The sequence below is a fragment of the Papaver somniferum genome, chromosome 6 (assembly GCF_003573695.1).
Source record: "Papaver somniferum cultivar HN1 chromosome 6, ASM357369v1, whole genome shotgun sequence".
NCBI lineage: Eukaryota > Viridiplantae > Streptophyta > Magnoliopsida > Ranunculales > Papaveraceae > Papaver > Papaver somniferum.
Genome location: NC_039363.1, coordinates 167091645 through 167163733, shown reverse-complemented (window position 1 = coordinate 167163733; position 72089 = coordinate 167091645). Strand labels below are relative to the sequence as shown.

Here is a 72089-nt window from a genome sequence, read left to right as displayed (position 1 = left end):
TCTCTCGGTTGCAATATCACAATTTCACAAGATGGTTGATCTCAGGTCAGGTTCAGTTACGAATCCAAACACAAACCGTGCTAGCATTAGCAACAACAACAATCAGAATATCCCGGAGACAATTTCGACCTCCAACACTGATGGTGGTGATACTACTCCTCCTCACGCCGAAGGTCATCCACTGTCCGGACGAAACCCTGAAGAAGTCAGAGGAGATCCACCGCCTACCATTGCTGATCTTATCAAAGCGCAGGAGACTCTTGCAAAGAACCAGACTGACATGGCTGCTACACAGAAGGAGTTGTATAATTATCTCAAAACTCTTACTGAAAAGTTGTCAGAGAAGACTCAAGAGAAGGGAAAGGAGAAGGAGAAATCCTCAAATGACGGTCTTGAGGTAATTCCAATCCATACAGTAGAAGACGACGAAGTCCACAAAACTGCTGCAGACAACTCATCAGCGAAGGGATCATCGAATTTCATCACTCGCGAGGATCTGGAGCACCTTTTGGAGAACCATGGAAAAGGCAAGACATCGCTGACCATCGTCATCAACATCCTTATCCTGCCGCTACGCAGAGGATTCCACTCCCCGAAGGTTACGTGTCTCCAAGTTTCACCTTGTATGATGGAACTGGAAATGCTCGGGAACATGTCTCTCGTTTTCTCGAAGCCTTGGGACAACATGAACATAATCATGTCGTCCGTCTCAAAGAATTCTCAAAATATCTGAAAGGCAGGGCATACACCTGGTATAACAGCATCACACCAGGGACCATTAACAATTGGGGAGAAATGGTTAACGCATTTTACAGGAAATACTTCTTCGTGTCAGAACAAGTCACCCTCTCCGACCTTGGAAGAATGTTTCAGAGGGTCAGTGAAAATCCCAATGATTATGTGAAAAGGTTCAGAGTCCAAGCCCTGGATTGTCATGACCCAAACGTCACGGAGAAACAACCGGTGGACTTGTACATCAATGGCATACTCCCGGTCTACAGGGCCTTGCTAGAAAACCTTCGATTCCAGACTTTCTCAGAGCTTCACGAAGCTGCGAAGAGGTCCGCAACCACTGCACCTGCTCTTTTGGAAAGAGCAAAGTCTACAAAGACTGAAGATTCAAAAGACACTCGAGGAAGCAGGCGTCTGATCAACAAGCAGTATAACCTGCAACCTTCAAATACTGTCGCGGAAGGGAGTAAGCGAAAAGCAGAACCACAACACAAGCATACTTCCTCCACCCCTTCAAAGACACACAAGAAGGAGAATTCGAAAATCCCTCCTCAGCATACGGAAGATCCAGAAGCACCTGATTTTCCCTGTTCGATGGAAGAAGTTAATGAACTACTCGATCCCTGGATTCAAGACGGCGCAATCAAATTGCCTTACGTCAAGAAGGAACCAACTGAAGAGGCCATGGAAAATCCTCGATATTGTCGCTTCCACAGATACGTCAGCCATCCCACGAGTGATTGCAAAATTTTGAAGCGCATATTCAAGGAAAAGGTCGAATCAGGAGAGCTCAACCTGGGTACGGAAGGGGTGCACAAAACCCCCCTCCCAGTCAGAAATTTTACCATCTCTGAACCTCCTGTCAAGGAAACGGTCCAATCTCTGATTGAACATGTCTGCGAGCTGTTGTATCTTTCGAAAGCTCAAAGGAAAGACATCTTTGCTGCACTGAACCACATCGTGTCCAGAAGACGTCCGCCGATCCAAGAGACTACCACCGGACTTTCAGCCACCGACACAGAAATGTATGTCTGGGGACTGCTCACCACAGTGTACATTAAAGGAAATGAGTTCAAGAGGGCGTTCATCGATGTTGGTACCGCCATCAACATCATCCCTTTGAAAACTCTCAGAGCTGCTGGTATTACTCGACGGGAAGCCACCCACGCTCCCATAGAAATCAGGGACCACGAAAGAATCTCCAGAAACGCATACAGCTTCATCACTCTCAAAGTTACGGAAAGATCGATCTGCACTGAGGCCAAGTTTTTCATAATCCGGGAAGACCCTGGATACGACATGGTCCTTGGGAGAACTTTGATTCATGATGAAAAGACAACGATGCCTTCAACACATCCTGTCATCAACAAGGATTCCGAGTCGGAAGACGAAGCAGAGGACGCACCACCGTTTGAGCATCTGGAAGAAGTAAAAACTCTGATGGGACTTACGCAGGAACTTAGAGATAATCCGCACACCTTTGTCAGAAGGTTTCGAGCTCAGGCAAGTCTTATTCCTCCTCTTGCTCCAATATTACCAATGTTCAAATACGCTACTATGGTCTAAGGAATTCTCCCCATGAATAATTTAACAGTCATCAAAATCTACGAATGGGTGACTTCACCTCAGCAATATTACACTCAATGGTTGGGTTCAGAACTTCTTCAAATCGGTCACTCCATCGAGAGGTTTATTGCTGAAGACTTGGCTAAGCATGATCAACACTATGTTGGATACTCTCTTCCGCGCGAGTGTCCATACGTGCCACAATCGAGGAATTCCATCAAACAAGGAATTCCGAATCAGCGGAAGATATTCAAGGCACGATCGACCAAGCCTAACAAGTTTCATGAAGGGGACCTGGTTCTCAAAGCAGTTCAGCGCGGTCTTCATTCTACAAGGAACTCCAATTGGGAAGGACCATTCATGGTCACTGGATCCGTGGCAGGAGGATACTACAAATTGACCAACACAGATGGCAGAACCCTACCAGTAATTCACGAAAATTGGCTCAAGGCGTTTATCTGAAATTATTGGACATTTAAGGTATTGGGAGTTTGAATCACTCATGGTGTTGGGATTTAACATTTAGGATTTTCTTTCATTTGTATTTCAATTCCTCCAAAATATTTGCAATACTTGCAATCAGTATTTGAATTCAGCAATTTATCAAAATTCAGTTCATATATCGTAAAAGAAAATCTCTACCAAATCTACAAGAAAATCCTCAACCATCAGTCAATCCAAAACCATCTAAATATCAAAAATCCCAAGTATAAACCTCACATCTCTCAGAAGTTCAGATGTTCAAGAGATCAGCAAGAAAAGGCTTTCGCTCATCAGCATCCTTCAAGATTTACAAAGCCGCCCTCTCCTTGTTCAACTCCTCGGTCAGCTTGGCAATCTTGTCCTCCTTCTCCTTCACAGCATCGTTTGGAAAGGGTATGTTCTTCTCACATGAATCCTTGATAACGTTTATTTGCTTACGAAGCCATTTCACGTTGAGGCCAAGTCTTTCTGAATTCTCCAAGTTAAACTCCCAATCAAAGAGTATATCTGGAGTCAAGGTATTCCTGGGTCTCGTATGCATATCACCCACGACACGCAAGATAACGCCTATTTGCATGATTAAAGCATAAGCACGCCCAGGGTTCCTGTCAACGATCATATGGCCGAACTTCTTCCATATCGTCTCATACAAGCGTGCATATCCAATGGGAACGCTGAATCCACCGACCAGTTCATGATATGGGAGTGAAGTGTTAAAGGGAGGATCGAAAGCGACCCCTGCAGTTGGATATTCATACACTATTATACGGTTCTCGGTCACTGGAGTGGCTCCCACGACTAAAGCAACAGTTCCTTCAGTATTCTCCGCTGCTGCCTCGGTTTCTTCTATCACTGAGGCAACAACCATCTGGGTTTCCATAACAGCAGTAGCGACCTTCTCATGGCCTTGAAATGCAGGGATGGTTGTCTCTTCATCAATAACTCCGGAATGGTTAGAGTTATCATCGTTGGATCCAATATCCTCAACTTCGGTGTTTAGCACCTAATACGAAGATTACATGAGGTTAGAGTCACGAATCCAAAGGAGATTATGAAACACAGTATACCAGAAAGGAAACATATTCAAGGTTCATCATACTACATTCAAGGCACGGGCAAATAACATGGAAGTCATGAAAACACATTTTACGATGAGTCCGTCTGAAGAAACTGAACTCTTCCCTGTACTAGGAGACAAACTGGGAACAATCTACAAGGAATCCTAGGATAGGTCATATGCCATTATGTTTGTACGGATGTCCTCTGTGACATGTCAAAATTTCATGACAATCCGATGAACGAGTGAGTATATGTGACCAAAATATCAAGTGACGCGCAATCTGAAAAAGTTCTGGAAGTCTCCTGGAAGTTTATTATTTCGCCTTTTTCAGGCTCTAAACGTGCCCAAAACTTAAAAAGATTCTTCACTAAAGCTTGGAAATTTTCCGGGCTTGAATTTTCACATGCAGATCATCAAAATCTGACTCCGGACGAAGATTCTACAGCGTTTCTACTAAAAAGCTGGGTTCTGAATTTTCTGACGACAAAGTTCGACTAAGTTTTCACATATTCAGATGGGTTCTCATTCATTCATTTACAAGTCAGCACTTTTATACTTCTACGAAGAATGTACAGGATATATACTTACTTGAGGAGTCTCCAAAGTGTCCATGGGGTTGGAATTGTCCACATCAACGACAAGAGAAACATCACTCCCATCCGACTCCGAATCTTGGGAATTACCTCCATTCCTATTCCCAGAGGATGATTGAGTTCCAGAATTCTCTATCTCCATGACTACGTCCTCCTGTACACGTCTTTTACAATCAATATTTTCATCTATGAAGCACCCCATTTGAACATGTGAAGAAATACTTACAGTTTCTTCGTCACTCAAATCAGCGATTGCTTGTTCAGTAGCAGAAAATTGAAGACCTTCAAGACTTGATGGAGTAATACTCTGCAACAAAATTAACAACGTCGGCTTCATGATTCTAATGCTAATAGCAATGAAAGTCACAGTGAGAAATATTGGGAACTCACCAAAGCACCAACTGGGGACTTTACAGTTCTTATAATTTCGTGAAGATTATATGAAGAAACATACCTGAGAGCATCCTGAAGACGACTTTCTTTTATCACCAGAAAGATACTTCAATCTTGGTTGACTGGAAATCATCTCAGCCGAAGGAAGATCCTTGAATGGAGGTCTGGGAAATCTTACAAAGCCACGCAAACGCCCAAGTTGCTGGTCCCATAATTTTACATAACCTGGGGTTACATAGGAGAATCTATCAGAACCAGGAAACCAGTAGCTACTCCCTTCCACGTGAGTATGATCCAAATGAGTCCTGAGTTGCTCAACTGATGGCTTCCTTTTCCGTATGGTTGGAACACACTGATCCATACCCATTTGTCGAGCTGCTCTATCAATATTATACTCCTCCACTGAAAGCTCTCCAAACGTGACTGATATCAAATGACCAGGAGTGCAACTCAACATGAAAGATCTTTCGCCATCACTCAGGTGCGCACCAGACGTCAAACTCGTGCCTTCTCCAGTATTTAAAGTCATTGGCTGAGAAACATAATCAGAGACTGACACCCACGGGCGAAAATTGAACTCAGATTCTTCCTCTAACACATCAATAAAACATATTTTAGAATGAGGATGCTTGGTGGACCAACACATGATCCTAGCATTATCTTTCTCAGGGAAAGTATGGCGCGCATCAGTATTCGGTCCTTGCAGAACATTATGTGGAGTAGGTGCATAATTCTTAAAATGCTCCCACATCAAAGTTTGAAAAAACATCGTGTTGGCATAACACTCAATCTTCATAGAGCCATTTGACACACTGGATTCTATAATCAAGGAGTCCAGGTTGTAATACAAGGAGCCTAAGAATAAACTACCTATCGGAAGTTGCTCACCTTTAGCCATCTTAATAGCAAATGGAATCACAAAAGGCTTCAACAAGTTTCCATTGTTTTCAAAAACGTCTCTGGACAACCATAAACATAATAAAGCAGCAATGGGTAACATACCGTTGATGGGTTTATCAGAAACCTCGTCTTTGGGCCACCAGTGTGTCAACCAGGAAGCATAGCATCCTTTACTACCAGCCTTATTCGCTTTCTCCATTGCAGCTGTCAAGACATGAGAAACATCGGTCACCTCATCTGAAAGATCCCCAGGAAGATTGCCCGTGATCGGAAGATGCATCAGAGCCGCCACGTCTTCCAAGGTAATAGTAAACTCTCCACATCTACATATGAAAGTGTGAGTGGGAATGCACCAGCGAGCAAACAGAGCCACAATACCACTTGCATCATGATAAATGAACAACTCTCCAGAAGCTTGAATAGATCTCGTCACCTGCGCCTGGTCGAGTATAGTCCTCACATGAGGAAAACCCAACATATGCCTCGCCCAGCCGGCAAATTTCTCCAAAAGTCGTCGAGAAAGCTTAAACTCTATGATTGATGAGGTGAAGACCCCTCGTTCAAGACAAAATCGAATCACTGTCTTAGGAGTCACTAATTTCTTCTGAGTAAAAATTCTAGGATTTATCAAAAGACGATACACTGGGGATTTCAAATGTTGCTCAGCTCCTGGGATATCTTTTTCAAAGAATGCATCATCTATGTTCGGGACATTCTTAATCCCAGGGATTTCGTCTTCGTCTCCCCCAACGGAAGTTTCATCCATGCATGTCTCATCTCTGGAGATACCATCATCAACGACATCTCTTCCCTCGAGGCGTCGTCAGCTTGGGAATTGGACATCTTCGCTAAGTAGCTGAAAAGGTTCACACTACATTCTACTTCAGTATGCCGTCCAGATATAAATCAAGGAAATACAAGAAAAAATGGTAACTCTTAACTCTTACCTTTTACACTTACACTAACAATAGTGATAGTAATGCTAGAGTTAACACCCCAAAATCATTCGTCTCTTCGAAAACTGCAAAAACGAACGAAACTTTATTTAATTTCCGAAACTGATTTTTCATGAAATCACGGACACAATTTTCATAATGTGAACATTCACACAACCGACCTATGAAGTTTATAACAATAAAATATTTCATCATAAATATATTGTCTATCTTCGAAGGTTCCTCAAAACCCACGTTTATGATTTTCGAAAATAACAGCGATTAATGCAACATTGCTTACATGAATTCTCAAGAATTTTATCTAATGAAAACAAATTCATGAAAATAAAATATACCATTATATTTTACACAATATATGTCACGGCTGCATATAGACAAATTTTTTTTTCCTTCGCATCGTCGTTATTTGTCTTTAAAACGAAGGTTTATTTCAAAAAATATTGTGAAAGATCACATCTCATACATATGATAAAGTTTTGTATTTACATGAAAGCTCATAAGCAAAATTTTATCACTGGACACATGTTCATCATACATATTTTCCTTCGTGTCATCGTTATTTGTCTTCAAAACGAAGGATTATTCCGATTTCATGAAAATTCACTTCTTTTATGATAAAACCTTGGTACACATGAAAGCTGATAAACTAAGTTTTATCACTGGACCTAGGTTCATATTAAAAAAAAAAATCTCTCCTAAATCAGGGATTATAGTTAGTTTTCAAACTAACGATCGAACGAAAATACGTTTTCAAAAACGAGGGTTTTTCATAAAACTCACACTAATATGCACACATGCATATAAATTCATCATGATCAAAACATGAAGAACTCATGAGGATCATAAACATCAGCAACAAAAAAAAAACATGTACCTGATCGGCCGGAATTTGGCCGGCGGCGGCTGGCGGCGACGGTGCTGATCCCGGTGGTCTTCTCCTGCTGCTGGCGTGAAGGAGCTGAGACGGTGGAGAACTAGTCGTGGAAGAAATAAAAAAAAAGGATTAATCCCTTTTATATCAATTTTATTTCCAAAACCTAATTTTCTAAGGATTTCCTTATTGGACCCGACCCGCGAATCCTAACCGACCACGGACTCGTCGTCCAAACCAGCGGTTCAACACCAATTTATGATCATCAAACGACGCTCCAATCATGACATTGAAGCTTTCATCAAGTCGTGGTTTTCTCATGCTCTCTAAATCCGGTAACGTCTCAACTTATGACTAAGTTCAATCACTGGTATTATTATTTATGGCTGGAAAATCACCATTTAATGCTGACTGAGGAACACAGCTTTCCTCAGTAAGCAGGGGACTTAATGTAGATGGTGGATTTTCGACAAAGGCTAAAATTGTAAACTCATAATTATACGAAGATCTGATTCAGCAATCAGACCTGAGTATCGAGACACGACTCTCTCATCGAATTCTCAACGGAGAGTACTTTCTCTCAGAGTACATGTGGATATGTAGTCTCACGACCGGACGACGACATATCTCAGGAATACTGAATACTTTCAGTGATTAATACTATATAGCATCACGTGATGGACGGCTCTTAGACAGCTTGCTCTGCTAGTATAGAGCAATAACGTCTTCATGAACAAACAACGAGTTTACCCTGACTATATAGAGGATATGACTTACCGACAAGCTCATATCGGGATGATTAATGCTCCTAGACAGATTGCTCTGCTAGTATAAAGCCACAAAGTTAATTATTCCTAATTATAATCACTCATATTCCATGGTCGAATCCACGACTGGTCCCATGGAATGACAATAACAATTGTTCTGATTCTATGATCGAATCCACAACTTGATCTCATAGAATAGCAATAACTATATTATCTCATTACTCCGATTTCATGATCGAATCCACAACTGGTCTCATAAATGGTAATAGATAAACCTTAATTACTTCGATTCTATGGTCGAATCTACGATCCCATGGAATGGTAGTGCTCACTTTATTATTCTGAATTCGTAGTCGAATCCTCAGCTGATCCTATGAATTAACAATAAACATCTTATTACTCAGTTTTGTGAACTATTCTCCACTGAATTCCACAATTAGTAATAAATAATCAACAACTGGGCGTCTGAGCTACCTCTAAGTAAGCCCTGATTCAAATGGTGAAGGTGTATTCAACGATGATACACTAATAGTCACCGCACGAACGAGTATTTCAAAAATACAACGAAACGATGAACCTATGCAAAATAGAGAAGAAAACAATAAATAATTAAAATATTGACCATGGTGCTGGGAGCATGGACACACGACCGACCGACCATGTCGTGGTCAATCCCACGCCAGTTTAATATTTTTAATGCATTTTTATTATTTTCCATGATTTGATGAAAATTCTCTCATTTTATCAAATCTCCTTCGTCTTGAGGAAACTCCTCGGTTTCATGGTACTTCCATAAATCCATAAAAAAATATATAAAATTAAGGAAAGGAGTGTGGGGCGTGACCATTGGCCAACCGGCCATGCCTTGGTCCCAAACGGCCTCACACCCACGGTTTCTTATTATTTTATTATTATTATTATTATTATTTCTCTAATTTCATGAAAAAACTCCTTGATTTCATGGTATTTTACACAAATCATCAAATAATAATAAAATAAAATAAATTATGAAAACTTGTGGGACCGGGTCTTGGCCGGCCGACCATGCCCTAGCCGGTCCCACACGACCCTTTGTTTTATTATTAGTTTTCCTTGAATTCATCAAATTCCTTGATTTCATGGTATTTCTCTCAAATTAGGAAAAATTCCCTAAATCATCAAAATACCTAAAAAATATTAAAAAATTAGGAAAACTCGTGGGACCGGGCCCTAGCTGGCCGGCCATGCCTTCCACGGTCCCACACGCCCTTGTTTTATTATTTTAATATTTTTTGCTTCCTTGAACTCATGAAAACTCCTTCAATTCATGGAAACTCCCAAAATTCATCAAATTTCTCAAAATTCATGAATTTTTCATAAAATCATTATAAAATTAGGGAAACTTGTGGGATCGGGCCCTAGCCGATCGGCCATGCCTTCCACGGTCCCACGCGCCCTTGTTTTATTATTTTAATATTTTTTGCTTCCTTGAACTCATGAAAACTCCTTCAATTCATGGAAACTCCCAAAATTCATAAAATTTCTCAAAATTCATGAATTTTTCATAAAATCATCAAAATATTATAAAATTAAGGAAAAGGCACCACAGGACCGTGGTCACGACCGGCCGACCATGCCTTGACCACGGCGGTCCCACGCCTCCCCATTCCTTATTTAATAATTATTTTTAATCATCTCATGGTGTTTTCCTCAGTTTCGTCGAAACCCTAATTTTGGCATATTTTCTCGAATGATGCTCAATTGCACGCCAGAAAATATCAAAATTCTCAGGACTGAGACGCGGACGCCTTGGGTACATGAGAACGCTATCTTGACCTACCAAGATTGGCTCTTTGTCTCACGGAAGCCGGTCCCATCAATTTTCACAGTTTTGACCTAATTTGCACAATTGCTCGTATTAGGTCCAAAACTTTCCCGAACACTTTGGATTTTCATGAAGTGATCGTCAGGCGGTCACGGGAAAACCCAGGGACGGTTTCATGACTCCATGGTCGGTCCCTCACCTCGTCATAATTAATTAGGTTTTCTCACCTAAGGCTCAGACGAGCATTTTCGAATAAATGATTAAACCAGCATTCAATCATTCTTTCACCAACAAATCGTCAACTCTTCAGGAGTTCTTCGTATTTGCTCACGTGAGCATATGGACACTACATGGTTGATCCACGGTCCCATGTAGTCGCTCCCTCCTTCGTCCCATGGTTGAAATTCTGACGAACCATGAATTGATCATCAATTGATCAAATTAGGGTTTCTGAATCCAAGGATCATCATTCCATATTCTTTTATGACGACCTCATGGTCATTAATTTTATTAATTATGCTCGGTTCAACGACCAGTATTCTAATTAATATTTTTGGTACGCTGCCAATTATCCATCAGACGAGCAACACATGCTCAGACGATCAAATATTCAACAATTCATCACATGAGCAACACTTGCTCAGATGATAAATATTCCAAGGAATATTAGTTCAACAATCAATATTCAACGATCCACCGAATGAGCAATACTTTCTCACTTCATCGTAAGAACTATACCTCTGTCTCATGACATGTTCAATTCACGAGTTTCAAAACATCATGTTCAACTCAACGACTACATGGACTCATCGTCCCATCAAACCACGAAGTCATCAATTGACTAGCAAACCACGACATGTCAATCATGTCACTTGGGGGATATCACTTAGGGTTTTGGTCTGGCAGTCTACGGCACGTGTGTTCAAACACACGATGGAATATGAGCAAGTCGTGCAATCAGTTGAAGGAATTCACGAGGTAGTGGGTGGAAAATCGACCAAGTCTCCACACGTTGAGCAACTGGTATCAAACACGATCTCCACTTCCCCACTCATTCTATCAACTGCCACACTTCATGGAATCATGGTGTCTACAATTCCAGCAATATAAATAAGTCTCTGAATCATGATTGAAGCATCATTAGTATCATCAATCTCACGTCAAACTGACAACACGAGATCATCAACTCATCAAATGAGCAACTACTCTCAATTGAGCAATTTCAATCACTCGGAGCTTATCATATTCAGAATTCACACACCCAAAATCTTTGATTACCATTGATTCCACACATTTCTCAGCTTCCCTCCTATAGATCAACCCATCCTCTCTTGTGACCGAATTTACTCTGGAACGGTCATTGTCTTGATTTAGGCCGGAGTACTACAGATTGATCTCTCGAATCTAAAACACCCCCTTTGCAGCGGTGCATCTGTGTGAGGTTTAACATTTCGCTTGGTTCGAGGAGTCTCCTCCGTACGGTCGTCTCCTCAATTCCTTAAAAACCAGCAAATCGTTTTTCCCCATCTACACTTAGGTCATGAAGTGCTTATGCCATCTTCCCTACACTTATAAGGGTGTCTTAAAGTTAGAAAATGACTAAGTTATCATTAAACTGAATAATTATTTTTTTAATCTTTTTTTGCTTTGGATTGGCCTAGGAGAAAAAAATGAATCTAGTCAAGCTCGAGGTTCGGCTAGGAAAGAAAAACGTAGATAAACTTCTATGTTGTTTTTGGTATATGAACAACCCATTGAATTCAGCTAGAAAATAAAAAACTAACAGAACCTCGAGTTAGGAAATTAAAAATAATCCTATCCAAACTTGTATATATGTTAAAGAATGAACAATCCATTGAAATCGGCCATGGAAAAAGCCTAGTCGAACCTCTATATTGTTTTTATATATGAACAACTCATTAAGTTCGGCTAGAAAAAAAACTAGCCGAATTTGGTTAAGGGAAAAAAAATCTAGTCGAATCAAACCTAATAATCAAAAAATTTATAAAAAAATATTTTTTTAATATATTAAAAAAATAATAATTAAATAATATAAAGGCAACTTGGCCATTAATCAAAATATGTGGATAAGGGATGTTGAATTTTACTTCATAATGACCTACCAAAAATGAAGGAATGGTCCCCTTCAAAATTTTCATGGCGCCAAGAAAATAATTTTAAATATAACGATGTTAATCTGTCCCATAAATAGTATAGATTATAGAAGCAAGCTCGGCATTTCCTTATAATCATAAAGGGGAAACAACCTTCATTTATTTTCCTGATATAAAAAAGCAAAAGACAAAAAATACCTGGCATTTTTAGGGGTGACCCAAAAGGAATTAGGGGCGACTAATAAAACAAAATAGGGTCAGTATGAAGTAAAAGGAACTCACCTGTTATCTACACAATTTTCGTATTGGCTAATCTGCGCTTGATTAATTAGTGATAATCGGTAGTTAATTAGTGATAATCGATAACTAGCGTTTGTATAGTTAGTGCTAGGAAAATTATTTGAGTTATCGAGAAGGTTTTAGAGTAGAAGAGGAAAAAAAAGTGGGAGAAAACCATTTTTTCTTAAATCAATAACAAACATGGATGAGTATGAAGAAGAAGGTGATAAACATCATGAAGAACATAATGTTGAAGGTTCAACAACGTTCAGAGATGATGACAATTTGGGGTATTTTTTGAATGATCCAATTTTTTATGGAGAAAAATCCCTAGACGAAGATTTCATGGAAGAAAACGAAGAATCACACGAGATCGAAGTAATGGATCAAACATACAAGTATTGTGTTAAGAAACTAAAATATCCATTTTGTATGCGTTTGTATGTGATTGTTAGCCAAAAAATTTGACCCTTGCATGCATTGAATGCCATGAACTACCCAGAATCAGTAGTTCCAAGTATCAATTTTTCATAACCGGTAGTTATGTAAAATAAAGTAGCTATCGATTATAAAAGTATCCCCAAGAACGAATTTCTCCAAACTTATAAAACTTGGTTTGTTTTATCTTTTACAATTGGTAGTGTAGTAAAATGATTTATCTACCAATTGTATTAGTCGTCCCAAAAACGAATTTTTCCAAACTCATGTAATTTGTAATTCTTCATCTTTCGCAATCGGTAGTGTATTAATATTTATATCTACTGATTAAACATGTCGCCGCAAAAAATAAATTTTGCCAAACCTAATAAATTTCGATTTTGCGAACTTTGTAATCGGTAGTTGATAAATTTATTTATCTTTCGATCATAGATGTCGCCCCAGAAGTGAATTTACTTCAAAATTTTAACCATCATAACTCATCAATTGTATTTTGTTTATATCTATCAACCGATTAGTGTACAATCAGTTGTAAAACGACATCTTAGACCTCCCATGTTACTTTTTTGTTTACAATAAACTCGTCAACATTTCTATGTGAAATCGGTAGTCTTGGATACACAATTTACTGCTGATTATGTGATAATCGGTAGGCAAGTTTACTCACATGCTTTCGGTTATTGTAGTCTAACTTGTAGCTATCATATGTAGATCGTTGTAGCAGTTGATGATGACACGCATTTGAGGCATGATACTTCCCTACACTATGAAAACGATTTCGTATGCTATTACTTTCTTTTTCAAGCATGTATGTTATATGCTTAAGCTTATAATATTTGTTTTGTTATATGCGCATTTAGTCATTTGCAAATAAAGAGTAGGCAAAGGAATGACTTATCAATAAGGCAAAAGAGAAGATGTGCGTGGTAGTTCAAAATAATTGCGTGAAGCTCGATAATACGTTTACTACCTAGTTGTTGTTTTCTTAAACCCTTCGTGACGAGGCCCTGAGACAATTGTTATTTCTTGGCCTTTCTTAGCTCGCTTTCCCCAAACAACAAAATAACGAACAATTGGTTCGTAAGAAACCGTTTACTAACTACATAATTGGAACTAAAAGTACACAAACAACATTCAGATGACGGATTAAATGTACTACAACCGATTATCTATAATCGGTAGCACGGGTTCAAGAATTATCTACCGATTATAGATCAATTTTCAAACAAAAATTTCTAAGTCATAAAGACACACAAAATCGGTAGTTTAATAAAAAAAAATAAACACATGATTGTAACACAATCTGGAGTTAATCCAAAGACATTTATTCCGATTATGTTGCATTTAGGTACAATAAGAGTTTAAGTTGTTGAGGCAAACATAATTGGAAGCATATAATCACACATATCTACCAAATAAAATATCATCTTAAAATATTTTCAATTTCAAAATACTATAGTCGCGAGTGAAATACAATTAGTGCACTGCTCGGTCGAACTTGCAAGCGTTGCTATCTCAAGCTTGTTTTTCAAGTTTAGTTTATCAAAACTATATACTTGATTTCTAGTCTACTTATATCTATGTCTCGGATTAGGATAGAATGTATATTTAAGCTTTATACTTCACGGCGTTCACCAATTGAAGACGAAGATCTACTGAGGAGCTTGGAGGAACTTCATCAAGAAAAGGTATGTGGAGATTAAAACTTATCTATCACTCAAAAGTCTATTATATTTTATCTTCTAATGAGACTAAGTCGTACATCTATATAGACTTTAACATTATACATATTTGATATTTCGATCCGAGTTTATCTCGCTTATCTATTTCTCAAAATATGTGTTGGAAGATTTTTGCTTTAGCTATGTTCATCATATTCTTGACGAGTTTAGTTGGAAACAATTTATTTGTTGGAAACTAAATATAATGTCAAAAGATGCTCATGTGGAAATTACCTTGAACATCTTATATGATTTGTGCGAGACAGTCATTTCATGTTAGCTTGGGAAGTTTCCTATTGATCATTCGATCACTTGAAAATTACTTGAAGCTAATGGTTTGTGTGATATAAACATTTTCGTCTTCTAAGGATGTTTCAATGATTGAAATGAGAGTTTAGAACGATTATCCATGTATGGAATACAACACGGTATGCATACCTAGTATGCGAACTGTATTATGATGATTCGGGTCCGGAACTCTTGTTTGCGTACCTACTATGCGAATGGATTTACCTGAGAAGGGCCGAAACTCTTTCTTGCGTACCTAGTATGTGAACGGGTTTACCTGAGTTGGGTCAGGGACAGTTGTTCGCGAATTAGATACGATTCTAAGAATCATACCTAATAAACTCTTACTAGGTATTTCGATTTTAAATTACTTAACCTAGTCGAAGACTTTAATAAACTTAGTTGATTCTAGTAATGTATGATTCTAAGAGTTGAAGGAAATCAGACCGATTTCGATTCAACTAAGGGTTATCGGTCATGTAAGATTCTGATACTCATGAACTAAAACACTTATGATCTAAGGAATGCAATATTTACAAGCCGTTGCTTAATGTTCATGAATTGATTATTGTATAAGTACTTTGTACGATTACGAATCAGACCGATTTCGATTCAATTTGTTCATATATATTCTTATGAGATAGTGAACAATTGAACAACTCTATTTGAAGCACAATTAGATTCATTTGATTATATTTCATGATTGATTGATCTTCATATTTGATCTAGAAGTATTAGATGAATACGGCTAAGACAAAAGTGTTTATATGGCTAACTTCGGTTAACTATTATTAAGCCAACTCAATATATACGTTTAGGTACGGTAACCCATATCTAAATGAAGGTATATTTTATTTGTGTATAACAAGCTAAGACCATCTAGCAGTGCAGATTGATTGCTTTATTTTTAAGCAGACTTAGCTTGAATCTTAAATCAGGATTTCATCTAACGGTGAATATTGAATGCTTTGTTACTAAGCTATCTTAGCTTTGGTTGAAAGCAATCCTGATTTGAAAGACTATATAAGGGATAACTCTAGCAATGGGAAAACCTAATACCCACACTTATGTGTGTTCCTAGTTGCGTACTAGAGTCGATTCTCCATTAACCTAGGTTTTTCCTAAAACCATTATAGGTTAACGACTTAAAGACTTCATTGGGATTCGTGAAGCTAGATCCAACTATTTTATCTGTAGTTGCGTATTCCTATCTTAGTTGTTCTATCGTATTGAGTTTTATCTTCCCTAAGATTTACTCGAGATTTATCTCCGATATGTAAGATATAAAAAATAATCACAACAGTTCTTCATCTCAGACTTTTGTGACTCCGCAATAACTATTCCAGTAATCAGTTGGGTTATTGTGAGGTGACTAGTATTTCTAGGCTGTTCTTCGAGAGTATAAGAACAGATTATCAATTGGTTCTTGTTCACCCTGATTTTATCAAAACATGGAATAAAAACTGAACAAAGATTATACATATCCGTGGGAGACAGATTCTTTTATAAGTCTTCGACTTGGGTCGTAACAACTCTTAGTTTTTGGTGAGATCATCTAAGGAAATCAAGTGCGCGGAATCCAGCGTGATTCTAGAGGCGTAAGGAACACGACTGTGCATTAATCGGTGTGAGACTTGGTTAGGACTCAACTATATTCCAGTACGAAGTTAATTTGTAGTAGGCTAGAGTCTATAGCGGCTTAATACAGTGTGGTGTTAAATCTGGACTAGGTCCCAGGTTTTTCTTCATTTGCGGTTTCTCGTTAATAAAATTTCTGGTGTCTGTGTTATTTCTTTTCCGCATTATATTTTTTTTATAATTGAAATATCACAGGTTGTGCGTAGTTCAATCAGTTGATGAATCCTACCTTGCTTGTTGGATAGAAGTTAACTGAAACTTGGGCATTGGTCTTTGGTACTGTCCAAGTTATTTGTCATATCAATCAGGCTCGCAGATTTCTATTTGTTTGATTTGTTGATTGTATTGAGAAAGATATATAAACTCTTTGATTGAATTCATGATTGGGTCTCGCTTTTAAGTTGGTGCTCTCGAAATTAAGTTGGAGTTGAGTCCATACAGATTGCCGAATGAATTATTAGGTGTGGTTGTTATACCCCCGCTTTTTCAATTGGTATCAGAGCAGGCAAACACGATAAACCTGATTTAAATGATAGTTTAGAACGATTAGCCATGTCTGGAATACAACATGGTATGCATACGTAGTATGTAGACTGTATTATGATGATTCAGGTCCGAAACTCTTGTTTGCGTACCTAGTATGTGAACGGGTTTACTTGAGTTGGGTCAGGGACAGTTGTTCGCGAACCGGGTTTGCGAACGACTTAACTAGGCCAAGGTACGGAGCTGTTGTTCGCGTACCTGGTTGGCGAACACAGTGGTAAAGTTCTAGAATCGGTCATTTATGATTCTCATACTCATGAAATAAAAAATTTATGATCTAAGGAATGCAATCTTTGCAAACCGTGGCTTAATGTTCATGAATTGATTATTGTATAAGTACTTTGTATGATTACGAATCAGACCGATTTCGATTCAATTTTTTCATATATATTTCTATGAGATAGTGAACAATTGAACAACTCTATTTGAAACACAAATAGATTCATTTGATTATCTTTCATGATAGATTGATTTTCATATTTGATCTAGAAGTGTTAGATGAATACGGCTAAGACAAAAGTGTTCATATGGCTAACTTCGGTTAATTATTATTAAGCAAACTTAATATACACGTTTAGGTACGGTAACCCATATCTAAATGAAGGTATATTTCATTTGTGTGTAACAAGCTAAGACCATCTAGCAGTGGAGATTGATTGCTTTATTTTTAAGCAGACTTAGCTTTATATTCCTAATCCCCACACTTCTGTGTGTTCCTAGTTGCGTACTAGAGTCGATTCTCCTTTAACCTAGGTTTTTACTAAAACCATTATAGGTTAACGACTTAAAGACTTCATTGGGATTCGTGAAGCTAGATCCAACTATTTTATCTTTAGTTGCTATTCTGATCTTAGTTGTTATATCGTATTGAGTTTTATCTTCCCTAAGATTTACTCGAGATTTAACTCCGATATGTAAGATATAAAAAATAATCACAACAGTTATTCGTCTCAGACTTTTGTGATTCCGCAATAACTTTTCCAGTTAATCAGTTAGGTTATTGTGAGGTGACTAGTATTTCTAGGCTGCTCTTTGGGAGTATAAGACCGGATTATCAATTGGTTCCTGTTCACCTTGATTTTATCAAAACATGGAATAAAAATAGAATAAAGAATATAAATATCCGTGGAAGACAATTTTTTTTATAATTCTTCGACTTGGGTCGTAACAACTTTTAGTTTTGGGTGATATCAGCTAAGGTAATCAAGTGCGCAGAATCCGGCGTGGTTCTACAGGCGTAAGGAACGCGACTATGCATTAATCGATGTGAGACTTGGTTAGGGATCAACTATATTTCAGTCCGATGTTAACTTGTAGTAGGATAGAGTCTGTAGCGGCTTAATACAGTGTGGTGTTCAATCTGGACTAGGTCCCGGGGTTTTTATTCCTTTGCGGTTTCCTCGTTAACAAAATTTCTGGTGTTTGTGTTATTTCTTTTCCGCATTATATTTTTTTATAATTGAAATATCGCAGGTTGTGCTTAGTTCAATTAGTTTATAAATCCGACCTTGCTTGTTGGATAGAAGTTAACTGAAACTTGGGCATTGGTCTTTGGTACCGTCCAAGTTATTTGTCATATCAATCAGGCTCGCAGATTTCTATTTGTTTGATTTGCTGATTGTATTGAGAAAGAGATATAAACTCTTTGATTTAATTCTTGATTGAGTCTCGCTTTCAAGTTGGTGCTCTTGGAATTAAGTTGGAGTTTAGTCCATACAGATTTCCGAAAGAATTATTGCGTGTGGTTGTTATACCCCCGCCTTTTCAATTGGTATTAGAGCAGGCAAACACGATAAACCTGATAATTTTGTGTTTGTTTGATCCTAAAAGTTGTCCTAATGGGAAATCACTTTGGGAAACTTGTTCCGTGCATCTGTTATGCACACTAGAAGTCCTTAAAGGTTGTTCAAAGTTTATTTTTTACAAGACCACTGGTCTCTCAAGATAATCACGAGTCAACTAAGACAAAAATCTTAGCTGATGAAAAACAACCCAAAGGAAAAGGAAAAGGTTCCTCTAAGAAAAGTCGCTGCAAGAAATGTGTGAACAAAAGCTCAAGGATATGGAATCTCACTAGTTGTTACATAATCTATTCGAGGAATACTATCATGATGGATCTATCGATAAAGATCTATTTACAACTTTTGAAGATACATTTAACTTCTTCGAGCAACTTAATTCGATTAAGGAAAAAGTTTGTCCTGGTGTTAGTTCCGATTATGTCTATTCATGTATTCATGAAGTGCGGCCTGACCTTGTGAACAACTCATGTAAAACCAATAAAAAGATTTCTACTGAGTTTGTTGCTAGTTCTAAGTATCGGAAAATCTCACCTCTTAATCGTAAGAAAGAGGAGTCAAGAAAAACAATTAAACCTGAAATCATCATTACTATGATTATACCTCTGGTACATATCACAAATATCAACCAGAGATGGTGCATGAGCAATCTTCTTCCCATCTAGCCTCTAGGTAACAAGATTGGCTCCACCTCATCTGTATACATCTTGAGATGGGGCAAGTAATGGTTTGATTAACTTTGTGTTTTTGTATTATTTCGGGTTAATTCTTTTTAAGCATAAACTCTTCTGTTTATGAGAAAAGCCTTTTTGCAGAATGGTTCTGGCATGTGAATGTATTCAATGTGTTGAGGAAACTCCAATTGTTTTCACCTTCTATGACAGTGTATTTCTGCTCTCCTGAGGATAAATAATGATATGTAGTTTTCTACTATATTATTTTTGTACTGTGACATGATGAAAATTTCCTTTATTCTTGTGCTCTGAATTTTTCTCTGAATTTTTCATTGAGCTAAGAATAAATTTTATCATCTCACAGTGTGCAAGCCTCATGGTTCAGGATTTCACCTTGGTTTGTTTTTGAACCATCTAGCACAAATTAAATTAAGCTGAGCATTCTCCTTAATTTATGTGTCTTGTGTTTCAACACTATATGTGTAACATCATCTAGACGTCCTTTGGAATTTTTCTATGATAAGAAATCCTGGTTCTCATGAGTTACGATACCATTACGGGTCCGAGCCCAATAAAGGGTTATTTAAGGTTCAGTTCGCATACCCTTCTTCTTCCTCTTATTGATATCGTTCGCGAACTCGGTTTTGTTGTACGGTTTCGAACCGGCTCCATTAAAACCTAAAATTTGAGCTCTAGAAAAGGTGAAGAAAGCAATATTTCAAGGAAGCTCATCAAGTAAGTTTCTTTTCTTGTTCTTCTTCTCTCAATCTTATTTTGTTTGCTATAATCGGGAGGACTAATGGTGATGATAAGAAACCAAGAAAATTTTCCAAGGGTTTTTGTTCATCCTCTCTCCCAAGTAAGTTTATTCCAAGTGACCAAGATTCTATTAGAATTGTATTCATCAATGATTCTAGTAGTAAGATCTTTGAAAATATTTCTTCTAGTGGTTTCATTCTAGAAAATAAATTGATAAAGGAAAGTAGTCATAAAGAAAATTTGGTGTGTTTTGAGAAGTATAACCTTGGTAACATCTTCAATGGTCTTGGTGAAGTATTTGACACTCCCACAAGAATCTTTTATGCTAACATCCATGATATTAATCTTGATAACTTTGTTTTCAATACTATGATAAATAAGAAAAAGATTCTAGTTGACAGAGAGTTGATCTCAAAGATTACTAAAATTCCTTGGGTAATTTTTGTATTCCTAGACCAAAAAGAGAAAGACCATCTTATGAAGCCATTTCATACGGTCTTTGTTGCAAGAAGTTTGATTAGATAGAAGGGAAATTTCCAACCCAATATCTTAGTATTGCCTTGAGGATCTTCAGAAAACTTGGCATCTCTAATCTTTGTCCCTTCACAATTGAAAATTCTCGTTGGAGTCGTGATTTTGCGGAGTTGGTCTATTTCCTTGAAATGGGTGCTCAAGGTCTTGATATTTGTGGATTTATTATTCTTCAAATGGTCTCGATGACGTCACTCAACAAGAAGTTGGGATTTCCATGCTTAATTGGGCAAATATGTCACGAATTCTCTATATCTCCCATTGGAAATTCTATTGGAACTCCCAAATCAGTTCATCCAAGTATTATCAAACGTATGAAAAATGAATCACTACAAGAGACAAAGATATGATACCCTTGACGGTTCTTGTGATCATACCACCTTGGGTCTTCTTCAACAAATTCACAAGGGTGTGTGTAAGGTCAATTCCAAGGTAAAATGTGTGCAAGAACAATTATGTGTGCTTGCTACAAAATTTCCCGAAATCAAGGAAGAGATGGATAAAATTCAAGCTTCTTGGATGGATTCCGATGATGAAGATGATTCTTAGGTTCTTAGTTTATATCATCATAAATTGTCTAGGAAACTTATTTTTGAAAATTTATTCTTATGTTTAAGAAGGATAACTAGGGTTTGGAATAACATTATTTGTGATTTCACATAGCTATTTCAACGAATTTCATCTTGCAATGTTTTTACCTTTATTTATTTAAATTCTAAAGTTATTTGGAAGATGATTTTTGCAGTATTTAATCTTTTGATTTCATATATTGCAATTGCTTACGATATATATATATATGTGTTTTCGTTTGTGAATCGTGCTTATCTCATATATGCTCAAAAGTTAAGTTTATTGTGTCATTATGCAAATATTGATGAAAGATAAAATGAACTTTTGAAAGTATTCCGCAGTATTGATCTTTCCCTGATCCATTTTTATGTGAAAGTACTGTATGGCTCCGTAAGTTTTTCTTATTTTGAGCGTTTCCGATTAAATTAATCATTAAGGTCTTCTTGTGGTTAATTTATTCGAGTTTACTGGATACAAATCCATGTGATTTGTTAATGTCCAAAAAATCCTTCTTTTCCTGTAAAAGTAAGGTCGCTCATGTTGTTCTCTTGGGAATGACATCAAATGGGGGAGAGTTCTAAATTAAACTTGTGCTTAATTGCCATATCTTTTTGGGGAGTGCAGATGTGGAATATTGAAGGAGTTATGTTGTATTTTTATAAATTCCTTGATGAATACACTAAGTTCCGACTATGTGAAATCATCGAAACAAAGATGATATGTTCTCTTTTAGTCATGAAGTAATGATCCCATAGTTTTCTTACCTTTGCCGATTTATATTGACAAAAAAGGGGAGAATTATTTGGTAGTTCACACTACATACATATGGTTTACGGATCATTATGTAAGGGGGAGTAGTTTTCATTGTAAGATGAAGTATTGACTAAGGGAGAGTGATGCATATCACCATAATATTATTTCAAAGTTGTGATACAATTAAAATTTGATTATCTATAGTAATACTATAACATTGTATAACAATGATTGAGAACATCTGTTTTCGTATTGATAGATTCGTCACTAAAATTGACAAAGAGGGAGATTGTTAGAGCACTGCTCGGTCGAACTCGGAAGCGCTGCTATCTGTTAGTTGATCAAAACTATATACCTGATTTCTAGTCTGCTTTTAGCCATGTCTCGGATTATGATAGAATGTGTACTTAAGCTTTACACTTCACGGCGTTCACCAATTGAAGACGAAGAACTACCGAGGAGCTTGGAGGAACTCCATCAACAAAAGGTATGTAGAGACTAAAACTTATCTATCACTCAGAAGTCTATTATATTCTATCTTCTAATGAGACTAATTCGTATAGCTATATAAACTTTAACACTATACACATTTGATATTTCGAGCCGAGTTTATCTCGCTTATCTATTTCTCGAAATATATGTTGGAAGATTTTTTCTTTAGCTATGTTCATCATATTCTTGACGAGTTTAGTTGGAAACAATTTATTTGTTGGAAACTAAATATAATGTCAAAAGATGATCATGTGGAAATTACCTTGAACATCTTATATGATTTGTGTGAGACAGTCATTTGATGTTAGCTTGGGAAGTTTCGTATTGATCATTCGATCACTTGAAAATTACTTGAAGCTAATGGTTTGTGTGAGACAACCATTGTATTCTTCTAAGGATGTTTCAATGATTGAAATGAGACTTTAGAAAGATTACCCATGTCTGGATACAACATGGTATGAATACCTAGTATGTCAACTGTATTATGATGATTCAGGTCTGGAACTCTTGTTTGCGTACCTAGTATGCGAATGAATTTACCTGAGAAGGTCCGGAACTCTTATTTGTACCTAGTATGCGAACGGGTTTACCTAAGTTGGGTCCGAGACAGTTGCTCGCTAACCGGGTTTGCGAACGGCTTGACCAGGCCAAGGTCCGGAGCTGTTGTTCGCGTACCTGGTTGGCGAACACAGTGGTAAAGTTCTAGAATCGGTCATGTATGATTCTCATACTCATGAACTAAAACATTTATGATCTAAGGAATGCAACTCTTTGCAAACAGTGGCTTAATGTTCATGAATTGATTCTTGTATAAGTACTTTGTACGATTACGAATCAAACCGATTTCGATTCAATTTGTTCATATATATTTCTATGAGATAGTGAACAATTGAATAACTCTATTTAAAACACAATTAGATTTATTTGATTATCTTTCATGATTGATTGATCTTCATATTTGATCTAGAAGTGTTATATGAATACAGCTAAGACAAAAGTATTCATATGGCTAACTTCGTTAACTATTTTTGAGCCAACTCAATATACACGTTTAGGTACGGTAACCCATATCTAAATTAAGGTATATTTCATTTGTGTGTAACAAGCTAAGACCATCTAAAATGGAGATTGATTGCTTTATTTTTAAGCAGACTTAGCTTGAATCTTAAATCATGGTTTCATGTAACGGTGAATATTAAATGCTTTGTTACTAAGCTATCTTAGCTTTAGTTGAAAGCAACCCTGATCTGAAAGACTGTATAAGGGAGAACTCTAGCAATAGGAAAACCTAATCCCCACACTTATGTGTGTTCCTAGTTGCGTACTAGAGTCAATTATCCTTTAACCTAGGTTTTCCCTAAAACCATTATAGGTTACGACTTGAAGACTTTATTGGGATTCGTGAAGCCAGATTCAACTATTTTCTTTGTAGTTGCGTATTCTGATATTACTTGTTCTATCGTATTGAGTTTTATCTTCTCAAAGATTTACTCGAGATATATCTCACTAAAGGTGGATGCCAGTGAAGATTACTCCTATTTTGAGGTTCTAGTGTTCTATGATTTTTGATTGGCTGATGATCTAAGACAACAAATTATCTTTTGCATCTATGAATGCTAATTTCAGGAGATGGTGCAGTTCTTTTGAAGACAACATCACACCTAGAAATCCAGATGCACCATGCTATGATTCCTATCTTACATAGTTCAGTTTCTTGTATCTGCCTGACAAATAATTTATCAAACCAACCACATATCCAATCTGCTAGCAAGGTACCCTGTTCAGTGTGCAGAACCATAAGAGCAAACCAAATGGCTTTTGAGAAGGGGAATTCAAGTATAACATGAGATGCTGTTTCAAGTTCTTGAGAACACAATGGGAAGCTGAAATTCTCATCTTGAATAATTCCTTGGAGCTTATCTTTTGTAGGGAGAATCTTCTTTACACATTTCCACATGAATTGTTTAGTTCTTGGCAGAACTGGTTATCTCCATAACTTCTTAAAGATGCTCTGCATTCTTGTTCCAACTGAACTATCTCCATTTCTTTCCTTGAGCATTCTGTTATAAGTTGACTTAACTGAAAATTTACCACTTTTTTCAAGTGTCCAAATCAGTTTATCTTCTTGGGAAGTCTGTATAGAGATGTTCAGAATTAGAGCAGCAACTTGAGAATCGAATAGAGAAAATATTAGCTCTGAGTTCCAACCATCTGAATCTGTTGAGACTAATTGATGAAGATAAGTATAATCTTGAGCATGGGAAGTACTACTCTTTGGTTCTGGAGGGAGATCCAGTTCAGGGATCCATCTATGTATCCATATTAAGATTTTTTGACCATTGTCTACACACCAGCAATTATGAGTTTTGATGAAAGGCAATTCAGAGCTGATACTTTTCTAAGACCATGTCGAGTTATCATTTTCTGCAGCATTGAAAATGTTACCATCTTGAAAATATTTAGCTTGAAGAGAGATTGAGCATATATAAGTAATATCAGAACACAATTTCCATGCTGATTTTGCTAGGAGAGATCTATTGAATAAGTGTAAATCCCTGAAACCATGACCTCCTTCTTCCTTTGAGTTGTTCACATTTCTCCAAGTAATGAGATGTTTACCTCTGTTGGAATTTTTGTTCCTCCAAAACTTTTGCTGTATTGAATTTAGATGATCAACTGTGTTATCTGGCAGCTTGAAAGTTGTCATGTGGTGAACTGGAACTGCATTAGTAACATTTTTGATCATAACTCCTCTTCCAGCTTCATACATATTTGAACCATTCCATCTTGAGAGTCTGTTTTCCATCTTAGTGACAAGGCTTGAGAAAGGATTTTTCTTGTTTCTACCAACAAAAAAAGTAAGCCCTAAATATTTCTCTTCTTCAATGTTTAATTTCCTGACTTGAAGTAGACCACTAATGAGTTGACAAGAAGGAGGATTCATGTTGTTGCTGAAATAGATTGCAGATTTGTGGAAGTTTATAAGTTGTCCAGAGCATGCACTGAAATATTGAACTAGATTGAGAAGCTTGTTAGTCTGCATCTGATTTGCCTTACAGAAGAGTAAGCAATCATCTGCAAACAACAAGTGGTTAATTTTTGGAGCACTTCTTGATATCTTCATCCCTGTCAACATATTCGTATTCTCACAATGATTCCTTGAGAATGCTTCCATAGCTAGGATAAAAAGATGAGGAGATAGGGGATATCCTTGTCTAATTCCTCTTGAAGGTTTGAATGCTTTAGTAGGAGATCCATTCACCATGATTTCCACCTAAGTAGTACTGATGCATTGCATGATGAGATGACAAAATTTATCAGAAAATCAGAATTTTTTAAGCACATCCATGAGGAAGGACCATTCAAGTCTGTCAAATGCTTTTGACATATCCATTTTAAGTGCTAGATGACATGTTCTACCTTTTTTCCTTTTCATTTCCTACACAAGCTCTTGAACTAGACATACATTCTCAGAGATGAGTCTACCTGGAACATAGGAAGATTGCATTGGAGAAATAATTCTCTCCATGTGTTTCTTTAGTCTTAGGGAAATTATTTTGGAAATAAGCTTGTATATTGTGTTACAAAGAGCAATGGGTCTGAAATCTTCAGGCTTGTGAGATGATGAACTCTTAGGAATTAGTGTTATTCTGGTGTTGTTGAGTTTCTTTATAATGAAACCTGAACTGAAAAAAGATTGAACTGTCCTGCAAACATCATCTTGAACTAGAAGCCACTGTGATTGATAAAAGCCAGGACGAAACCCATCTGGTCCTGGGGATGTCCAAGGATCCATTAATTTTAGTGCATGATGAATTTCTTGTGGAGAAGGAACTGATATTAATGATGCATTGTATTCATCTGAAATGCAAGAAGGAATGTGTTGCAAGAAGTTTTCACTGTCAGCTGGATTTGAAGTAGTATTGATTCTCTTGAAATGTGAGTGTTGATGGTGGATTTTAGTTCAGGGCTAAAATTGTAAAAGCAAAAATTATGCGCTGACATCCTGCAAAGGATAGAGCCACTGATAAGTGATGAATACTTCTTCACTTTACTAATTCATCCAGGTTGGAGCATGTAGCAACAATCCCATGTACCCTGTGAATTTATAGCATTCTCAATCAATACACGATTAGCCTTGTATTTCCTGCTGAACTCTCATTATTGGTGCGACATGACGACTGAGTGTTGCTCTCAGCAGAGCAACACGAATCTCCAAGCGTTAATAATGAAGCATATACGAAATACCCGTACAGGATGCCGCTCTCGGTGTGTTATACTAGCCCAATTGAGCATACATCTCTGGGTGTGTTATACTAGCCCGATTGAGCATCTGGACTGTCCATATCAGTCTCAGAAACAATCACGACCATCCAACTTCACCCGCATGATTGGATGGCTTAGATCGAATCCATAACCCTCAAGCAGGTATTGGAATGTTCAACACCGGACCAATGCGGACCCCGCATGGTCGGCCTCCCCAAAGGGTAGCATGGCTTGCCAATTCGTCCAGCCAAAGCAGCGTGGACGAGAAACCCTAAATTAGGTTTTGCAGCATATTACGTGTCGCAAATCAGTCTCAACCATCCATCTTCGCAGGAATAGATGGAGGGTGTAGATGTAGATTCAAAGGGCCCAGAGCATGTCAACACAAACACCGTGATCCTGCCTACATACATGACTGATCGGTCAGGACCAAACATGGATGGTCGTCCCAATTCGTGCGCCCAAAAAAGACATGACGCACGGCTGGCAAAACCCTAATTAAGGTTTTCGATCACGAGCGTCCATTTTCACCTGATCGAACGAATGGTCAAGGAGTCGATTAAGCAGGTCCAGTGAGTATCAACACGATTACTGTGGGCCTGCCTATCTCCACACCCGATAGGCCAAGGCATATCATGCCTGGTCGTCTTGATTCGCACGCCCAAACTAGGCGTGGTCACACCTCCCAATTGCAAACTAATATCGACCACTCAACTTTGACGGACAAATTGAGTGGCTCAGATCACGTTTCTATGGGGTATTAAGGTATGGACGTGTATACCATCCCGACGTATGCATACTAGAATAATCGACCAAGACCGACCAAGCTTGGTCGTCTCGAAACGCGCGCCCGAAGTTGGCATGACACGCGACTTTGGGTCACCGGATTTCTGTCGCAAATTTATCTCAACCACTCAACTTCACCTACTTGGTTATACAACCCTGGTCAGGAGTTAAATGGTCAATGAGGTGTTGTGGTGATTATCATCCGCCACTCTACCACACCAAGTGATCGGTCAAGTCAGGACTTACCTGTACAACCCCAAACGATCACTTGAAGATGGCTAGACACGCATCTATTTTAAGACGCTTAATCGTGACTTACTCCATTAAGCCTTAAAACAGCGATGCTTCATACATGTTGAATATATTCAATGCATTACATGCATAGAATTCACGTGAAATTTTACAAGTATCAAATTCCAAATAACTTAGTTATTTAACCTAGCATTACATCCTACCTTCTGTGGGTCCCACGATCCACACACTCGAGACATCAATCATGTCACAAACTGGGGGATACATACTGGGGTATTGGTCTGGCGGTTTACAGCGTGCAGCGCACAACGCCCCATCACAAGAACGTGTCAGGAAATCATAGACGGTTAGTGATGATGGGAGAAGTGGGCAAGACTGATCGTGTAACACTAACACCCGCAACTCCACTACTCCATCACTCCAATTTCTCCACTTCCCACGAGATACGTGAGTTGACTTGTATAAATTGGTTCTCCTCCCTATTTCGACAAGACAAGACAACAGAAAAAAGTGTTGATACAACTGTATTCAAACACCAGAACTGATAGCTTACATTCTGCAAGCCAATTCAGCTTTCTGATACAATTCATACACAACCAACACCTTCACAATCTCAACACCTTCTTCACTTCCCTCCCTAAGATCAACCCCATCTCTTTCACTTTGTGACCGAAGCAAGTCTGGAACGACCATTTCTTGGTTTAGGCTGGAGTGGTACAGATTGATTTCTCGAATCACAAAGCACTCATGTGTAGTGCATTTGTTTAGGGTTTAGATTCATTCCTCATCCACACACCCCAAATTACCAAATTCGGCAGGAATAATTTTCACCCATAAACAATTGGCGACCACAGTGGGAGATGAATCTCTCGGTTGTGAAGTCAATTTCTTCAATACCAATTCAATTTTACTGATTTCGAAAATGGTGGATCTTAGGTCTGGATCAGCGACCAATCCTGATGGGACTAGCGTTGTCAACACTCTCGGTGTTGATATCTCAGGTGTCACCGTGCAGCCAGTCAATACCATCAATTTATCTCGTGGAATTGCTTCCTCTACTACTAGCACCAACGGAGCAGGAGATTTTCCAGTAAGTGTAACACCTCCCATCACCAGAGCCAGAGCAGCCGCAAATCCCGACATCTCCTCAAAGTGTAACGCCTCCGGCGGTCACCCGAGAAACAACTTCGACCCCTTCATCAGAACGAGGAGCTGGAGGAGAAATAGGATGACCATCTCCAAATACCATCGCATGGATAGGCAGAAAGTCCTTGCTAAGACTCAAACGGATATGGCTGCAACTCAGAAAGAGGTACTCACTTTTCTTAAGACATTAACTGATCAATTGCCACAAGAGACGTGACATCCCCTGAAGCCAACAAGGAACGCATTCAACGCACCCGGAGAAGGTACTTCAGCGGCGCGGACCTACATGGACCTGATCAAAGAAGCGACATCAGGTATGAACAGTCCTGTCATGGAGATTCCTATACTGGGGACTGATCCTCACAACGATCCTCCTCAAGTCAATAGTCTCAGTATGAGCCAGAGGCCGGTGGATCAGGAAGCGGTTTCTATAGTGGAAAGTTTGTGCGAACTTTTACACCTCTCGAAGAATCAACGGGCAGAGACGTTTTGCTGCAATCATCCAGAAGAAGGTCACAACCGGGCCCTACACGTTACTGCACGCATCAAGGATTCAGAGATCAAGAGGGACCTCATCGACAAGGGAGCGTCTTCAAATGTGATTACTCTCAAGACTCTCAGGACGACCCAGGTTCGCTCAGGCAAGATCGTATGGCATCCTACCACAATGACATACTTTGAAGGAAACCAGACCAACACATACAAGATCGTCCCTTCAACATATCACCAATGCCTGAAGACTATGCCGAATAAACAAGTCATTCGTATTCCTACATCATTGTCTCCTTATGCACGAATATGCGGAGTGGAACTGTTCAAACCGAGGGAAGCTCCACGGGAAGGATCATACAAAGTACATTGCATCCCACTCCCCACGTGAGCGTCAATCCAGGAGGAGGACCGACTTGCATCATCGAAGGCTAGGCCCCATGATGCATCCTTGCTGACGAGGCATCTCAATTCTTCTCTCCGCCCAACGGAATGATACAACAACGATGAGCAACAAGAAGAAGTGCTAGACGCTCCACGACATCTGCAAGATGGTACCAACTCCACAACTGATGAGCTCGACGATGAGGAATCTCCTAGGCCTATTTCCATCAGCTCGACCTTGTGTAAGCATTCATACAATCTCCAATCCAAGTCGGTCAAACAATCTCCGAGGTAATTCAGGCGCGAGATCAGGTGTTGCATGGATTCCAGAGACTTGAACGAATGCTGCCCCAATGGCGATTTCCTTTGCCTAACATCGACACGTTGGTAGATGCTACCAGCGAACATGGCATGTTCTCCTCCATGGATGGATGTAGCGGCTACAACCAGATAAGGATGTATGAGCATAGTGCAAGTAAGACATCTTTTCAAACCCTATTGGAAACTTTTGTTATACCGTAATGCCATTCGGTTTGAGAAGTGACGGTGCAACGTATCAACGCGCTATGACGACAATCTTCCATGACATGATGCATAAGCAGGTTGAAGACTACATGGACAATATAATAGTCAAACCCAAGACTCAAGCTATCCTCACAATGTCGCTGCCGCGAACCGTTAAGGGGCTCCACAGCTTCATGGGTAAGGTGAATTCCACGTTTTATACCTGGCTTAGCCCAGCTCGTTTCTTCATTCACTCCCTTGCTGAAGAGAGGAGAAAGTTTCGTCTGGACCGCACTACAACAAGAAGCGTTTCGGAAGATTCAACAAATATTTTCATCTCCAAATCATCACAAAGGGTTCACCTATCATGTCAGCCCGCACAAAGAGCGATCCAGGGACATCTTCGGATCTACTGGAGCGTCCCCAATTCAGGACACTTGAGGGTCACGATCCAAATGTGACTGAACAACAAGTGGTGTAATTGTGCATCAATATGACGGAACCTGTCTATCGTGCTTTGTCGAAGAACCTGCGCTTTCATACATCCTATGAACTCCGTGAAGCTGCTAAACGCTTAGTTGCGACAGCACCTGCTCTGCTAGAAGAACAAGCCTGCCAGTAATGAAGAGCCTCATGATGTTCGCGGAAGCATACATCTCACCAACATGCAATACAACCTTCAGCCTTCTGTAAGCAGTTTCACTAAAGCAGCAAGAGGAAAGCCATCGAGATACAACATCCTCCCTGTCCAAAATTGCCAACTTCAACTCTAGCACCACGTGCACGACTGCCGCAATAATGAAACAACGTCCAAGATATTCCATATTTGGATCGACGGTAACTACATCAATGAGAGACGCTTTCAGAATTTGTCTCCCGTGGAAAAAGTAGTTCCGTTACCAAAGGAGATTGCACCTGGGACTTAAGAGGGTGCCAAGTTCGTGCAAGTTTCCACCACGCCTCTCCCTGCCAGTCTCTTCTGATCACAGCTGCTGCCAAGAACTGTTGTTGCTCGTCGATTGATACCATCCATAACTTCACCATATCAACAACCATTATGTACAAAATACCCATCGGGCATACAAGATGGATCCACGTAGACCACGCTTGGGGACTGAGGCTCAGCATGAAATTCCTTCACTGTCAGTCAAGAACTTCTTCAACACAAGAAAGATAGTCAATCAAGAAGCATGTAATTCGAACAGGGAAACCAAGCTGAACAAGAGACCGCTTCAACACTCTCTCCAGCAGAAGCCGCTTCAACACTCTCTCCAGCAGAAGCCGCTTCAACGCTCCCTCCACCAGAAACCGCTTCAACACTCTCTCCAGCAGAAGCCGCTTCAACGCTCCCTCCACCAGAAGATGCTCTAACGCTCTCCCGGACCTGCTCGCTCCAGAAGATGCTTCAACGCTCTCAGCGGGACCCACACCACGTTCGAACATACAAGGTTCACGTTTGGGCAAAGCAAGCACGCCTGGGTCCCACGAGCAAAAGGGAAGACCGATGGTTAGCAAGACTGGTGTTAGTCAGCAAGACGTCAGCAAGGCCGGTGTTAGTCAAGGAGCAAGTCTGGTGTTGGGTGAGGCAACAGGTTTGGTGTCTGGTCAAAGCAGGCACGCGGCGGGTCCCATTCTATTAGGCATAGATAAGTCTAAATTGGTCAAAGCAGGCACAGCCGGCCCCAAGCAAAGAAGGCACGCGACGGGTCCCACGTTCGGGCAAAGCAATCAAGGCTGGTATTGAGTCACGTCAGCAAACGAGGCAGGTGTTTCTCAAGTCCGCAAAGCTGGTATTGGTTGAGATCGCAATGCTAGTATCCCGTCACGCAAGCAAGACTGATATCACGTCACGCAAGTAGGCTTGTATTGGGTCACGTCAAGCCGGTATTGGTCAAGGCTGTTCAAGGCCACAAGGTTGGTATTGGGCCACGTCAGCAAACAAGGCCGGTGTTGGTCGAGTCCACGAAGCCGGTGTTGATTAAGGTCATAAGGCTGGTATTCGAATGAAATAGGCGCACACAACAGGGCCGATTTTCAGTCGAAACACATGGCCGACGTTTGAAGCATGTACACGGTGGACCCGTATTTGATTTAAGCACGCACATATGCCCATGCTCGAAGAAAGCATGCTTACATCGGGTCCCACATTCGACCAAAGCAGGCACAGAGTGGACCCACGTTTAACCGAAGAAGGCACAACAATCCCACGATCGATCAAGCATGCGCATGATGAGTCCCACGGTTGAGCGAAGTAGGCGGGCCCACATGCCTATTAAACAGGTGCAACATGGTAACGTTTGGTCGAAGCATATACATGGTGGGGTCCACATCCTTTCAGGGTTACATGCACGTTTTTTTATGGGAAGAGGAGCATACAAGTTCTATTCCCTTCTTGGCTCAAATACCTGAAGGAGGAAACCGGTCCCACCAAGGTCGTGGTCACACCTGGCATACTCTCACGAACGAAGAAGGCGCAACAGTCCGCCGACTAGGCACATCAAGCCCACGTTCGATCAAACAGGCGCAATAGCCCCTCGACCGAAGCAGGCTTAGCAAGGTCGATCCGGCAAGACCGACATTCGAACGGAGCAAGCACGGAGCAGGCTCTCGACCGAGGCAGGCATAGCAAGGTCGATCGAAGAAGGCAAGACCGACATCATACTAGGGGAACGCTCGCCTGGACGCCTCTTGAACGTGACATGCTCCAAGGACAGGACGACCCGTCTCTCCTGGTAACATCTAACTCATAAGTTTTATCTTTAACTATCACCATCTCATGCCTACCCCACAATAATGCAACCATTATGCGCTAGGCAGGGGACTTAATGTTGATGGTGGATTTTAGTTCAGGGCTAAAATTGTAAAAGCCAAAATTATGCGCTGACATCCTGCAAAGGATAGAGCCACTGATAAGTGATGAATACTTCTTCACTTTACTAATTCATCCAGGTTGGAGCATGTAGCAACAATCCCATATACCTTGTGAATTTATAGTATTCTTAATCAATACACGATTAGCCTTGTATTTCCTGCTGAACTCTCATTATTGGTGCGGCATGACGACTGAGTGTTGCTCTCAGCAGAGCAACACGAATCTCCAAGCGTTAATAATGAAGCATATACGAAATACCCGTAGAGGCTGCCGCTCTCGGTGTGTTATACTAGCCCGATTGAGCATACATCTCTCGGTGTGTTATACTAGCCCGATTGAGCATCTGGACTGTCCATATTAGTCTCAGAAACAATCACGACCATCCAACTTCACCCGCATGATTGGATGGCTTAGACCGAATCCATAACCCTCAAGCAGGTATTGGAATGTTCAATACCGGACCAATGCGGACCCCGCATGGTCGGCCTCCCCAAAAGGGTAGCATGGCTTGCCAATTCGTCCAGCCAAAGCAGCGTGGACGAGAAACCCTAAATTAGGGTTTGCAGCATATTACGTGTCGCAAATCAGTCTCAACCATCCATCTTCGCAGGAATAGATGGAGGGTATAGATGTAGATTCAAAGGGCCCAGAGCATGTCAACACAAACACCGTGGGCCTGCCTACATACATGACCGATCGGTGATAGACGCATTTATGTGTCTAATTTGTCCTCAATGTTTCGTATTGTTGGTACTCGTTTTCGTCCTTATTATGGTGTTTTGTGTATTTTTAGGTATTTTTGGAAAATAAATATTGTTGGAAAAATCGGCTCGAAAAATCACTCGGATCACCCCCGGAGGACACTTGCTATACGGAGCCCACATTTGGTTAAGGGGCACCTCAATTACTAAGGGGTACCCCGGGTCACCCCCAAACCAGGCAGCTGCTATTCACAACCCACAACTATTTAGGGGGACACCATCTTCTTCGTTTGAAAATTAAATTTGGCGGGAAAAAGAAGCACTGAAACTGGATGAAGTTTCGATCGAAATTTGAAGCAGTTCTGGGTAGACTAAAGGGATGAAACTTAATGGGTAGTTGTGATATGTCCTAAAAAAGCTGGTATGGGTGTTTGTTTCGACCCAATTTGGATGGAATTGCCGTGGTGAAGAAAACAGGGAGTACGTGGCCGGAAAACTCCATCACGGGATTACAACAAATTGAAACGTGTACTGCTCGTGTTTGGATGGAGTTTGGACTCTACAGAGGTGTGTAGAAGGAAAATAAGGAAGGTTGGACAGCTGCAGATGCTCGGATGAAGAAAAAAATATCCGGAGAATATTTTTTATTTACTGCCGAATAATAGAGAATTTATGGTATTTAACTCGAGATTTGAGGGGGCTGTTGAGTATAAATAGGCTGCTGGGATATCATAGAAGGGACGGGGAGATTGGGAGAAGTTTAGAGCACCACAGAGTCAAAAAAATCGAATTTGCAGAGAGACCACCTGCTGCTGCTGCTGCCATTGAAGAACACTGAAGAACACGAAGAACAGACTCGCCACAACCGTCGTTTTTAAACAGTGTCAGCGACTCATACTGTGGGTCGCAGATCAGAGACAGACTTAAAAAATGCAACAATACAATAACAGCTCTTTGTAACGGCTTTTGCAATGCTAACCCGATTTTTATTATAATTCTCCCTTATTCATCATTTGTAACCCTTTGATCATAAATGAAATCAACTTTTGAGCGTGTTTCCAACATGATGAGCGGCTAATTCTCTCGTAACCAAGGCAATGGATGAAGCTATTCACACATGAACAATGGGTAACTATTTCATTTTCTCTAATATTTAATTATAATTCACTCAATCACTGCTTTTGCTGAGTTCTTAAAAGTTTACATAATTTTCTTCATTAGTTGTGATTCAATTAGATATGTTATGCTTTGGTTAGATAATCTATGCTTAAGGGATACAATTAATTTTTGAGAATATGTTTGATTATTTGTGGATTAAGAAATAAAGGATTAAAAGGATAATTAGAGTTATGAAATATTTGACACCATTCATGTGTAATAGTGGATTCTAGTGTCTTGGTTATTTTCCAATCACTTGAAATCAATTTTGAGTTAAGTTTTCTATATTCTTAAGTTCTATTAAGTCTAGAATTCATTGCCTTCACAAGCCTCAACGAACTCTTTACTACAACATCATTGAAAATATAATCAATCGGACAGGACCAAACATGGATGTTCGTCCCAATTCGTGCGCCCAAACAAGGCATGACGCACGGCTGGAAAAACCCTAATTAGGGTTTTCGATCACGAGCGTCCATTTTCACCTGATCGAACGAAGGGTCTAGGAGTCGATTAAGCAGGTCCAGTGAGTATCAACACGATCACTATGGGCCCGCCTATATCCACACCCTATCGGCCAAGGCATATCATGCCTGGTCGTCTTGATCCGCACTCCCAAACTAGGCATGGTCACACCTCCCAATTGCAAACTAATCTCGACCACTCAACTTTGCCGGACAAATTGTGTGGCTCAGATCACGTTTCTATGGGGTATTAAGGTATGGACGTGTACACCAGCCCGCCGTCTGTATACCAGACTAATTGGCCAAGACCGACCAAGCTTGGTCGTCTCGAAACGCGTGCCAGAAGTTGGCATGACGCGCGGCTTTTGCGGCACCGGAATTCTGTCGCAAATTGATCTCAACCACTCAACTTCGCCGAACAAATTGAGTGGCTTAGATCACACTTTCAAGAGACAATGAGGTATGGGTGCCTACACCGACATGCCGTCTACACGCATGCACGATCGGCCCGACCAAAATTGCATCCCAAGGTTGGTTTCGACCAAGCTGAAGAGTGATGCTTGCGCACCTCTTCATAAACCCTAATTCCACTAACGGTCGCAGATGAGTGTCTCAAATATCATCTCGTCCGTTTAACTTCACCTGCTTGGTTATACAACCCTGGTCAGGAGTTAACTGGTCAATGAGGTGTTGTGGTGATTACCATCCGCCACTCTACCACACCAATGATCGTTCAAGTCAGGACTTACCTGTACATCCCCAAACGATCACTTGAAGATGGCTAGACACGCATCTATTTTAAGATGCTTAATCGTGACTTACTCCATTAAGCCTTAAAACAGCGATGCTTCATACATGCTGAATATATTCTATGCATTACATGCATAGAATTCACGTGATATTTTACAAGTATCAAATTCCAAATAACTTAGTTATTTAACCTAGCATTACATGCTACCTTCTGTGGGTCCCACGATCCACACACTCGAGACATCAATCATATCACAAACTGGAGGATACATACTGGGGTATTGTTCAGGCGGTTTATAGCGTGCAGCGCACAACGTGCCATCACAAGAACGTGTCAGGAAGTCATGGACGGTTAGTGATGATGGGAGAAGTGGGCAAGACTGATCGTGTAACACTAAAACCCGCAACTCCACTACTCCATCACTCCACTTTCTCCACTTCCCACGAGATACGTGAGTAAGGCTCAATGACTTGTATAAATAGGTTCTCCTCCCTATTTCGACAAGACAAGACAACAGAATCAAGTGTTGATACAACCGTATTCAAACACCGGAACTGATATAGCTTACATTCTGCAAGCTAGTTCAGCTTTCTGATACAATTCATACACATCCAACACCTTCACAATCTCAACACCTTCTTCGCTTCCCTCCCTAAGATCAACCTCATCTCCTTCACTTTGTGACCGAAGCAAGTCCGGAACGGCCATTTCTTGGTTTAGGTCGGAGTTGTACAGATTGATTTCTCGAATCACAAAGCACTCCCGTGCAGTGCATTTATTTAGGGTTTAGATTTATTCCTCATCCACACACCCCAAATTACCAAATTCGTCAGGAATTGTTTTCACCCATAAACAGTGAGACAAGAAGTTCTTCTATAGAATTTTTTATCTTGACACCATGTGCCATCGACAACTTGTAGAGAGTCTATTTTGTTTCTCACCCTTCTCTGGTTTGCTGTGAAATGGAAATACTTGGTGTTCTTGTCCAAATCATTGTAATAATGATCCTTTGACTTCTGTATATAAGAGGAGGCTTGTACTTCATTTAGTGAGTCAATTTCCTTCTCAATGTTTAAAACCTTTTCAGTATGCATGCCTCGAACATCTGTATGTTGCAGTTGTTCTAGTTGTTGTTGCAGTGCTGTAATTCTTCCTTGTATATTTCCAAAAATATTTTTACTCCACAGTGATAAAATATGTCTAGTGTTTGAAAATTTATCAGACATTATATAAGCTGCAAATCCTGCAGTATTTGATACCCAAGCATTCTTGATTTCATTTACACAGGTGTCATTTTGCAGCCAATGTTCAAAGAATTTCCATGTTTTATTTGAATCTGCAAAATTAGTATACAAAGACAGCAAAATAGGAGCATGGTCTGAACCTTTTATAGGAAGATGGAGAAGTTTGGAATCTGGGAAAGTTATAAGGCAATCATTATTAACTAGAGATCTATCTAGTCTGGATTTGATTCTACCAGTTCCATGACTATTACTAGTCCAAGTAAAAGGGTTTCCACTATAGCCTAAATCCAACAATTCAGCTTCTCTAATAAGATCAATAACTTCATCAGAGGTAGAATTTGTGTTTGTATTTCTCTCAGACATATCAAAAGTGATATTTAAATCTCCTATAAGGACCCAAGGAATCTTTACTAATTTACTTAGATTTTTAATGTATTCCCATTGAGCAGTTTGGTTTTCTCTATAAGGTGTGCCATAGACACATGAGAGAAACCATTTTCCTCTAGCAGGGTCATTTGTTACAAGAGCATGAAACATACTGGAGGAGGAATTAACAATTTCTAAACAGAAACCATCTTTCCACATTAGGACGATGCCACCAGCTTGACCAACTGAAGGAACATAAGTAGTGTTAGGCATTCTTAGACAATTAGTAAGCTTAAGGATCCTATCATCATTTATCTTGGTTTCACATAGGAAAATGATGTCTGGGGAATGAAGATTATTGAGGTGCATAATATGCTCCCTTGTTTCCTTTCCCTAAGAATCCTTGGAAGTTCCAACTCATAATTTTCATAGTGATAAGCAAGATAAAATTACTAAAATTGATACTCAAGTTATTGTACGGAACTAAATCATGTAGATTATTAAGAAAGTGAGTATCGTAATAACTGTAAAACTCTAACTGGAGATGAAAATAAGAATTAATGCAAAAAGTATTAAAAGGAGTCTTATGAAGAATTACCAGCTTAGTAGGTGCTCCATTCATCACATGAGAAGACTCCTCTGAGTCTTTATTTCCATCCTCAATCGAGTAATGTTCCATTGCATCCGCCTTTGTTGAAGGAGGAATGGTACCAATATTATTTTCCATGTTATTTCCATCATCATTAACAATGTCATCATCAGTTCTAGATCTCTTGTTACTCCTATTCTCGTCCCGCTCTTTGTCTTCTTGTTCTCTTTGAATGCGACTAGCTTCGACAATTCTTTGAATCAACTGATCCAAATCCTCAATGATTTCAACTCCATAGGCTACAACCAGTTCATAGATATAAGCTATGCATTCTTCATAGTGTATCTCCTTATTCTAAGTTCATCAGCAACAATATCACATTCTTCATCTTTATGATCAATTGTGAAACATTTAGGACACAAAACATGAGGTTGTTTTTCCCAATGAAAACGAATCCAAGTTACCCCTCCAGCTGCATTGTTCCACCAACCTCCTCTGTGAAGTGGTTTGGATAAATCAATTTTGTTCTAACTGTGATACTACTGTCATAAACTTGAGTGCAATCTTCTGGGTCAATCTTCTACCATAACATGAGGTTGTTTTTGTTTTCTTTATGTTTTCTTTAAAAGGTGAAATGATTAGATTTATTAAAAAAAGAAAGAAAAGAAGGTAGAAGAAGGAAATTGCCTAAGCATAACAACAAAATAAGAAGAGCCACCCCAAACAAACAACTACGTACAACAAAGACAAAGACCTTAAAGACTACAAGTCACCTCTAAAAAAATTTAACCTAGAATTACTTGGCATGAGTCATTGTCCCACGCAGCAATTTCTCATTACTAGAACCCAAATCCTCACTCTACTGGGAAAAGTCACCCAAAATCTTTTGAAAAACAACTGGCATTTTGACCACCACAACCAAACCTAAGACAAATCAGTGCACCTCGTCAAGCCATCACCACCGGAATCGATTTAGTTAAGTACCACAAGCTTACCCTCTGCCTCTGGCCTCAGCGTGGAGCATTTTATCTCGAGCGCACTAGCGAATCCAGGTACAAAAAATCAGGTCCAATATAAAGCCCAATCCAAAAACCAAGTTGATTGAGTAAAAAAAAGAAGGGCTAGGGTTTTAAGAAAGGGAAAGCGGTATCTCTCCCTCCTTCCCTCTCTGTTAGTCTTCCGAATTCATTCTGAAAAAATCCGCGAAAGTCTGTTAGTACAGCTCTTAACCGTTTAGGGTTTACTTTAGCCAGTTTAGGGTTTTAAGCGTTTGGAATCTCTCTGTTAATCTTCCGAATTCATTCACAAAAAGATCTGTTAGTACCGCTCTTGCTTATTATCACTATTAAGCTAATTCAATGGAGGGATTGAGAACTTCACAGGCGAATTTAGTTGTATATATACACCCTTCAAAAGCGAATAAGGTTTCTCAAGCCATTCTTCGTGAACTCAGTTCATTGCTCTTCAAGTAAGTGTTTTCTTTTATAGTTCTGAATTTCAATATCATTGAATTCGTTAGAATAACTCAACATTTTTGGTGTTTTTTAACGAGTTCGGTTTCGTACAAGATTGATTTGGTAACTGTATTGCTTGCTTTGACTGTGTTAAAATTGTCTAATTAGAAGCCTACACTAGTGCGATCACAATTGGTTGGGCAAATTCTTGTGGGATACATACACTGTAAAGTTGAACGATTAGGGTTGCTACTATTAGTCTTTACTATCAGTGCAAGGCTTAGATGCAGAATTTAGAGGATTTAGAGGTGCAGACTTTAGTACCTTGAGATTTGAAAATGAGTTTAACTTGTCTATTTTTTCCATAAAAATGGAGTGTGCTCTAAGCACTGTATTCTGAGAAGGAGCCTAGAAATCCAAATTTATAAGCGGATTATTATACCTTATGGAGGTTAATAGCAGCATGATGGCCCTTTTGGATTTCCGTAGTCTGTTCGTTCTTATGGATATTTTGTCCAATCTTCGAGCGGTACCATATAGTTTCCCTCATTAACGTGAACGGGATGGGTTGCAGAGTAACAGGATCTTGATATGTCCACAAAATTACAATTATGATGGTGTTGCTCAGATAACTCCTTTCATGTAAATAAGTAAATTAGAGAAAGCCATTTGTATTATATGTTTGCAGGTTCTGTGACTTTGTTATGTTTAAAAGTGATTGCTGCATTTAATTTCACTAGTCTGTTTTAATTTCACTAGTGTGTACTTTGTTTAATTTTGCTTGTCTGCTTGTGATTGGCAGAATCGCTGCTGTTGGGTTCCCTGCTTTGGTTCATTTATATTGGAATAACCTTTGTGATACCCATATTTTTAGAAGATCATAGAAGCTATCGTCATTTTGTTGCTTAGTTTATTTACTACATTGGAAGTTATTTTAGTTTATTTACTGACATTGAAAGTTTTTCTTTCTCAGGTATAATGAAATGTTTGATGGTGTTGTTTTGGCTTATGACGTAGGGGTTCGGAATGAAACTGCAAGAATTCTTCCTGGAGTCCATCCTTTCTATGGCGTAAAGTTGAGAGCCGAACTGCTACTTTTTTCTCCAAAGCCTGGCATGCTTGTAGGTAATTGAGACTTTACCCTTCTGGTCTAGCTTATATGATATCTGTCTGTAGCTGTTCATCATCTGTATGTTTTTCATCAAATGCTGTCAATGACTTAACTAATGTGCATTAGTTTTCGTAAAAGTTTTCTTATTCTAGGTGGTTTGCTTTCTGGGTGAAGTCTGAATTATCTTAGAGCATGTACAGTTTTGGAGGCAGCAGCACTGCTCACAACTTCACTTAGATTATACACAAACTTCTAAATTAGAAAGACAAATCTTCAGCAAGATGGTGGTCAGCAATTTAGCATCATCTTGCTTAGGAAACTATGATATCCAAGATGGTGGTCAGCAATTTAGCAATTAAAAATCAGGTTTAGGAAACATTTCATATTCTATTTGACCTACTGTAAATTTGACTTTACGAAGTACTATTTTTTAAAATATCGTAATCAAGCAGCATGATGGTTTTTCTTCCGGAAAATGGAATTCTTTGTATGAGATTTTACCTTCCGATTCTGTTAACTTTATTGATCTTACATTTTTCATCGCTTTTGATTTTTGAGCAACTTTTTGAGAGGTGTAATTGTTTTCGTTCTACACTTTCTAAAAAGTGCTTATGATTCTTACCTTAAACTATGCTGTTGTTAAAGTGAATAATTTTGTGATTCTATTGTCACTGCAGAAGGGAAGGTGGTGAGGATTGGAGAAGACTCCATAAATCTTGTCGTCCTTGCCTTTTCTTCTGTTTCCATAGTACAGGAAGATATTCGTAAAGATTTCAGATATAAAATTGTAAGCGCATATCTTTAGCTGTTTGTTTCAGCTCCCTGTTGAAAATATTACTTACTATGGTGGATAGGTTTTAGCTAGAGTGCATTTAATATGTATCTAACTTATCTTATGTAAATTTCATTTAGAAACACGGTGAGGAATTGTTGGCCAGTAGATCTCACAAGCGACATGTGATCAAGGTTGGGAGCACAGTTCGCTTTTTAGTTAAGAGGTGAGAAATTTTGTTATGCATTTCCCTAGCACTGATAAGTAACAATGAATGTCATAATTTTGCCATTGACATTATCTGCATTTCAAGTTCTGTGTTTGAGCTCTAAACAGTTCTTTGTGGTCCTTTTGAATGCGGCTGATAGTAAATTTCTTTTTGTAGCTTTGATGAAGAAATACTACACATATCAGGATCCTTGATTCCATTCCATACTGGAGGCGTTGATTGGTTGGATAAAAATGCGGAAGAAGGTTCGCAATCAGAGAGGTTTGAAACATCGTTTTCTTATTTATGTGCATTAACTTAAATGTGTGGGTCTATTCAATCTCGAATTTGTAGGAAAATCACATTGAAAGACTATCATTTAGAAATTAGGAGGAAGGCACACTAACAGGAATATCTATTGTAGGAGCATCAAGAGAGAAAGGGAGACTAGTAAGGTAAAGGCAGGGCTTGATTCAGGAGCCTGTAGCGAAGATACAACTATGAACAGTGAGCGACGCCGGTCAAAGAAGTCAAAAAGGGAGACTGAAAAAGTAAAAAGGCAGAGCTTGATTCAGGAGTCTATTGAAGATACAACCGTGAACAATGAGCAAAACCGTTGAAAGAAGTTGTGAGAACTATGAGCGAGGTGTTTGTACTTTTGTTGTAACAGCTCATCCTGTAAGGATAGACCCTTGTTCTCTCTTTATCACAATATAATGGAAATCTCTCGGACACGTTTATATCCTTCCTAAGTTTTACATGGTATTGCCTTTAAAAAAACTCGGCTGGTTTGGCCACCTGATATGATTTTGTCTTTCTGGAGTCCCAAATCAGTCGAAATGTTTGTAGGGGTTGAGTTGTTGGTCAAGAATTGGGGGAGATACTATAGATTTGATGAATGTCTTATGAACTTGAATAATTGTGTAAGGTTTTCATACTACCAAAATCGTGTTTATGAATGAATTGAATGATTTTCTTTTTACATGGTATCAAGATACTTCTTTTTCCTTTTTTTTTTTGAAGCGAAGAAGAATTGTATTGATGAATAAATTACATCATTACATGAGTATTGTCTACGGACAGCTGAGTTCTAATTTCCACAGGCGAAAATGTAGACCAAGCAACTGAGAGAGCTTTCTCTCTAGCTAATCTAGAGAGTCCATCTGCAACTTTATTGGCTTCCTTTGGAATGTAATAACATCTCCAGTATCGAAAAACTCTAAGAAAAGACTGAATATCCTTGACTAAATTGAATAATTGCCATTCTATGGCAGCATTGTTGTTCACTGCTTCTACTACTGTTTTGGCATCAAGTTCAAAATGTACGTTCACCAGCTGTAGCCTCTGTGCCAGGTTAACAGCTTCCCACAAGGCCATACACTCCGCCTGCGCGGCATTCCTTATTTCTCCTAGAAAGACGCATTCTGCTGCCTGCTGCTCACCTGCAAAATTACGAGCTATTAGTCCAATTCCTCCAGTGTTATTAGAGTACAAGTAAGAGCCATCGACATTGATGGTAATGACATCAACAGGTGGAGGCAGCCAATGAATATTCATACGAAAAACTTTATCAGTAATGGTAGGATGCGTATTTTTATGAGCTATGTGGTCATTGATGAAGCTACGGGCTCTTAGAATTGTTCCATCTGGAGAAGGGTTAATATTCTGAAAGGTCTTCTCACAACGATCAGACCATAAACACCAAGCGAAAATAGCTCTTTTGCAGATTTCGTTAACTGTGATCCTTTTGGCCTGAAGGTCATCAAACCAACTTTGTGTCCATTCAGAGAAGGAAAAAGAATCCGCTGTAGACCATCCAGTGACTGAAAACCACACTGCCCTGGCCAGATTACATTCCATCAGGACATGTGAAGGTGTTTCATCCACTTGTTCACAGAAAGGGCAAAGAGAGGTAATTCCAGGGACTTTGATGCTGAGAATGTCCCTTGTAGGGAGAAGAGAAGAAACGGCTTTCCACAAGAATTGCCTTATTCTGGGAAGAAGAGGCAGTTTCCAAAGAGTTTTATAAAGCTTAACCATTCCCGGACCTACTGAAGCAGAGTTGTCTTGATCTTCATACATATTTTTGTAAGCTGATTTTACAGAGAAGTTTCCGTTCCTTTCCGGAAAATTTCTTGTTTGGTCCTAGGCCCATATAGTTATTTATAGTAGGGTCCAATCGGATATTTTTTTTATCCGGAGGTCCAAAATTAATTAAAACATGGAAATGTCCATAATGCCCATTACTACCAAACGTGTGTGTCTACACTGCTTACAAATTTGAGTACATATCTGGTACACTGCTTAAAAATTCGAGTACATATTTGCTACACTGCTTACAAATTTGAGTACATATCTGTCGCACTGCTTAGAAATCTGAGTTCATATCTGTCGTACTGCTTACAAATCCGATTATATATCTGAATGCTTACAAATTCGAGTACATATTTGCTGCACTGCTTCCAGGTAGAGTACAAATCTGTAAGAATCAATGATAAATAAATTAGAAAACGTGTTCCATCACATACATTGTGATGATTATAATTTTTCTTCGACTGTATTGCCATGCTTCTGGGGGCAAAACAAGGATCTTCTATTATCGTTTTCTTCTTAACTGCATATAGATTGACTCGCTTTACGTACTGCTAGTGTCAATGCCTGCAGACACACAAAAATTAAAACGTTCATCATAGGGGCCATAACTTATGCCCAAACACACAGAGTCTAATTTGAGGAACCATACAAACCAATGCAAATAAAACTCATAATGCACGACAAATGGTCTCCACCAATAAATCCAGAATTTAATGAACCTGAAAAAATGTGGGCTGCACGGTGATATTACTGACTGAGCCATCCTGTTCTTTCGCGGTCTCCACCAATAAATCCTGCAGAAATACATCGAAGTCTGGTCAACAAAAGCAACAATCTCATAGAAATCCAGTCATAATATAACTGAAAAACTATATTACTTCTGCTGAAATAAGTCGTGCAACTATGTTTTTTGTTTTTGCTAGTTTCTTACAGTTAATCGACAACCAAAAAACTAAACTGGAAGCACATAATTGGCATTCTTGATGCCCCTGCCATTAATCCAAAGCATCTAATACACAAACAGTTAATATATTAAGAAAAAGAAAAAAAACATTAGTATCAACAATGAGAAGACATTTACAGCATAAGCTGCGCTTTACCCCGAAGCTAACATTAGTAGTTTTCCTCAATCATAGCCATAAAGAATTTAAAAGGGGTGTAACTAAATTCAAATTACCATGGGAGGTTATCAAAGATTTTACCTGTCGATTTTTACCACATAATGAGAAATTTTTTATCAATAGTAGCTTAATCAAATCTAAGAAGAGCCGAATCTGAAACGCAGGAGGCATTAATTTAACATCTAAAATAAAAATGGTTCTAAGCAAGCACAGGGATTGCAATTCGGTGGATCAATGAATGAACCCCAACCTTGAGTGTTACTGAGAAAAGTACACATCTGTTCCAACAACGAAGTTCTCTATGTCACATTTGTTATGCAACTCAGATATGCGCACATATTAATAAATTTAATCTGCTTGCAAGGCTCTATTATTGTCATGGAAATATATACTCGATAGAATAATAAAATAACAAAACCCAAACTCCTGAATCAGCTAATATCAATATAGAAGACAATGGTCATGGAAAAAATCAATTAATGTTCCACTGAAGAAGAATTATTTTCAAAGACATCTAAATCAATTCCTGAGTTTTACGCCATGTCTCCAATTTATGCTCATTTCCTAAGCTTTATCAAAACCATTGTTTCATCTGATGTGTTCAACTTAGTCAGCATTAACAACTGTCCAGATGATAAATAAGAAAGTTAAGTTAACATATTAACTGAACCAAACCTGTGAGAGCAATCATTCTACACCGGAAAATCCCTATTATTGTGGCGATTTTTCAATAGCATTTTTCTCATCTTTGGTCGACTCTTCCTGCAAAGGAAAAATAAAGAAATGGTTAACCATTTAGTTGTATATAGAGTTGATAAAAAAAGAATAATTAAGGATCTATGAGAAACAACAAAATCGAAGCACATAATGCGGTATTTCACATATGTACTGATGGATCAAACTAAAAAAGTGAGAGATCTATGAAAGAAACAAAATCTAAGAGAAGTTTCTATGAGTATGTCATATATGTACTGCAGTTTCATGAACTACAAATCAACTTCATGACAAGAATAATTAAGAATCTATGAGAAACAACAAAATGGAAGCACATAATACGGTATTTCACATACGTACTGATGGATCAAACTAAAAAAAATGAGAGATCTATGAAAGAACCAGAATCTAAGAGCAACTTCTATGAGTATTCCATATATGTACTGATGGATAATACGATATGAAAGTACAAACAAATCGAAAACAGAAAAATAATAAAATCGATAGCTAAAATCATTAAAAACATGATAATCTAACCAAATAACAGAATAAATATGAACAAGATTCATAAAAAAGAACAAAAACGACCGAGTTATATGAGTATTCTGTATATGTACTGCTGGATAATACGATCTGAAAGTATAAACAAGCCTGATTTTGAAGCGAAACAGAAAAGAAAATGAAATCGAAAGCATAGATCTCTCACTTTTTTAAGAATCTATGAGAAACAACAGAATCGAACAATCACAAAGAAGATTTATAAAAACAAAAACAAAAAAAGCAATTCACAAATAGAAATATAAACAATGTAAATCACAGAAATCACTAACATAGAGAACATCATTATAATCGAGTTACCAAAATCATGAAATCGATCTAATATTTATGATTCAGTTGAAAGCATAACAGAAAACAAAAACAAACATTATAGAAAAGATTAGATAACATACCTGCAAAAAGAGGACGACCTTCAGATACCCTACGTCTAAATTCACCAGCACCAACAACAGCAGAAGAAAGAGAAAGGAGAGAAGAAAACCGATCTGAATTTTTTTGATAAAGAATATAGAAAACTTAAAATGTTATTTGTTAGGTGAAGGTTATTTTAGGAATTTTTGAAATACACATCTTTGGTCCCGCACGTGTACAGGACCTGGGCTTAAAAAATTTGGTCAATTTTCATGTTTTCTTTTAATTATGGACCTCTGATTAGTGGGCTTTAATGGGTGGACCTGTCGCTAACTAAGAACACTATAATGGTACCTATTGGTAATTCCTAGTTCCTTTCCAACAGCCAAATAAGCCTATCTTCACAATTTCGATGAATCTTTATACTCATGATGATGTTGACAATATTAGGTTCAAAAGGATCTTGCAGGATGTGAGTATCCCAGGAATTGGTGTTATGACAAAAGAGTTCATGCACATACTTGTAATTATGATTAGAAGTACAGCCTGACTTTGGAACTGGAGGCTTAGAAAGAGATTGAATCCATATGTGCTTCCATATTAGAATCTTCCTTCCGTTTCCTAGGCACTAGCAAGAGTTTGTTTGCACAAACGCTATCTCAAAACTCAAACTTCTCCAAGACCAAGTCGTGTTAGACTTCTGTTTAAGATTGAAAAGATCTTCATCTTGAAAGTATTTGGCTTTTAGAGATTTTGTCATCATAGAGTCCGTGTCAGAGCAAAGCTTCCATGCGGATTTCGCCAATAGGGCCCCGTTGAAAACTTGCATATCACGAAAACCCAACCCCCTTCCTCTTTAGGTTTTTACGTTCTTTTCCAAGTAATGACATGGTTTCCTCTACACGATTTCTTATTCCGAAAATGCTATATAGCCAGCTGATTAACAGCTGAATGACAGCATTTTTTGACTTGGCCAAATATGTGGCAGAAAGAGACTGTTTTTATCTTTGCCACGTCACTTGAGCAAACGAAAATAATTCTCAAGGTTTTTCCTTCTTCTTTCCCATTAATGTCTGTACAGTAATTGAAACTCTCACCTACCGGAGATAGAGAAGATGAACATCATACACAAACAAACCTTCTTTTCATCTTTTTACTCGTTTTTCTTCTCCTGCAAAAAATTTCCACTTCTATTATTTTTTATGACCATTGATGACTAACAACAATACCTTATTCATCTTGATTGAGAATCTGAGGTAGTGCTATCTATAAAAGTAAAAATCGATCCACGAAAAAGCCCATAGTTAAAATAAGAGACCCAATCAGAATGACTAATTGATTATAAGATTCAGATTCGATCTATGTATTTCTAAACCTAATTGGTAATTTGGTTTTGAATTGATCGTTAATAATAATTCCCAAAAAATTACAAAATCTGTGATAAGAAATCTTAAGAATTACGATGAACGACCTTCTGGTATTACTGAAACTATGGTCATAGAAATCAAATTTAGGAAGTCTGATTTCGTTACGAAGAAGAACAAAGGATTGGAAAGAGAAGTATTAAGAATCTAAACTGTACTTTTGGTGTTCATCTTAACCGTGAAGTAAATCCAACGCTGACATGTTCTCTTCATTTAATTATCGTGACGTGTTAATAGCAGTAGTTTTTTTCTCTGCCACGGGATTGCCACGTCGTCATTCGCTGTCAAGCAGCTGTTATGCTGCTGTTCATGTAGCAGAACCGTTCTTATTCCTCCAGAATTGCTGTTGTTTTGTGCTCATCTGTTTAATGGTAACATCTGGTAATCTGAAAATTGTCATATGATGAATCGGTATTGCATTGAAGACATTCTTGACCATAACTGATCTAGCTGCCTCAGACATATTCCCACCATTCCATTTAGCAAATCTGTTATCCATTTTGTCGCATAGAATAGAGAAAGGAATTCGCTTTTTCCTGCCAAAAAAGAAAGGAAGGCCAAGATATTTTTCATCTGATATGTTTAATTCCCGGACTTGTAAAATTCCACTGATAGTCTGACAAACATCAGGAGAAAGATTAGAGCTAAAGAACACTGCTGATTTGTTAAAATTAATCAGCTGTCCTGAGCACGAAGAGAATTGCTGGATCACACTTAGCAGTTTCTGAACCTGTACCTCATTGGCTTTACAAAATAGAAGACAATCATCTGCAAATAGCAGATGATTGATCTTTGGAGCAGAACGTGATATCTTCATGCCTGTTATTTGCCCCGTTGTTTCGCAGTGAGCTAAGAACCTTGAGAAAGACTCCATGGCGAGGATAAATAGATAGGGTGATAAAGGATCACCCTGTCTTCTTTTTCCTTTTTTGATATTGTTTTTCCGTTCAGATTCAAATCTCTGTTAGTGTCTGATCTCTACAAAATACTGGTGGTCGAAATTTTCAGCAAACTTCTCGAATTCGGAAGCTAGATTTTCAAGTTTAAAATGAATTTCTGCCAAGATCGACTCAATGACCAGTTTTGGGCTTCAGTATGGATTTTCCCTGATTCCTTGCTTTCGCCCACTGTAAAGCCTCTCGAACAGCCAACCATTCTCCTTGATCTGAACTCAGAGGCTCCTTCGGTATACGTTCCTTTGATGCTTCTGCATTGTCCTGTATGAATACGAGGCACCAAAGCAGTACCAAGTTGATTAAATGACAAAATGAAGCATCAATATTGATTTTAGCAATTCCTAAATCAGGTGTCTGCCACACATAGATTAAACGAGGCTGTGTACCAGATGTTAATGCTATCACGCACGATACCATTATTAAGGGTATTTTTCGAAGAAATACATGTTGTGAAAGCACTAGAGTTTCTTAAAGAAATGCGCGGAAGGAAATTTTCACCCGGCAATGCTGTTAAATCTAATCCAAACAGATTAATCATCCCACTTTCTTTCTTTCTTTCTTTCTTTCTTTATTTCTTCAGTTGGTTTTCAACTTGATTTTTCTAATTATGGAGTATTAGTTTAGACTTTTGATACAGAACTTAATTGGGGGTCCCGAAAAATAATTAGAGGCCTCACACTAAAGGACAAAAAAAAGGTCACTAAAACCTAATTTGAGTCACCCCTTATCCAATTTTTTTAAAAAAATACTAACCTATCCTTATTTAATTAGTGATAATTTTATTTAATTAGTGTTATTCTCACTTAATTTGATTTTAACCTTCTTTTTTCTCCAAAATTTTTGTTTGCAATTTTTTTTTTGCCCAGACCTGCATGAAAAGTCGTCAAGGTAGTGAAGTATTTCAATAACGACTCCTAACAATCATTAAAGTTTTTAAAACGACCCTCAAAACGACGCTCATAATTCGTCATTACTTCTGACGACTCTGAACAGTCGTTAATGCTTATAAAAGAGTCGTTATCTTCTTTGAAGAGTCACTAATGGCGGATATACATTGGAAGAAGATAACAACTCTTTTATAAGCATTAACGACTGTTTAGGGTCGTCAATAAACAAAGAGGACTCATGAGGGTCGTTGACGACCCTTTAATGTATTTCCGAATCTTAGAAGAGGATAACGACTCTTTTATAAGCATTAACGACTGTTTAGAGTCGTCAATAAACAATGACTAATTATGAGGGTCGTCTTCAATATCATGACGACTCTACCAAATTTGGTGACGATTCTCGAATAAACAATGACGATCCTTCCATTTTTTTGGACAGAGATATAGTTTTTGGTCATAAAGAGTCGTTAGTGTATAAAAAGGGGTCGTCAAAACCTAGAAAAAAGATCGTTATCTCCTACATTCTAGACATCAACGATTTTTCATACAAATAACATGCATATGAAAAATCGTTACGGTATATAACTATGAGGTTGACGACTTTTATTTTTCAGTAGTGATGGAGAGTCGAGAGGGATGGGAGGAGGGGACTGATTATTTTTTTGGATTTAAAAATGAAAATGAGTTGGGGTTTAGAGTTAAGGGTTAATAGAATTTTAAGTTTTAGATTTAGTGAAGGGTAAAACAATACTTTCAATATATTTTGGGTGGAAGTAGATTTTTTGGGGTGGGAATAAAATTTCTGAGGCCCCTAATTATTTCTTGGGCCCCAATTAAGCCCTGTTTTGATATAGTCCAGTGTCCCTTTTTATACATAATAATACTTGATGATATAGCTGTACTGTATTAGTTTATGGTAATCCTCTAGCAAGTCGTAGGGGCATCTAACTTTAGATTTGTACATTTTTATTAGTTCATCTTCAGATTAATAAGCACCCTTTCATCCACTTGCTGTACATAGTTCGGACTACAAAAACAAACATATATCGAGCAAGCTCCTCAGTATTCAAAGAAAGCCATGGCTTCTCTTTATTCTCTTAACTCCATTTGCAATGCTTCTTCCAGGGGTTTATCGGCAACCCCTCCTAGTTCCTTTCAAAGTCGAAACAAAACACAAATTTCTGTGATTAGGAAAATTAACTATAATTATCCTCGGATTATTCAGTGTAGAGCTAATTTCATTGACCGAAGAAATGTGCTTATTGGGTTAGGAAGTTTGTACGGTGCAACAACAGCTGGGTTGGATGCGCAACATGCGGATATGGCGGTACCGATAGGTCCACCTGATTTATCAAAATGTGGTCCGGCTCATCTCCCGGCTGGTGCGGCACCGATAAATTGTTGTCCCCCACCAGGCACGAAGATCATTGATTCTCAACTACCATGTCCTTCCACTCCTCTCAGGGTTCGTCGAGCTGCTCATTTAGTTGATGAGAAAATATTGGGTAGTTTAATTGGTCATCCGACTTTCGCTTTGTTGGAAAATTATGCTAAAAATATAGTGGATGAAAAATCTAAGAACGAAAAGGAATGTTGTATCACTGGAGCTTCAAGGCCTTGCGATTCTTTTCAGCAATTATTTCGACCATTCCCAAATAATTGGCGAGTACAATCGGTCAGCGAAATATTTCTTTCAGGATACAATGAAGCCCTAACAACATAATTGGGTTCAAGAGTTGTACTTCCCTTGACCCAACCAAGAACACACAGTATTTAGATTCTGATGATGCTTAGAGAGAAAAGAAATCAGATGTTTTGGATATGTTTTTCCATTGTTTGAATGAAAACAAATCATCACTACTTATAGAGAACTCATGCCTATTGGAGATGCCTCTTCACTTCCAAAAGACACATAAGGTGTCTATTGAGAATGGTTGTGTCTTTTATGAACCATCACACGCTTTAGAGGTGTCTCTTCATCTCCAACTAACATCCATTGTGTTTATTCAACACAGGAAGCTCCCCTGTCATAGCGGCAAACCAAAAACGAAAACATTCTATTTTCTATGTTATTGAAAATACCCAACAATCTCCCCCTATTTTCAAAAACCAAAACAGAAAATAAAGTAAAACTTACAAAACCGGAGTGGCTGCGTCACTCAAGTGACTGCCTACGTACCCGAGTGGGATCAAGCCAACGTATTTCAAGCTCAATTGGGAAATAAGCATCATCGTTGAAATCAATACATAAATGATATGTATCTTTTGGATTTGAACCTTCACTTAGTGTAAGAAATTCAAAGTCTTATCGGGGTTCAGTGATGAAACCAGTCTTGAACCAAGTACCCCATGTGATAAAACCGGAATCTCCACACATATTGATTTCATAGATTGTGTGTTCTGTAGCTCAACACATTAATTGCCCCGTGCTTATCATGGATTCATGAGTCTGATTTAGAGAACGGTCTTCTTCTCTTAGGAAACAGCCTGATTTCCATACTCATATAGGTAAGTCTCGAAGGTGTTTCTGCGAGACACCTTGTGATAAAAGTTAGACTTATTAAGGATTTTCATCCATCCTATTTTCTTGCAGAATATGCACTAAACAGAAATGATAAGTTTTATACTTAGTGCACCATAATCACTTCCATAACTTGTTGGTACCACATTGAACCTTGTTTATCTTTTTCAAAACATAGGTTGGGTTTTTGCTATGGGTGATCGAACTTTCATTCACAGACCTTAGTCCCATTTATGTATACTTCATTGGAATTATTTCCTTTGGGAGACTCTTCATAATTGGTCTTCCAAGTTCTAGCCCGTTTCAATGGCTAACTGCAATTACTTCTTTCTTGAGTATTTCACTTACCGTTCAATTTCGAAGACTTGCATATCTTGACTTTTTCATTATAACTCTCATTAGAGACATTATAGATTCATATCCTGATTCTCACAATTAATCAAGACCGCTTGAAATGGCTTCTTCCAAAATGGGATCTGTACAAGTTTGTTTCCAAGCCATTCCTCCTCATTAATTGCATCTACTCATGCAATCAATTTTGAAAACATTATTAAAAATGTTCCTCTTTAATTTCACAAAATAACTGTAACTTCTCTAGTGATCCTAATTAACATTTACTGTTAATTCACAAGAAGTCGTCATAGACTTGCATACACTAGAGGCATAGAAAATTTGTCGGCAACTTACTTGCTATTTCAACAAGCACATTATTACGATGAGTAACTCCTCTACTCATGCCCAATCTTCTACAAATTTATACCCAAAAATATAGACAATGTCTATTTAACATTTTACATTATGTAATGCAAATGTTCATAATTTATTCATCGGTATCGTAACACCTCATCGTTGGATATTTGGTCGGCCGCCCAATCTTCCAATACGTTACATATAGCCGGTATTCCACTTTCCTTTCGATGTCATTTAAGACATGCCAATTTCCAGATTTGGAACCATATAACTCTTAATGCAAGAATTATCTCAACATTTATTGATGATTTCAGACTTCTAAATTTATAATTCTTATCGCAAGAGTTACACCCGTACCAAAGAATTGTAGTCTCAACAATCATTGGTGATCTCTATTGGTTCTCTAATCTTAGAGAATTCATGACAATACTCCTCTAATGTCACATAACCAATCATATGTCATTTACCAACACTTCTTTTCCAAGTACCGTGTGTGTCAATTTCTTCCGAAACACGGCTCAGAACATTTCTGAATAGAAATAAAACTTCAAATCCAATGCACTGGTACGGGTACCTTAATTGCTGAAAACTGTTGGAAAATTAGGCTAAAAATATAGAGGATGAAAAATCTAAGAACGAAAAGGAATGTTGTATCACTGGAGATTCAAGGCCTTGCGATTCTTTTCAGAAATTATTTCGACCATTCCCAAATAATTGGCGAGTACAACCGGTCAGCGAAATATTGCTTTCAAGATACATTGAAGCCCTGACAACGTAATTGGGTTCAAGAGTTGTACTTCCCTTGACCCAACCAAGAACACACAGTATTTAGATTCTGATGATGCTTAGAGAGAAAAGAAATCAGATGTTTTAGATATGTTTTTCCATTGTTTGAATGAAAACAAATCATCACTACTTATAGGGAACTCATGCCTATTGGAGATGCCTCTTCACTTCCAAAAGACACATAAGGTGTCTATTGAGAATGGTTGTGTCTTTTATGAACCATCACACCCTTTAGAGGTGTATCTTCATCTCCAACTAACATCCATTGTGTTTATTCAACACAAGAAGCTCCCCCGTCATAGCGGCAAACCAAAAACGAAAACATTTTATTTTCTATACTATTGAAAATATCCAACACGCTTTACCATTCTGGAACTGGGATACTCCGGCTGGTATGAGATTTCCATCAATCTTTGCAAAGAAGGGTTCTTCTCTTTACGACGAATTTCGTGACGCTAAACATCAACCGCCATATCTACTCGATCTAAACTACCACCTTCATGTTGATCCTAATCTCCCTGCACAACAACAGTGCACTAATAATCTTACTACGATGTACCGGCAAGTGGTAGGTGCAAAGACAGCAACGTTATTCCTAGGATCTCCACATCGAGCAGGCGAAGCAGAGAATCCTGGCGCGGGAACAATTGAGCATGTTTCGCACGGTCCTGTTCATAATTGGGTCGGAGATAGAACGCAACCTAACCTTGAAGACATGGGTGATTTCTATTCTGCAGCGAGGGATCCGATCTTCTACGCTCATCATTCGAACTGTGACCGAATGTGGACTATATGGAAAGGTTTAGGAGGGAAACGGAAGGATTTCACTGAGGGAAAATAATCGTTTGGTCCTTTTTTAGGTGGTCCCATGTTTGTTTGGTCCTTTAGGTAATCTCCTTTACTGTTTGGTCCATAATTATCGAAAAATATAAAACTGACAAAAATACCCTTCCGTGTTAATTTTTACTTATTTTCTTGTAGCAGTTCATTCTGCCTGATGAAAACTGTATAAACCAGACTTCATTCCAGAAATGAATTCCTAATAAAAGCCTATATAAACCAGAGTTCATTCAAAAAATGAACTCCTGATAAAAACCTATATAAACCAGAGTTCATTCCAGAAATGAACTCCGTATAAAAACCTAAAAATACCAGAGTTCATTCCAGAAATGAACTCCGTATAAAACCTAAAAAAACAGAGTTCATTCCAGAAATGAACTACATATAAAAACCTAAAAAAAACAGAGTTCATTCCATAAATGAACTCCATATAAAAACCTAAAAAAACAGAGTTCATTCCAGAAATGAACTCCATATAAAAACCTCAAAAAAACAGACTTCATTTATGGAATGAACTGCATCATCATCATCTTCGTCGTATTCAACAGCAGTAGAAATAAATTCTTCGTAATTCAACAGCAACAGCAACATCGAAAATCTTCTTCATCATCTTCGTTTCAATCTTCATCTTCTTTGACAGTAGCAACAACAACAGATGTTCATCTTTTTCATCATCTTCAACAACATCAACATGAAAAAATGACGAAAAAAATGAAAAATCATCATCGACTTCATCATCATCATCATCTTCATCTTTATCTTCTTCATCATCATCAACAGCAGAGACAAAAAAATTCAAGAAAAATTCATTACAAAATCGTCTTCATCATCTCCACCATCTTCAACAGCAAATAACAACAAACACAAATAAAAAAAAATACAAATCTTCATCGTTTCATTATCATCTTCATCTTCACACACCATCGTAGTAGCAGAAGAAAAAAGAAGAAAGAAAAAAGAAGAAGAAGAAGAAGAAGAAGAAGAAGTAGATCTAGAAAAGAAAAAAAAAGGTGAGAGAAAATAAATCTGAAAATTATTCTCTTCTCTCCTAATAATGAGTATATATATGGTCCCCATTAAAAGGATATTTCTGCCACTACCATTTGATAATTACATCATCCATGACGTCATCCCGCGTGGGTATTGTCCACCCTAGGACCGAACATAATTTCTAGGACCAAACTATAATATATTTTCCCAAAAAGGACCAAACAGATAATTGACTAGGTCAATTGGTTTGGACTCTCTCTAATATATTATTCCTAGGACCTATTGGTATTTCCTACTTTCACTGATCCTGATTTCTTGAATGCTGCTTTTCTTTTCTATGATGAACACAAACAGCTTGTGAGGGTCAAGGTACGTTAAACTCTATCCCCTCGACCTTTTGCTTGTTTGAATTATCTCACCTGCAAAAATTAGTGCCACGTCAGATCAAAGCAAGTCAACTACTAGAATACAGTGTCAATATAGCATTTTTTTTCGCTTTTAAGCATTTTTGCTAGGATGTTCGAGTTATTTATCAAAAGATGATTATTATAATCGAGGTGTGATTTTTATCTGATATTGACAACTCTTCTTCGTAGAATTTGATGACCTTTTCCCGCAATCTTGACTTTTTGAGGCTATGGTATCTAATTTTTTTTTTTGATGTACTACCCGTTCATGGTATCTTCGGAAAAGTATCCACATTTTCTCGATGAACTCTTGTTCAAAAATCACCTATTCATAGTATCTTCGGAAAATTATCGAAGAAATATATCTGGTATTCTTCGTGACTTTTAAGTGAAAATCAGATTATTATCATACAAGTTATACATTCAAAATACTCTTTAAGTGATTATTGCTCTCCTAAAAATTATACTTCTTCCTCAACAAAAAAATAACATAAAATTTAGCAATGTGGACGCATTACACTATTTAATCATCAATAAAAGCTCTTTTTTCAAGAAATAAAAATTACTAAATAAATTAATCTTGCACATAATATATGTTGCTAATAATTAATTGAAAACATGCAGATTAGAGATTGTTTAAAGCAAGAAAATCTAAGATATAAGTATGAAAATGTAAAAATTCCCTGGTTGCACACGAAACTGGTGGCTCCTACCATGAGGAACGCCAAAAGGGAAATATCGTGGAAGAAGGCAGCGTCCGTGACAAAATTCCCAATATTACTTGATAAGGCAATACAAGTTTTGGTCAAAAGGCCAAACACAAAATCACGAAGCAAAACCGACAAAGAAGATAAAGAAGAGATATTGATAATAAGTGGCATTGAGCTCCATAGAGGTGATCCCACAAAATTCGACGTCTTTATCAATGATGGAGACGAAGTCAGTCCCGAGTCATCTGCATTTGCTGGTAGTTTTACTAATTTTACACAAAAACACGGAAGGAAAGATAAGAAAGTGATTAAAACTCGTTTGAAATTAGGAATAACTGACATTCTTGAAGATTTATATGCTGAAGATGATGAAGATGTTATTGTTACCATAGTACCGAGGACTTCAGGAAAGAAAAAAATGGTTGTTACAGTTGAAGGTATTAATATCGTGTTTGCTTCTAAACTAATCATTTTGGGATTAGTAAATCTTTTAATTGTTGGGGTTTCTTTGTCTATCAAGTATCCAAGTGGTTAATCGTTGTTGATATAATTGTATATGTACGTTTTTATATAAAATTCAGGGTTTTTAAGTGTTTACAGTAAAAACCAAACACTTCATCTTATAAAAAAAACGTGTTAGTACGTATATTGTTAAAAGAGTCTGAATGTCATTTTATGCTTATAGCTTGTTTGGATAACACATGAAAAGTTGGTTTTTGACTTCTATAAGCTAAAAAACTAGAAGCCAGCTTGAGCCTTGTGTATCGAGTTTCAAAATGATTTCTAGAAGTCGAAAAAGTTGACGTTTTGCGAAGCAAAATCGTTCTGCTTTTGATTTTTGCTTTTGATATCCAAACGCGTTATTAGTGCTCAAATACCCTTTATGCTTAGCAATGCTAAAAAAAAACTTCTGCCGCAACCTTTTTTTTTTTAATTTTGATAACGGTTAAAACATTCTAATAACACTGGTAATAATAAAACTAAAAGTGAATCATATAGACGACAAAGAATGTTCCAAGGTTGAAAAATATTTCAAAAAACATTGTATAACAACAAGCACTATGGTGTTTATATATTTATTTTTGAAATTTCTTTATAATCTTAGCAATCCAAGAAGAGACAAAAAAGTCAACCTATATAACCCTTGACTATATTTAGGCGGATACTTAACTTCCACGTGGATAGTGTACGATATAAACTGGGTTTCTCCAAAACTAAATTGTGTAGTTGGATTTGATTTGATTAAAAATGTGGGCTTAAGATGAGAAAGGTCAATCACAATAAAATAATACCGGGTGAAAATTGGGTTCCACACAAAACAAATATTTAGTTTCCGCGAGTTATCCCATGTCTTACCAACATTACAAATATGTAGTCTTCCACAACTACGGATTAGCTTTTGGCTGAATTCTAGACAAATTTTTGTACAATCTAGAAAATCATAGTTTTCTCTAATAGTGTGGGCAACAAAAATAGTGTAGTCCAAACAATCTTTAGATGACACTCTCTCTCTACTGTTTTTTTTGACTACTTAAACAAACTGCGGAGGAGTATGAAAACTTTGGGAGTCATTAATACCATATGGAATTTTTTCGGCCACACTAACTTTGGCTTACATATTTTTACTTCTCGTGTTTAGGATAAAGTTATTTGTGCGAAAATAAAACCTCATTATTTTTATTTTGGGGATGTTAGAGCACTGCTCGATCGAACCCGCCAAACATTGATATGTCAAGGTTGTTTGTAAAATTTTAGTATCAAAACTCATAAGTTTCTTGATTAGATTACTAGAGTCAACTTCGTTAGGTTAGACTATGAAGTGTTGAAATATCGAGACATACAAGTATTTCTCCGAAGACCTAAAGAATCTGAAGATTTATCGACATCAACGAAGACATCATCATTCCACTTGAGGTTATCAATACATGACTTGACCTATTTTCATTTCTATATCGTTACTTTCAAGTCGTTTAGATTGTAAACATAACATGCGAAATGATATACATGAAATCTTAGTATTAAATACTTGATCATCTTATTATGATCAGAGTGTCAAGTAAGAATATACCAATAGTTGTAAATGCTTAGTCATGGTATATTATATTACGAATTGTAATGCTTATCTTTTGAACTTCGTAATTACAACATCAACATAATAATCTTTGTAACATGTTACTGGATTGTGTAGTGAACTTAGATTTGATTTCATGCCTAAAAAACTATGTTTTATTACATGAGTTTAAGGAAGTAGACTTACAAACTTGTTTCGTAGTCGAAAGAAATCAATATGATAGATGGTCATGTTTTAATTGAAGATCTAAGGTTGGACCGATCCTTACTTATATAGGGAATGAAGTTAGATTCGATCGTTACTTATGTTGGGAGTCATTGTAGAACCGATCCCTATCTATGTTGGGGGTCAAGGTAGAACCGATCCCTACCTATATTGGAAGTCATGGTAGTTACGATCCCTTTATGCAAAAACCGATTTCTATAGTCACACACACTTTATGGTTTGTCTGATTTTGGAAATCGTGTTTGCAAAATAGGAAAATTCAAAATGTCGACATAATGAGTAATTTGAACATGTGTACAAATCTTATCTTTTATTGTTCAAAGATATTCCTTGATACTCAAGGTGAGATCCAATACCGAAATATTTGAGAATCTTTTTGAGATTTTCGAATGTATATGTTTTGTTTTACCAGCAAGCAAAACATATATCTGGAAATATATATTAGTTAAGTGCTAACTAATATTGAGTTGTCCAAGAGGTATTTCAGTTATACAGTTGGATATTGGTTAGAATTAGACAAAACTGAATTTAGGTGTTTATACAATATCTTGTGAATACTTTCGGCTATGAAAATTCTTTAATGTCCAATCAACCTTGGTCTATAGATAGTAAAGTCTTTTATTCTTACAAACTTATCCTTAAGAAGGCACTTGATTTTGTACTCACTGTTGTAGACGACTAATAATATTATTTGTAATATTGTCTCTGAGAGGAGAGTAACCTATTTAGGAGAAATATCTTACGTCCGCTAGTTTAAAGACTTCTTTGGGATAAAAAAGCGTCTAGATGTTACTGTTGGTGGGAAACTATAATTGCATTGTTATTTTAGTTTTCAGTTATTGATTTGATTGCCTAATGGTTATTAAACCTTGATTGCACCTAGTTTGATTATTCTTGAGAGCCTTCTCTTCTGACACAAATTCACTCAAACTAGATCAAGGGATTAGCGGTAGTTCAAATCTTATTTTATATCTTACAGTGACTTGTGATCATCCTTTATTAGCTACCTATGTTCTATGCGTGATAGATCATAAGCTGGAATCAAGTTTGTTATTGTGCAGGTATAGAAGAAGACATTGAATATTTGAAGACAAAAAGAATTGTTATTGGTTTCTTATCTTTGTGATTTTGCTTCCTGCACAAACTTGATCGTCTGGGATCCGACTAAGCTTGTTTATCATTGATATACTTGATTGATTATTCGTAATAGATCGACATCACTATGGTACTCTTTGAGATCTATTAGTTTGATTGCTAATCGAGATATGATTATTTTGGTAATCTTGATCTCGATTGATCGAAACGGAACAAGATTTTATTGATTTATACATAAGATCTTTTTTCGTACTCAACATGAATCTATGATTAACTTCTTGATATTGAAAAGAGGTTACCAAACAGATTAGTCCTTTACTATTTGGAAGACGATCCAAAGGAGTTGAGTGCTTGAAGTTTTCACAACAGCTGAAGCAACTTAACTATGTTTCCAGACTTTGAGCATGCTGATAGGAGTAGCATTTGAGACTTCATTGGTGGGATCACTCCGTGTCTCTTTAGTTATTCGAATATTGTTCGGGCATATAGAATTCAAGAGAAAAACGATTCACGTATATGGATAAGATAAAAGAAGATAGAAATTTGGGATGCTAAAACAAATTTGAGTCTTCTTGGCCAGACACAGTTGGCCAATAGGCTCATTTTAGGGGTTTACATTGTAATCAACAAGACAAGATACGAGGTTTCTGGACAAAAACACCTACTTTCTATGGTTAATTCTACATTCCACTGTAAGAAAAGAGATAAATGGAATCATTATGATTTTGATCTAACCACGATCATGTTTTTGTCAGTTGGTCAAGTATTAATTGTGCATTAGGAGTAAAACATGCAAATCAGAACCAACTATTGTAATTGGGTATCCCTTTTTGATGAGTGTTAGGATGTGATTGACTTTCCACCTCGATTTTTTTTCACCACTCTATTTCTATTCGAGATGCATCTATTGAACTGGAAGTCAATAGATGATCGCTACCACGGTGGGATGGGAAACCGAAAATATTGACGCAAAACTAAATTTTGTACACACAATTTAGTTCCGCCATAATGTCACGGAGCCAGACTTGTAAATTTGTAAAGCAAATATATGTATCACTTTTCCTGAAACAGAGTGAAAATATCTCTTTTTCTGAAACAGGGTGAAAGTATTTTTTTCTGAAACGGGGTGAAAGTATCACTTTTTCTGAAACAGAGTGAAAGTATCACTTTTCCTGAAACAAAGTGAAAGTTTCACTTTTCCTGAAACAGAGTGAAAGTTTCATTTTCTTGAAATGGAGAATTAGTTGATGCATAAACCAAAATATGGCTGCATAGTGTGTTATGCATCATTTGTGGTGGTTTGCATAATGACCATGCATGTTGTTAGTATTTGGTCGTTCAAGTTACGTATCTTGACGCATAACCAAATCCATATATATGCCCGCATATGTAGTGGAGGAATTGTGGAATCAGTCGAGATAAACTTTGACAAAGAAGTGAGAACCCTACGGGTGACTACTTCATATCTCCTATCCTATATATAAGAATATTTTTTATTCTTATCGGCTAATGAAGACTTGCCGCAAAACTTAGGGTTTATAGAAATTGTTTCTCTTCCATTACTTCTCTAGGAGACTAGTGTGTGAACAAGTAGTAGATTATATTCAAAGCTTCACCACACTTGAAGAACGAAGTAGGATTCTCAAAGAAGAGGCTCGTAACAACAATCAATCGATCCTGGGGATTTCGGGTCTTCCGCACGTAAGTAACCTACCCAAATCCATTTGTTTGAATCATGTTTGTGTAACAATGGCATCATGAGCTATTTTGTATTGCTTGATTCGCCTATTTGAGTGTTCTCTAATTTGTTCTGTGTGTGATAATCTGTTTTTATTACTCATATGTTGATTGATTTGAATATTGATTATCATGATTGTAGCGGTTTCCTGTTATATGATTTATGAATCGTTATCCAGTTCTATGTGAAATCTATGTTGTTAACGATTCATTAAATATTTTGTAACCCGTTTGTATTAAGTTTTCACGATTTTGTAAGGGCCATGTTTTATTTCTTGAATATACTCGGTGTATGTTTGTGAGAAAAGGAAATTTTTTTATGTATTTTCAAGACTGCTAATAACCTATTTAGGAGAAATATCTTACGTCCGCTAGTTTAAAGACTTCTTTGGGATAAAAAAGCGTCTATATGGTACTGTTGGTGGGAAACTATAGGTGCATTGTTATTTTAGTTTTCAGTTATTGATTTGATTGCCTAATGGTTATTAAACCTTGATTGCACCTAGTTTGATTATTCTTGAGAGCCTTCTCTTCTGACACAAATTCACTCAAACTAGATCAAGGGATTAGCGGTAGTTCAAATCTTATTTTAGATCTTACAATGACTTGTGATCATCCTTATTAGCAAACTATGTTCTATGTGTGATAGATCATAAGCTGGAATCAAGTTTGTCATTGTGCAGGTATAGAAGAAGACATTGAATATTTGAAGACAAAAAGAATTGTTATTGGTTTCTTATCTTTGTGATTTTGCTTCCTGCACAAACTTGATCGTCTGGGATCCGACTAAGCTTGTTTATCCTTGATATACTTGATTGATTATTCGTAATAGATCGGCATCACTATCGTACTCTTTGAGATATATTAGTTTGATTGCTAATCGAGATATGATTATTTTGGTAATCTTGATCTCGATTGATCGAAACGGAACAAGATTTTATTGATTTATACATAAGATCTTTTTTCGTACTCAACATGAATCTATGATTAACTTCTTGATATTGAAAAGAAGTTACCAAACAGATTAGTCCTTTACTGTTTGGAAGACGATCCAAAGGAGTTGAGTGCTTGAAGTTTTCACAACAGCTGAAGCAACTTAACTATGTTTCCAGACTTTGAGCATGCTGATAGGAGTAGCATTTGAGACTTCAGTGGTGGGATCATTCCGTGTCTCTTTAGTTATTCGAATATTGTTCGGGCATATATAATTCAAGAGAAACACGATTCACGTATATGGATAAGATAAAAGAAGATAGAAATTTGGGATGCTAAAACAAATTTGAGTCTTCTTGGCCAGACACAGTTGGCCAATAGGCTCATTTTAGGGGTTTAAACTGTAATCAACAAGACAAGATACGAGGTTTCTGGACAAAAACACCTACTTTCTATGGTTAATTCTACATTCCACTGTAAAAAAAGAGATAAATGGAATCATTATGATTTTGATCTAACCACGATCATGTTTTTGTCAGTTGGTCAAGTATTAATTGTGCAGTAGGAGTAAAACATGCAAATCAGAAGCAGCTACTGCAATTGGGTATCCTTTATTGATGAGTGTTAGGATGTAAATGACTTTCCACATCAATTTTTTTTCACCACTCTATTTCTATTCGAGATGCATTTATTGAATTGGAAGTCAATAGATGATCGCTACCACGATGGGATGGGAAACCGAAAATATTGACGCAAAACTAAATTTTGTACACACAATTTAGTTCCGCCATAATGGCATGGAGCCAGACTTGTAAATTTGTAAAGCAAAGAGATGTATCACTTTTCCTGAAACAGAGTGAAAGTATCTCTTTTTCTGAAATGGGGTGAAAGTATTTCTTTTTCTGAAACGGGGTGAAAGTATCACTTTTTCTGAAACAGAGTGAAAGTTTCACTTTTCCTGAAATGGAGAATTAGTTGATGCATAAACCAAAATATGGCCGCATAGTGTGTTATGCATCATTTATGGTGGTTTGCATAATGACTATGCATGTTGTTAGTATTTGGTCGTTCAAGTTACGTATCTTGACGCATGACCAAATCCATATATATGCCCGCATATGTAGTGGAGGAATTGTGGAATCAGTCGAGATAAACTTTGACAAAGAAGTGAGAACCCTACGGGTGACTACTTCATATCTCCTATCCTATATATAAGAATATTTGTTATTCTTATCGGCTAATGAAGACTTGCCGCAAAACTTAGGGTTTATAGAAAGTGTTTCTCTTCCATTACTTCTCTAGGAGACTAGTGTGTGAACAAGTAGTAGATTATATTCAAAGCTTCACCGCACTTCAAGAACGAAGTAGGATTCTCAAAGAAGAGGCTCGTAACAACAATCAATCGATCCTGGGGATTTCGGATCTTCCGCACGTAAGTAACCTACCCAAATCCATTTGTTTGAATCATGTTTGTGTAACAATGGCATCATGAGCTATTTTGTATTGCTTGATTCGCCTATTTGAGTGTTCTCTAATTTGTTCTGTGTGTGATAATCTGTTTTTATTATTCATATGTTGATTGATTTGAATATTGATTATCATGATTGTAGCGGTTTCCTGTTATATGATTTATGAATCGTTATCCAGTTCTATGTGAAATCTATGTTGTTAACGATTCATTAAATATTTTATAACCCGTTTGTATTAAGTTTTCACGATTTTGTAAGGGCCATGTTTTATTTCTTGAATATACTCGGTGTATGTTTGTGAGAAAAGGAAAAAATTTCATGTATTTTCAAGACTGCTAATAAGTTCAGCATCTGTACGGACGTCCTACAGAATTATTTTCATTAGTTGAAAATCATTTCATGAGAGGGTACCTAATTAAACAGTGATACATAATGGTTTTGTATCTTTATATTTTCACTGTAATACTATGTATCTTGTTTGAACAACCATGTGTATGTGAATTATATATATAAGTATACACATAATATTTAATATGCCAAGTCCATATTATTCCATGATTGATCCGTTCTGTTTTTATATGGTTTGTTAACAAGATTCTTCATTTTTTGTTTTTGTATGAATCATGATTCTTTTTCATGAAACTCCTGTGTGTTTTTATACCCGAGCATGAAGATAAGTCCAAAGTGGGCTTAAGTGGCCAAAATAGGCTTAGTGTCTGTTGGTGGATCCGATCAATGTATACTGTGTGTATACAAATGTTTTTGGAAACGGTAAGGATGCTCGTGACATTTTTATTAGTTTAAAATGATTTTTGTGATAGATACTTTAGGAGTCAGGAACATGTTAATAGCGTTCCGTCCTTTTCACATGACTTATTTTGTGTGATTAAAATATTATTTTATCCTTGTGAGATAAATATAGTGATATCATCTGATTGTCACTATATTTATTATGATATGTTGTGTATTATGATACTATTTATTCTTGTTTGGTAGATAAATGAATTATGTGATGTGATTTTGTTTTCTAGGATATTATTGATGTATCCATGTACCATGATCACATGTACTTCTCTTACCGTTCTTGTTGAGTACATTTAAGTGGTTCTGTTGTTTCAAGTTTTGTACTTTAAACATTACTAGTCCGAATTAATTGATAGATGTCGTGTTGAAGTACACATTTGGATGATGATCATGAGCCTAGCGAAATTTTGTGTCCTAAATCTGTATGTAAATGTTATTTTTATCAATTAGATTTCGAGACGGTATTTATAATGTACACATAATAATAATGTCAATCTTTATGCAATATATACGTGTATAAATGGCTACCGAGAATGTGATTGATGATCTCACTAAGGGTTGCAAACTAGATGAGAAGAACTATGACATGTGTTAATGGAAAATTCAGTCCTTGTTGAATTTTAAAGATCAAATGGAACTGTTGACAAATGAAATGGTCTGACCTCAAGAAGGTAATTTTTCCCAAGCCCGTCGTGACCTTGAAGCTCACGAATCTTGGGTTAAGAGAGATCGCCATGCACGCTATACTATGTTGAGTGGCATGCATGATGATCTTATTGGAGAATATGAGGATTTTCCTACTTCCAAGCAGATGTGGGATCAACTGAAATTTGATTTTGGTGGTACGTCCACTACTAGACTTCGTAGCTTAGTGCTGAAATTTAAGGTTTACCGAAAATATCTCAAGCATTCAATGACTGAACATCTAAGGGTAATGTCGTCTCTGATCCGTGAGTTGAGATATGTTGGGAATGTTCTTACCGATGAACAACAAGTTTTAGCTGTGATAAGGTCGTTGCCTGATTCTTGGGTGCATATAATATTTTGACTCATAATGAAGGCATCTAGAATTTTTCTGATCTTGAGGCTAAGCGCCAAGAGGCGACACGTGTGGCTGCCTTGTATGCTCAAGGTGAGCGAAAATCACAGGGTAAGCAAAAGAACAACAAAAAGGATGTCAATAAGGTAGAAAAGACAGCTAAGCACCATCATGGCAAGCGAGCTGGTAAAAAAGGATAAGTCCAAAATGAAATGTTGCAACTGTGGGAACAAGGGACATTTTGGCTGCGAGTGCACTGAGCCTAAAAATGTACCCTTTTCACCCAACTCCGTAAACATTTGTATTGGTTGCTCACTCTCCCCCTGAATGAGTTGTAGATACGGGAGCAACAAGACATGTAGCTCGAGATTGAGCAGGGTTCGTAAATTATCGACGTCTTTCAAGAGGTACACAAAGAGTCTACATGGGCAATGACTCAAGTGAGGAACCTATGGGAGTTGTTACTTATTTTAACGCTTCATGATGTTCTTTATGTACTAGGAATTCATCATAATTTACTTTAAGTTATTTCACTTCTTAGTTTTGGATATTCTTTTACAATTGAAGACGGTAGATTGGAAATTATTTATGTTGGTATTTTTTTTGGACATGGTTATTTAAGTAATAACTTCTTTAAACTAAATTTGTTTAATTCTTTATCTTATGATGTTTTAGTAACTAATGCTAGTAGTAGTAATGTGGATGATTGTATGACTTGGCATGCTAGACTAGGACATACTGGGCAAGATAGGATGACAAGGTTAGCTCGAGAAGGCCTTCTTGGCTCACTCGCCACAATTTCCTTACCCGTATGTGAGCCTTGTCCAGAATGCAAAGCTTGTAGAAAGCCTTTTGGTAAGGCTAAACGTGCTACTCAACCTCTTGAGTTGGTACATTCTGACATATGTGGACCTGTGAATGTTAAATCTAGGCATGGTTATTCCTATTTTCTTACATTTATTGATGATTAAACGTGATTTAGTTGTGTATATTGATCGCTCACCGCCACGAAGCCTTGGATTATTTCAAACTCTTTGTACCAGAGGTTGAGAATCAAACTAAGAAGAGTTTGAAGACTCTTTGTACTGACCATGAACGTGAATGCTTACCTGATATGTTCAAAGAAGTTTGTGAGACAAAGGGTATAACTAGGCAGCTTATTATTCCCTATACTCCGCAGCAAAACGGTGTTGCAGAGAGAAGGAATAAAACATTATTGGATATGGTTAGATCAATGATGGCGCATGCCAACCTCCAAATATCTTTCTGGTGGGATGCTATTATGACTGCGACCTACATTTTAAACTGTGTCCCGTCACAGTCAGTTCCTACTCTACCATACGAGCTCTAGAAAGGAGAAAAACCAAATTTAGGGAATTTGCGCCCATGGGGTTTAGCTGTTTTTTTTCAAAACACTTCCCATGTGTACATGAAACTAGGACCTAGAGCAAGAAATATTGTATTTATAAGCTATTCTGATTGCTCAAAAGGTTATGTGATGTATGGTGAACATTCAAGTGGAGGAATGACTGAAGTAGAGTCCAGAGACATTGTTTTCATTGAAAATGATTTTCCTCGCATTAGTGACATTAACAAGGATTTGGAACTCTTTGAAATAGAAGAGAATGTTGGCATCTTGCCATCTTCTAGTGAGGGTGGGGAATTAGTTTCTCAACCCATACTCGCCGAAGATAGTGAGAGTAATCTTCATCCTAGTGGGAGTATCCAACTGGATCCCCAAGACCTTGAGACACACAGAAGTAAGCGTCAAAAAGTACCTCGTCGTCGGTTTGAGATTGAAGGGGGAATATTAGTGTGTGCTGCGAGTATTGAGGATGAACCTACTTCTTAAAAATAAGCGGTTTCATCACCTGCTAGCGAAAAATGGATTGTTGGCATGCATAATGAAATAAAATCAATGAAAGACAATGATGTTTGGGATTATGTTGACCTTCCGCCCGGGCGAAAGACTATTGGAAACAAATGGGTATTTAAAATTAAACGCAAGGCAGATGGTTTAATTGAAAAATACAAGGATCTCTAGTAGTGAAGGGATATACCCAACAAGAGGTTATTGACTATGAGGAATATTTCTCCCCTGTAGTGAGGTTTGCCTCAGTTCGTCTCATGCTTGCTATAGTCGCATATTTAGATTTAAAATTGTACTAAATGGATGTTAAAACTGCATTTCTTAATGGAGAACTGGACGAAGAGATTTACATGTCTCAACCCAAGGTTTTTGAGGTCAAGGGACAAGAGCGCAAAGTTTTCCGTCTTAAACATTATATTTGTGGCCTTTAAACAATCGTCTAGACAATGGTATATGCGTTTTCATCAGTCTATCACCTCTGCTGGTTATGAGATGATTGAGGAATACCACTGTGTGTACATTAAACGATCCAAGGAAAGTATTCTTATCCTAGCATTGTATGTTGATGATATTCTGTTAGATGGTAATGATTTTGAAGGTATTGTCGCCACTAAGAAGTGGTTGTCCTCTAATTTTGAAATGACAGACATGGGTGAAGCTAATTATGTATTAAGTGTTAAGATCACACGAGATCGCTCAAGAAAGATTCTTAGTTTGTCACAGGAGACTTACATAATGAAGATCTTGAACGTTTTCGAATGCATGATTGCATACCCATTGACACTCATATGGATAAAACTTCGGTCCTAAGTAAATATCGATGCCCAAAGAATGAAAAATGAAAAAAAAATTATATGTCCAAAGTACCTTATACATCTGCAGTTGAGAGTCTAATGTATGAAATGTTGTGTACTCGACCTGACATAAGTTTCGTAGTGGGTATGGTAAGCCGTTATCAAAGCAACTCTGGACCGCATCACTGAAAGGCGGTCAAAAGAATATTCCGTTATCTTAAAGGGACTGCTGATCTTCCCTTTGTTACCATGGTAATGATATTAGACTTAAGGGATTTAGCGATGCCGATTGGGGCAACGATAAAGATGAGTACAAGTATACTTCAAGTTATGTTTTTAAACTACGAGGTGGTGCAATCACTTGGTGTAGTAATAAACAGAAGTGTGTTTCCCTTTCCACTATGGACGCAGAGTATGTTGTGCTTTAAACAGCTATCCAAGAAGCTGTATGGTTAAGGAGATTTCTTAAGAGTCTTGGTGTCTCATAAAATGCAAAGGATGCGGTGGTACTTCATAGTGATAGCACATCAGTTCTTCCATATGTGAAGGATCCCAAATACCATGGTGTAGATGGTGGATTTTCGACAAAGGGTAGAATTGTAAAACTATACTCCAGATTCGGCAACCGGATGAGTATTGAAGCTCATGTCTCTCATGAAAGCGTGAAAGCTCATGCCATAAATCTTTGAATGAGAAGGCTGTCTCTCAGAGTACGTGGAGATGTCTAGTCTCTCAGCTGAGACCGCGGCATATCTTACGAAAACTGAGCAATTCAGTAATTACTCCAGATCCGGCAATCGGATGAGTATCGAGACTCATGTCTCTATGCATGAAAGATCATGCCACCTATGATGGAGAAGGTCTCTCAGAGAAGATGAAGATGTGTAGTCTCTCAGCTGAGGCCACGACATATCCCATACTGTATAGAATCGAAAGATTGAGCGGCTCCTAGACAACATGTCTGCTAGTATAGAGCGACAACGTTTTCGGGATGTAACCAGGTTTTCTCCGACTATTCAAGAGGAATATGACACTCCAGCAAGTTCATATTGCTCAACCCACAGATAATTAATGCTCCTAGACAGGAAGCCCTTCTAGTGTAGAGCCAACAATTAATTATCTCAAATCGTCTGAATATCCATCAATATTCTACGAGCTATCGTCTGAATATACAGCAATATTCTACGAGTCGTCAATTAATCGCCTGAATATCCAGCAATATTCTACGATTCCTCGTTATATTTCGTTACTTCAATCTGTGGTTCTTCCCAGCAGAATTCCACAGGTTAGTAATAAATATTCGATGAAACAGGCATCTGAGCATCGAATAAGCCCTGACGAAAATGGAGCAAGTGTAATTAGCAGATAATGCACATACCAGCATTTTGAATGCACGAACGAGCATTTCAAAAATACGAACGAAAGAGGAACCTATGCAAAATAGGGAGGGAAAATAATAATAAAATATTAAGCAAAAGCGCCAGGGGACTAGGCTCACCAGCCGGCCAGTCATGCCGTGACCAGTCCCGCGCCCAATTTTATATTTTATCATATTTTTATTATTTTCACGATCTCACGAAAATCCTCTCGTTCGAGCAAATTTCCTTTATTTCAAAGAAATTATCTAAACCACATGATTTTATCAAAAAATAATAAAATTAGAGAAACGTGTCGCGGGACCGAGCACCAGCCGTCCATGTCTTGGTCGTGGCCGGTCCCACACCTCACGTCTCCATTATTATTTCTCTCAAATTATGAAAATTCCTTGATTTTATGAATTTTCCCTAAAATCATGAAAATTACCTAATTTCATGTATTTTATCTAAATCACATGATTTTATCAAAAAATAATAAAATTAGAGAAAGGTGTCGCGGGACCGAGAACCAGCCGGCCATGTCTTTGCCGTGGCCGGTCCCACACCTCATGTCCCATTATTTTATTATTTCCTCTTAAATTATGAAAATTCCCTTGATTTCATGAATTTTCCCTAAAATTACCTAATTTCATGTATTTTCTCTAAAGTTATAGAAAATATTAAAAAATTAGGGAAAACTTGTGGGACCGGGCTCTAGCCGGTCGGCCATGCTCTAGCCGTTCCCACACGCCTATTATTTTATTATTATTTGGTGTTTTGTTTCCTGATTTCATGAAAACTCCCTGATTTCAACAAAATATCTTGGTTTTCAACAAATCCTTTTGATTTTATGAAAGTTAGCTAAAATCATCAAAAATTACATAAAATTGGGAAGAGTTGCTTGGGACCCGCGCTCATGCCCGACCGGCCATGCCTTAGCCATGCCGGTCCCACATTCCTATTTCCTATTTTATTATTATTTTATCTCTCATGAGAGTTCCCTAATTTCACCAAACTCTCCAGTTTCATGAAATTTCCCTCAAATCAGAGAAAACACATAAAATCACATAAAATTGGGATAAGCATGTGGGACCGCGTCTGTCAGCCGGCCGGCCATGACCTAGCCGTGCCGGTCCCACACCTTGAAATCCCATGTTTTATTTATTATTTACATCATCTCATGTATTTTTGCCGGTTTCAGCAAAACCATGGATTTTGCATATTTTCTCCAAATGTTGCTCAAACGTGCATCAGAAAATATCAAAATTCTCAGGACTGAAGCACGGACACTATGGTGACACGGGCACATCCCCTTGACTGACCAAGGGTGACCCTGAGGCTTGCAAACAGCTGGTCCCGCATGTTTTAATGATTTTAACCTAATTTGCTCAGTTGCTCATATTAGGT

General features: G+C 37.7%; 3 protein-coding genes and 1 long non-coding RNA gene across 4 annotated transcripts; 2 read left to right on the top strand and 2 right to left on the bottom strand.

Annotated features, from left to right (window-relative positions):
- Positions 1-37339: 37339 nt before the first annotated feature.
- On the bottom strand, positions 37340-38380 carry LOC113291769. The gene has a single exon (XM_026541265.1). The coding sequence runs from the start codon at positions 38378-38380 to the stop codon at positions 37340-37342; it is 1041 nt and encodes a 346-aa protein (XP_026397050.1).
- A 1421-nt stretch (positions 38381-39801) lies between these two features.
- Positions 39802-43006, top strand: LOC113290042 (probable DNA-directed RNA polymerase I subunit RPA43). Its single transcript, XM_026539547.1, has 6 exons — positions 39802-40164; positions 41124-41275; positions 41939-42048; positions 42174-42259; positions 42419-42523; positions 42666-43006. The coding sequence occupies exons 1-6, from the start codon at positions 40055-40057 to the stop codon at positions 42859-42861; spliced, it is 759 nt and encodes a 252-aa protein (XP_026395332.1). The 5' UTR covers positions 39802-40054; the 3' UTR covers positions 42862-43006.
- Positions 43007-45108: 2102 nt separating this feature from the next.
- LOC113286389 lies at positions 45109-46240 on the bottom strand. Its single transcript, XR_003329265.1, has 3 exons — positions 46132-46240; positions 45267-45344; positions 45109-45129 (listed from the first exon to the last, which is right to left on the bottom strand). It is a non-coding gene; the product is annotated as an uncharacterized LOC113286389 (long non-coding RNA).
- A 5184-nt stretch (positions 46241-51424) lies between these two features.
- On the top strand, positions 51425-57825 carry LOC113291768 (polyphenol oxidase, chloroplastic-like). The gene is made up of 4 exons (XM_026541264.1): positions 51425-51876; positions 54701-55165; positions 56470-56542; positions 57205-57825. The coding sequence occupies exons 1-4, from the start codon at positions 51425-51427 to the stop codon at positions 57823-57825; spliced, it is 1611 nt and encodes a 536-aa protein (XP_026397049.1).
- Positions 57826-72089: the final 14264 nt, after the last annotated feature.

Coding starts and splice junctions, on each gene's coding strand:
- LOC113291769 (XM_026541265.1), bottom strand. CDS start 38,380: ATGCCTAACACTACTTATGTTCCTTCAGTTGGTCAAGCTGGTGGCATC.
- LOC113290042 (XM_026539547.1), top strand. CDS start 40,055: ATGGAGGGATTGAGAACTTCACAGGCGAATTTAGTTGTATATATACAC. Junction 41,276..41,938: donor AAAGCCTGGCATGCTTGTAG/GTAATTGAGACT, acceptor TTGTCACTGCAG/AAGGGAAGGTGGTGAGGATT. Junction 42,260..42,418: donor GTTCGCTTTTTAGTTAAGAG/GTGAGAAATTTT, acceptor TTCTTTTTGTAG/CTTTGATGAAGAAATACTAC.
- LOC113291768 (XM_026541264.1), top strand. CDS start 51,425: ATGGCTTCTCTTTATTCTCTTAACTCCATTTGCAATGCTTCTTCCAGG. Junction 51,877..54,700: donor TTAATTGGTCATCCGACTTT/CGCTTTGTTGGA, acceptor AAATATCCAACA/CGCTTTACCATTCTGGAACT. Junction 55,166..56,469: donor TTAGGAGGGAAACGGAAGGA/TTTCACTGAGGG, acceptor GGTATTTCCTAC/TTTCACTGATCCTGATTTCT.